Below are 72,089 nucleotides of genomic sequence, written 5' to 3' on the forward strand. Positions count from 1 at the left end.
TGTCCAAGTTTCCCTCTCTTATAAGGACACCAGTCAGATTGGATTAAGGTCCATCCCCAAAGATTTCATTTTAACTTTATCACCTCTTTAAAAATCTTATTTGCAAATATAGTCAAATTCTGAGGTACTGGGTGTTAGGACTTCAAAATATGAATTTGGGTGGGTGGACGCAATTCAGCCCATAGCAATGCCATATCCCATAATGATGAAATCAGACATGGTAATAATAATACATGCCAAGGAGCCTCAGCGTCCTACAACAAAGCCCCTCCTGGGCAGCCACACGCCATTCTGTTGACTGTTGGTGTGATGGGTTTGGATGCATTCATTGGTTTGCAACCAGGAGGCTCAACCCTCCAAGTAAACCGGTTTCAACCAGACATGGTAAATGCTGAAGCTTGCATGCCGTGATGTTTGGCTAATACAAGCCCTACAATCTAAAGACCTTGCCTACCACTAACCAGTCCAACAATTGAGGTAAAGAGCCCTGAGTAATTGGCCAAATTAGAAGGCTTGCCTATGGGCTAATGATGGACATTTTTTTTTTCATTTATTCATTTGACAGCCAGCCAGTGAGAGAGGGAACACAAGCAGGGGGAGTGGGAGAGGAAGAAGCAGGCTCCCAGCCGAGCAGGGAGCCTGATGTAGGGCTTGATCCCAGGACCCTGGAATCACGCCCTGAGCCAAAGGCAGACGCTTAACGACTGAGCCACCCAGGTGCCCCAAATGATGGATATTTCCATTGGCAAGCAACCTGACAGCCTGTGAGCAACATACACTCAAATCAGGCTATATGATTTAGAACCTGTTTGGAGCAGGACTCCTTCCCATTGGTTACACACAAATATCACTATTTTTTACATATACTTTATCAAACAGTCAGTTTATACCCTTCCAGAGCATAACAGTCAGACTCGACACTTTGACCCAAGAAATTCACCAAGATGTTATTGCCTATCTTTTCGATGGCAATTGTTTTCTGATCTGTTGACTTTACCCTAACCGAATTACTCTATCATTAGTAACCCTGTATTTTAAAATAGAGGACTGTGTCATCTGTAAATTGTTTTCTTTCCAGTCTGTACACCTATTAGTTTTTGCACTAACTTGGACCTCGAGTCCAATATTGAATAGAAGTAGTGAAACTGAACATCGTTGCCTTGTTCTCTATCTTAGCAAGAAAGCATTTATTTTTTCAATATTTAGTATGATATTAGCTGTAGAGTTTTAAGATTCTATTTATTTGAGAGAGAGCGTGAACAAGAGAGAGCATGAGCAGGGGAAGGAACAGAGGGAATGGGAGAAGCAGACTGAGCAGGGAGCCCGACATGGGGCTTGATCATGGGACTCCAGGATCATGACCTGAGCCGAAGGCAGCTGCTTAACCAGCTGAGCCACCCAGGTGCCCCAGGTGTAGAGTTTTTATAGATTCCTTTTATCAGAGGGCATTAGTTTCTATTCATAGTTAATTGAGAATGTTAATAATTAGTGGGTATTGAATTTTATAGCTATAAAATGGCCATGTGGTCATTCTTTTTAGTCTCTTATTAACATGGTGAATTATACTGATAAAATTTTAAATGTCAAAGCAACATTGCATTCCCTGAATGATCCCCACTTGATCATGAATTATCCTTTGTAAATATTGCTGGATGTGATTTCTTCATGTTTTGATATAATTTTCATGTACACTCATGAGATATATCCGTCTGTAGTGGGTCTTTCTCTCCCCCACCCCATGCAGTACTTGTCACTCCCTGTGACTTGTTTACTTCCACTCCCCTTTACCCATTTTGCCCAGTGCCCACTCCCTGCACTCTGGCAACCACAGTTTGTTCTCTGTATTTGAGTTTGTTTCTGCTTTTTGATGTTGTTGTTGTTGTTTTCTAATCCTACGTATACATGTAATCGTAGGGCATTTGTCTTTCTCTGACTTATTTTACTTAGCATAATACTCTTCAGGGTCCATCCATGCTATTGCAAATGGCAATATCTCATTCTTTTTTTTTTTTTTTAAAGATTTTATTTGAGAGAGCACTCATGAGTGAGGGGAGGGGTAGAGGGAGAAGCAGAATCCCACTAAGCAGGGAGCCCAACGTGGGACTCAGTCCCAGGACCCTGAGATCATGACCCGAGCTGAAGGCAGATGCTTAACTGAGCCACCCAGGTGCCCCTATCTCATTCTTCCTATGCTTAGTAATATTCCATCACACACACACACACACACACACACACACACACACACACACACACACCATGTCTTCTTTATCCATTCATCTGTTGATGGACACTTGGGTTGTTTCCCCATCTTGGCTGTTGTAAAGCTGCAGTGAACATAAGGGTGCATACATCCTTTTGAATTACTATTGTCATTTGGTTTGGGTGAATACCCAGTAGTTACTGGATCATACAGTATTTCTATTTTCAATTTTTTAAATTTTTATTATGTTACGTCAGTCACGATACAGTACTTCATTAGTTTTTGATATCGTGTTCCATGATTCATTGTTTGCGTATAACACCCAGTGCTCCATGCAATCCCTGCCCTCCTTAATTCCCTTCACTGGGCTAGCCCATTCCACCACCCCCCATCCCCAAAAACCTCAGTTTGTTTCCCAGAGTCCATAGTTTCTCATGGTTCATTTCCCCCACTGTTTACCCCCCCTTCATTTTTCCCTTCCTTCTTCTAATGTCCTCCATGCTATTCCTTATGTTCCACATATAAGTGAAACCATATGGTAATTGTCTTTCTCTGCTTCACGTATTTCACTTAGCATGATCTCCTGCAGTGCCGTCCATGTTGCTGCAAATGTTGGGTAATCGTTCTTTCTGATGGCTGAGTAATATTCCATCGTATATATGGACCACATCTTCTTAATCCATTAGTCTGTTGAAGGACATCTTGGCTCCTTCCACAGTTTGGCTATTGTGGACAATGCTGTTATGAACATTGGGGTGCATATGGCCCTTCTCTTCACTATATCTGTATCTTTGGGGTAAATAACCAGTAGTGTAATTGCTGGGTCATAGGGTAGATCTACTTTTAATTCTTTAAGGAACCTCCATACTCTTATACAAAGTGGCTGTACCAACGTGCATTCCCACCAACAGTGTAAGAGGGTTCTTCTTTCTCCACATTCTCTCCAACATTTGTTGTTTCTTGCCTTGTCAATTTTTGCCATTCTACCTGGCATAAGGTGGTATCTCAATGTGGTTTTGATTTGAACTTCCCTGATGGCTAATGATATTGAACATTTTTTCATGTGTCTGTTAGCCATTCGTATGTCTTCACTGGAAAAGTGTCTGTTCATATCTTCTGCCCATTTTTTAATTTGATTATTTTTCTTGGGTATTGAGTTTGAGAAGTTCTTTATCGATCTTGGATACCAGTCTTTTATCTGTAGTGTCATTTGCAAATATCTTCTCCCATTCCAGGGGTTGCCTCTTAGTTTTTTTGACTGTTTCCTTTGCTGTGCAGAAGCTTTTTATCTTGATGAATTCCCACAGGTTCAATTTTACTTTATTTCCCTTGCCTTTGGAGACGTGCTTTGGAGAAGTTGCTGTGGCTGATGTTGAAGAGGTTGCAGCCTATGTTCTCCTCTAGGATTTTGATGGATTCCTGTCTCACGTCAAGGTCTTTCATCCATTTGGAGTTTGTCTTTATGTATGGTGTGAGAAAGTGGTCCAGTTTCATTCTTCTGTATATAGCTGTCCAATTTTCCCAGCACCATTTATTGAAGAGACTGTCTTTTATCCATTGGATGTTTTTGCCTGTTTTGTCAAAGATTAGTTGACCATAGAGTTGAGGGTCTGTTTCTGGAGTCTGTATTCTTTTCCACTGATCTATGGGTCTGTTTTTGTGCCAGTACCATGCTGTCTTGGTGATCACAGCTTTGTAACATAGCTTGAAATCAGGCAATGTGATGCCCCCAGCTTTGTTTTACTTTTTCAACATTTCCTTGGTGATTTGGGGTCTTTTCTGGTTCCACACAAATTTTAGGCTTGTTTGTTCCAGCACTTTGAAAAATGTCATTGGTATTTTGATTGGGATGGCATTGAAAGTGTAGATTGCTCTGGGTAGCATAGTCAAAATATCTGTTTATTCTTCTGATCCATGAGCATGGAATGTTTTTCCATCTTTTGGTGTCTTCTTCAATGTCTTTCATCAGTGTTCTGTGGTTTCTAGGGTATAGATCCTTTACCTCTCTGGTTAAGTTTATTCCAAGGTATCTTATGGTTTTTGGTGCTAGTGTAAATGGAATCAATTCCCTATTTTTTTCTTCAGTCTCATTGTTGGTGTATAGAAATGAAATTGATTTCTGTGCATTGATTTTTGTATCCTGCGATGTTACTGAATTGTTGTAGGAGTTCTAGTAATTTGGTAGCTGATTGATACCTGTGAAGGAGGTACTAAGTCAGAAAATCATTTTGTAACGACCATGGTAAAGACCAGATAAAGCAAGGATCATCACTGGATGCTAAATCTATAGGGAAATATTTGTGTAGTCTTTTTTTTTTTTAATTTTGTTATCTTAGTCACCATACAGTACACCATTAGTTTTTGATGTAGTGTTCCATGATTCATCATTTGTGTATAACACCCAGTGCTCCATGCAATACTTGCCCTCCTTAATACCCATCACTGGCCTATCACAATCCCCCACCCCCCTCCTCTGAAGCCCTCAATTTGTTACCCAGAGTCCACAGTCTCTTGTGGTTCATTCCCCCTTCTGTTTACCCCCCCTTCGTTCTTCCCTTCCTTCTCCTACCGATCTCCCTGCTATTTCTTACATTCCATAAATGAGTGAAACCATATGATAATTGTTTTTCTCTGCTTGACTTATTTCACTTAGCATAATCTCCTCCAGTCCCGTCCATGTTGCTGCAAATGTTGGGTAATTGTTCTTTCTGGTGGCTGAGTAATATTCCATTGTATATATGGACCACATCTTCTTCATCCAGTCATCTGTTGAAGGGCATCTTGGCTCCACCCACAATTTACCTATTGTGGACAATGCTGCTATGACACTGGGGTGCATATGGCCCTTCTCTTCACTACGTCTGTATCTTTGCAGTAAATACCCAGTAGTGCAATGGCTGGATCATAGGGTAGCTCTATTTTTAACTTTTTGAGGGACCCCCACACTGTTTTCCAGAGTGGCTGTACAAACTTGCATTCCCACCAGCAGTGTAAGACGGTTCTCCTTTCTCCACATCCTCTCCAACATTTGTTATTTCCTGCCTTGTCCATTTTTGTTATTCTAACTGGCGTAAGGTGGTATCTCAATGTGGTTTTGAATTGAATTTCCCTGATGGCTAATGATTTTGAACATTTTTTCATGTGTATGTTAGCCATTTGTATGTCTTCATTGGAAAAGTGTCTATTCATATCTTCTGCCCATTTTTTAATTTGATTATTTGTTGCTCATGTATTGAGTTTGAGAAGTTCTTTATCGATCTTGGATACCAGTCTTTTATCTGTAGTGTCATTTGCAAATATCTTCTCCCATTCTGTGGGCTGCCTCTTAGTTTTTTTGACTGTTTCCTTGGCTGTGCAGAAGTTTTTTTTTTTTTATCTTGATGAAGTCCCACAAGTTCATTTTATCTTTTGTTTCTCTTGCCTTTGGAGATGTGTCATGAAAAAGGTTGCTGTGGCAGATGTCGTAGAGGTTGCTGCCCATGCTCTCCTCTAGGATTTTGATGGATTCCTGTCTCACATTGAGGTCTTTCATCCATTTGGAGTTTATCTTTGTGTATGGTGTGAGACGGTTGTCAAGTTTCATTCTTTTGCATGTAGCTGTCCAATTTTCCCAGCACCATTTATTGAAGAGACCGTCTTTTTTCCACCGGATGTTTTTTCCTGCTTTGTCAAAGATTAGTTGCCCATAGAGCTGAGGGTCCATTCCTGGGTTCTCTGTTCGGTTCCATTGGTCTATGTATCTGTTTCTGTGCCAGTATCATGCTGTCTTTGTGATCACAGCTTTGTAGTACAGCTTGAAATCAGGCAATGGGATGCCCCCAGCTTTGTTTTTCCTTTTCAACAATTCCTTGGTGATTTGGGGTCATTTCTGGTTCCACACAAATTTAAGGGCTGTTTGTTCAAGCTCTTTGAAAAATGTCATTGGTATTTTAATCGGGATAGCATTGAAAGTGTAGATTGCTCTGGGTAGCATGGACATTTTAACTATGTCTATTCTTCTGATCCATGAACATGGAATGTTTTCCCATCTTTTTGTGTCTTCCTCAATGTCTTTCAACAGTGATCTGTAGTTTCTAGAATACAGATCCTTTACCTCTCTGGTTAAGTTAATTCCGAGATAGCATATGATTTTTGGTGCTATTGTAAATGGAATCGATTCCCTAATTTCTCTTTCTTCAGTCTCATTGTTTGTGTATAAAAATGGAACTGATTTCTGAGCATTGATTTTGTATCCTGCCACATTACTGAATTGTTCTATAAGTTCTAGTAATTTTGGGGTGGAGTATTTTGGGTTTTCTATATACAGTATCATGTCATCTGCAAAGAGAGACAGTTTGACTTCTTCTTTGCTGATTTGAATACCTTTTATCCCTTTTTGTTGTCTGATTGCTGTTGCAAGGCCTTCTAGTACTATGTTGAATAATAATGGCGAGAGTGGGCATCCTTGTCGTGTTCCTGATCTTAAGGGAAAGGCTTTCAGCTTTTCCCCATTAAGAATGATATTCGCTGTAGGATTTTCATAGATGGTTTTTATGAAATTGACGAATGTACCTTCTATCCCTATACTCTGAAGTGTTTTAGTCAGGAAAGGATGCTGTATTTTGTCAAATGCTTTTTCTGCATCAATTGAGAGGATCTAATGGTTCTTTTTTTAAAATATTTTTTTATTATATTATGTTAGTCACCATACAATACATCCCTGGTTTCTGATGCAAAGTTCGATGATTCATTAGTTGCGTGTAACACCCGGTGCACCATGCAATACGTGCCCTCCTTACCACCCATCACCAGCCTATCCCATTCCCCCACTCCCCTCCCCTCTGAAGCCCTCAGTTTGTTTCTCATAGTCCATAGTCTCTCATGCTTCACTCCCCCCTCTGATTACCCCCCCTTTCTTTATCCCTTTCTTCTCCTACCGATCTTCCTAGTTCTTATGTTCCATAGATGAGAGAGATCATATGATAGTTGTCTTTCACTGCTTGACTTATTTCCTTTAGCATTATCTCCCCCAGTCCTGTCCATGTTGCAGCAAATGTTGAGAAATCGTTCTTTTTGATGGCTGAGTAATATTCCGTTGTATATATGGACCACATCTTCTTAATCCAGTCATCTGTTGAAGGGCATCTCAGCTCCTTCCACGATTTAGCTATTGTGGACAATGCTGCTATGAACATTGGGGTGCATATGGCCCTTCTCTTCACTATGTCTGTATCTTTGGGGTAAATACCCAGTAGTGCAATGGTTTGGTCATAGGGTAGCTCATTTTTAACTTTTTAAGGCACCCCCACACTGTTTTCCAGAGTGGCTGTACCAACTTGCATTCCCACCAACAGTGCAAGAGGGTTCCCCTTTCTCCACATCCTCTCCAACATTTGTTGTTTCTTGCCTTGTCCATTTTTGCCATTCTAACTGGCGTAAGGTGGTATCTCAGTGTGGTTTTGATTTGAATTTCCCTGACGGCTAATGATTTTTTTAAAGATTTTTAAAATTTATTTATTTGACAGAGATAGAGACAGCCAGCGATAGAGGGAACACAAGCAGAGGGAGTGGGAGAGGAAGAAGCAGGCTCATAGCGGAGGAGCCTGATGTGGGGCTTGATCCCAGAACACTAGGATCACACTCTGAGCTGAAGGCAGACGCTTAACGACTGCGCCGCCCAGGCGCCCCTGATTTTTTTTTAATAATATTATTTTTTTATTATATTATGTAAGTCACCATACAGTACATCCCTGGTTTTTGATGTAAAGTTCCATGATTCATTAGTTACGTATAACACCCAGTGCACCATGCAATACGTGCCCTCCTTACTACCCATCACCAGTCTATCCCATTCCCCCACCCCCCTCCCCTCTGAAGCCCTCAGTTTGTTTCTCAGAGTCCATAGTCTCTCATGCTTCATTCCCCCTTCTGATTACCTCCCCTTTCTTTATCCCTTTCTTCTCCTACCGATCTTCCTAGTTCTTATGTTCCATAGATGAGAGAAACCATATGATTATTATTTTTCTCTGCTTGACTGATGGCTGATGATTTTGAACATTTTTTCATGTGCCTGTTAGCCATTTGTATGTCTTCATTGGAAAAGTGTCTGTTCGTATCTTCTGCCCATTTTTTGATTTGATTATTTGTTGCTCATGTGTTGAGTTTGAGAAGGTCTTTGTAGATCTTGGATACCTGTCTTTTATCTGTAGTATCATTTGCAAATATCTTCTCCCATTCCGTGGGCTGCCTCTTAGTTTTTTTGACTGTTTCCTTGGCTGTGCAGAAGCTTTTTATCTTTTTTTATTATAATAATATTTTTTATTATATTATGTTAGTCACTGTACAGTACATCCCTAGTTTTTGATGTAACATTTGATGACTCATTAGTTGCGTATAACACCCAGTGCACCATGCAATATGTGCCCTCCTTACTACCCATCACCAGACTATCCCATTCCCCCACCCCCCTCCCCTCTGAGGCTCTCAGTTTGTTTCTCATAGTCCATAGTCTCTCATGCTTCGTTCCCCCTTCTGATTACCCCCCCTTTCTTTATCCTATCATCCTAGCTCTCATGTTCCATAGATGAGAGGAAACCATATGATAATTGTTTTTCTCTGCTTGACTTATTTCATTTAGCATTATCTCCTCCAGTGCCGTCCATGTTGCAGCAAATGTTGAGAAATCGTTCTTTTTGATAGCTGAGTAATATTCCATTGTATATATGGACCACATCTTCTTAATCCAGTCATCTGTTGAAGGGCATCTCGGCTCCTTCCACGATTTAGCTATTATGGACAATGCTGCTATGAACATTGGGATGCATATGACCCTTCTCTTCACTACATCTGTATCTTTGGGGTAAATACCCAGTAGTGCAATGGCTGGATCATACGGTAGCTCAATTTTTAACTTTTTAAGGGACCTCCACACTGTTTTTCAGAGTGGCTGTACCAACTTGCATTCCCACCAACAATGTAGGAAGGATCCCCTTTCTCCACATCCTCTCCAACAATTGTTGTTTCTTCCCTTGTCTTTTTTTTGCCATTGTAACTGGCGTAAGGTGGCATCTTAATGTGGTTTTGATTTGAATTTCCTTGATGGCTAATGATTTTGAACATTTTTTCATGTGTCTGTTAGCCATTTGTATGTCTTCATTGGAAAAGTGTCTGTTCGTGTCTTCTGCCCATTTTATGATTTATTTGTTTCTAGTGTATTGAGTTTGAGAAGTTCCTTATCAATCTTGGATACCAGTCTTTTATCTGTAGTGTCATTTGCGAATATCTTCTCCCATTCTGTGGGCTGCCTCTTAGTTTTTTTACTGTTTCCTTGGCTGTGCAGAAGTTTTTCTATCTTGATGAAGTCCCACAAGTTCATTTTATCTTACCTTTGGAAATGTGTCATGGAAAAAGTTGCTGTGGCCGATGTCGTAGAGGTTGCTGCCTATGTTCTCCTCTAGGATTTTGATGGATTCCTGTCTCACATCGAGGTCTTTCATCCATTTGGAGTTTATATTTGTGTATGGTGTGAGAGAGTGGTCAAGTTTCATTCTTTGGCATGTAGCTGTCCAATTTTCCCAGCACCATTTATTGAAGAGACTGTCTTTTTTCCACCAGATGTTTTTTCCTGCTTTATCAAAGATTAGTTGCCCAAAGAGCTGAGGGTCCATTTCTGGGTTCTGTATTCTGTTCCATTGGTCTATGTGTCTGTTTTTGTGCCAGTACCATGCTGTCTTTGTGATCACAGCTTTGTAGTATAGCTTGAAATTGGCAATGTGATCCCCCAGCTTTGTTTTTCCTTTTTAGCAATTCCTTGGCAATTTGTGGCCTTTTCTTGTTCCACACAAATTTAAGGGCTGTTTGTTCCAGTTCTTTGAAAAATGTCATTGGTATTTCGATCGGGATGGCATTGAAAGTGTAGATTGCTTTGGGTAGTATAGACATTTTAACTATCTTTATTCTTCTGATCAATGAGCATGGAATATTTTTCCATCTTTTTCTGTCATCTTCAATGTCTTTTTTTTTTTTAAAGATTTCATTTATTTGACAGAGAGACAGCCAGCAAGAGAGGGAACACAAGCAGGGGGAGTGGGAGAGGAAGAAGCAGGCTCATAGCAGAGGAGCCTGATGCAGGGCTCAAACCTAGAACACCGGGATCACGCCCTGAGCCAAAGGCAGACGCTTAACGACTGCGCCACCCAGGCGCCCCAGTCTTCACTGTCTTTCAAGAGTGATTTGTAGTTCCTAGAATATAAATCCTTTACCTCTCTGGTTAAGTTAATTCTGAGATAACATATGATTTTTGGTGCTATTATAAATGGAATGGATTCCTTAATTTCTCTTTCTTCAGTCTCATTGTTCATGTATAGAAATGCAACTGATTTCTGAGCATTGATTTTTGTATCCCGCCACATTACTGAATTGCTCTATAACTTCTAGTAGTTTGGTGGATTCTTTTGGGTTTTCCATATAGAGTATCATGTCATCTGCGAAGAGAGACATTTTGACTTCTTCTTTGCCGATTTGGATACCTTTTATCCCTTTTTGTTGTCTGATTGCAGTTGCAAGGACTTCTAGTACTATGTTGAATAATAGTGGCGAAAGTGGTCATCCTTGTCGTGTTCCCGATCTTAAGGGAAAGTCTTCCAGCTTTTCCCCATTGGGAATGATATTTGCTGTAGGCTTTTCATAGATGGTTTTTATGAGATTGAGGAATGTACCCTCTATCCCTATACTCTGAAGGGTTTTAATCAGGAAAGGATGCTGTATTTTGTCAAATGTTTTTTCTGCATCTATTGAGAGAATCATATGATTTTTGGCTTTTTTCTTGTTTATATAATCTATCACACTGATATATTTGCGAATGTTGAACCACCCTTGCATCCCAGGGATGAATCCCACCTGGTCATGGTGGATAATCCTTTTAATGTACTGTTGGATCCTATTAGCTAGGATCTTGTTGAGGATTTTGGCGTCCATATTCATCAGGGTAATTGGTCTGTAATTCTCCTTTTTGATGGGGTCTTTGCCTGGTTTGGGGATCAAGGTAATGGCCTCATAGAATGAGTTTGGTAGCTTTCCATCTGTTTCTATTTTTTGAAATAGCTTTAGGAGAATAGGTATTATTTCTTCTTTGAATGTTTGGTAGAATTCCCCGGGGAATCCATCAGACCCTGGCGTTTTGTTTTTTGGAAGGTTTTTAATCACTGTTTCAATCTCTTCATAATTAATTGGTCTGTTTAAGAAATCAGTTTCTTCCTCTTTCAGTCTTGGTAGTTTATAGGTTTCCAGGAAGGCCTCCATCTATTCCAGATTACTTAATTTATTGGCATAAAGCTGTTGATAAAAGTTTCTAATAATCCGTCCTATTTCATTGGTGTTGGTTGTGACCTCTCCCTTTTCATTTGTAATCTTATTAATTTGGGACCGTTCTCTATTCTTTTGGATAAGTCTTGCCAGTGGTTTGTCTATTTTATTAATTATTTCAATGACCAGCTTCTAGTTCTATTGATCTGCTCTACTGTACTCCTGGTTTCTAATTCGTTGATTTCTGCTCTAATCTTGGTCAACTGCTTTCTCGTGTATGGATTAGGCCTGTCCCTCTGTTGCTGTTCCAGCTTCTTGAGGTGAGAATATAAAAACTGCATTTTAGATTTTTCTATTTTTTTTGAGTGAGGCTTGGATGGCTATGTATTTTCCCCTTAGGACTGCCTTTGCGGTGTCCCATAGGATTTGCACTATTGTGTTTTCATTCTCGTTGGTCTCCATAAATTGTTTAAATTGATTTTTGATTTCCTGGTTTACCGAATCATTCTTGAGTAGGATGGTTCTTAGTTTCCAAGTGCTTGAGTTTCTTCCAAAATTTTCCTTGTGGTTGAGTTCCAATTTCAAAGCATTGTGGTCTGCGGATATGCAGGGAATAATTTCAGTATTTTGGTATCGGTTGAGACTTTTTTTGTGACCTAGAGCATTGTCTATTCTTGAGAATATTCCATGGGCATTAGAATAGAATGAGTATTCTTTTGTTCTGGGGTGTAGTGTTCTATAAATATCTATGAGGTCCAACTCGTCTAGTATGGCATTCAAAGCCCTTGTTTCTTTGTTGATTTTCTGCTTAGATGATCTATCTATTGCTGATAGTGGAGCATTGAGGTCCTCTACTATTAACATATTTTTATCTATATGTCTCTTTATTCTGGTTAAGAGTTGGCTTGTGTATCTTGCTGCTCCCCTGATGGGGGCATATATATTTATAATTGTCATATCCACTTGTTGGATACATCCTTTAAGAATAATATAGTGCCCTTCTGTGTCTCTAACTATAGTCTTTAGTTTAAAATCCAATCTGTCTGATATGAGAATTGCTACCCCAGCTTTCTTTTGAGGTCCATTGGCGTGAAAGATGGTATTCCATCCCTTTACTTTCAGTCTGAATGTATCTTTGGGTTCAAAATGAGTCTCTTGTAGACAGCAAATGGATGGGTCATGTCTTTATCCAATCTGCAACCCTGTGGCGTTTATGGGAGCATTTAGGCCATTTACATTGAGACTGATTATTGAGAGACATGATTTTAATGATGCCATGTTGCCAGTAAAGTCTTTGTTTCTATAGATTGTGACTTTCTGTTCTGTATCACTCTTGGGGCCTTTTTACTTTTATAGAACCCCCCGCAATATCTCCTGTAGTGCTGGTTTCGTGGTTACGAAATTGGTCAGTGACTGGCGGTTCTGGAAGGTCTTTATTTCTCCATCAATTCTGAATGACAGCCTTGCTGGATAAAGGATCCTTGGCTGCATGTTTTTCTCTGAAAGAGCTTTAAAAATGCCCCCCAACCCTTTCTCTCATTCCAGGTCTGTGTAGACAGGTCTGATGTAATTCTGATACCTTTGCCTTGGTACGTGAGAAATTTCTTTGCCCTGGCCACTTTCAATACTGTATCCTTGGATCTAATATTTGCGAAATGCACTATGACGTGACGTGGTGTAGGTTTGTCGTGGTTGAGCTTGGGAGGGGTCCTCTCTGCCTCTTGGACACGAATGCTTGTTTCCTTTGCTAGATTAGGAAAGTTGTCAGCTACAATTTGTTCAAATATCTCTTCTAGACCTCTGTTATTCTCCACCCCCTCGGGGATGCCGATGATTCTGACATTGGAACATTTCATTGAGTCAGTAATCTCCCGTAACCTACATTCTTGAGATTGGATTTTTTTGATCCAAGTTTCTGTCTTAGATTTCTCTTCTACTAACCCATCCTCCAGTTCGCCGATACGTTCTTCTGCCTCATTCACCCTGACCGTCAGAGAATCTAGTTTAGACCACATTTGATTCATAGTATTTTTAATTTCTGCCAGATTCGTTCTCATTTCTGCCCAAAGAGATTCTATATTCTCGTTAATATTTTTGTTAATATTTTTTTCAAGTCTACACATCATCTTGACCATTGTTACTCTGAACTCCATTTCTGATAATTTGGTTATATCCATATCCATTAGTTCTGTGGCAGAGGCCACGGACTCATTGTCTTTTCTTTGCTGGGGGGGATTTCTCCTTCTCATCATTCTGATGAGGAGAGGTTGCGGGGTTGTCCAGAGCCCAAATTATTGACTGGGACCCAGGCCGTGTGCCCTTGTTTTATAGGGATCTTAGGGATGTGGGCTTCTTGATTTTTCAGCCTGCCTTCTGGGGGAGGGGCCTGACACACTGATACTCAGGCAACCCTGTTTGGGTAGAGTCTCCGTGTCTCCTGCGAGGGGGGATGGGGGTGGGCACGCTGTGAGCCGGTGTTTCCAGGCTTTTGTTCTCTGGCGGCTTTCCCTGGCGGTTTGCTGTGCCTCTTCTGAGAGTCAGAGCAGCAGTGGCCGAATCTCAGCCTGTCTCAGAACAGAGGGATCGCGGACCGTTCTCCACTGATGTTCTGGCCACTTTAACTCTGTTTCTGTTGGTGCTGCTCAACCCTGCAGCGACCCGGGATGTGCGCCCCACACCTGGCGTCCCTGCCCTCACTTCCAGGGCCGGCGCATCTCTGTCCTTTGTGTTTCTAACACCGCCAGCCGCCCCCGCGCGCTCCAGAGCTCCTTCTCAGTGTGGTTCATGCACACTCCAGAGCTTCGATTTTCAGACTGGTTACGTGTGTTCCCCGGCTCACGGTCTCAGTCTGCTGTCTTGCAGGTGCCGGTCTGGTCCGTGAGTCCGCCCGCTCCCCAGTGCAGGTGGCTACCGCTTCCCGGCGCCCGAACGCGGCGGCTCCCTCCCCCTTCTGTTTATCTTCCGATATCTGTGCGCGGTTTCATGGCTCCCTGCTTCGTACCTCAATACTCAGCGCTGGAGATGTTCATTTGTAGAGATCCAGATGTATCTTCCTGCATCTCAGGCTGGTTCCGTGGATGTTCAGGCTGGTCTGGTACCTATCCAGCTTGATGCAGGGGACCAGCTGAAAAAAAGTCCCCCGCTCCTCTGCCATCTTTTTTCTTCCCACCTGTCCTCTCCTTTTTAAAATTACGTTCAATTCAATGATTCGTTAGTTACATATAACACCCAGTGTTCCTCACAACACTCGCCCTCTTCTTTCATTTGGGACATATTCCTGGGTTCCCTCATTTTATCTAACTCTGTGTCTATTTCTATGCGTGAGGGAAGTCCGTTATGTTTCCTGCTCTTGAAAGGAGTGGCCTTGTGAAGAAGAGGTAGAGGAGTGCCCTGCAGTGCAGTGTCCCCCGTTCGCCAGAACCTGGAACTCTGGAGTATCTCCTGTGTGTGTTACGTGCACTCTGCTGCTGCCTTGGCTGAGCCGCTTTGCCTTCAGCCCCGTCGTCTGCAATGGTTCTTTGCCTGTTGAGGGCAGGGTTGTTAGGGGGCCAGTCCGGGGCTGCCTTGGGCTTAAACCGAGTCAGACCAGGCATTTTCCAGAGCTGCAGCAGGCTGAACTGCAGGGCACTATTGCAGTGTGGTCCCTTGAGAAGCTTTCACTGGTGGGTGGGGCCTGTAGTCAGACACAATGTCTGCCCCCAAACCCACTGCTGGGGCCACAGTCCAACTGGTGTGTGTGGTTGTTTTCCTCTTGCCCTTATCCTTGGGCAGGAGTCACTTTGGAGTTGTGGTGGCCTTTGTCAGGGATGCTTGCACACTGCCAGGCTTGGGGCACTGCTTTGGATAGGATCTGGCCAAGGGCATATTGGAGGGGGCAGGTCTTCAGGAGAATGTGGGGACAGGGTGCATGATGTCAGTGCTGGTCAGCCACCCAAAATTCCTGCTTCGGCCAGGGCAGGTCCACAGGAGAATGCATGACATTTTTCATGCTGCTGCTTCGATGCTGTATCTCTGTAGGGCTGTTTGTTGCGCTGTCTCTTTAAGGGTGAGGACTCAGTTTCCTATTGCCTTTCAAGCTCTTGCTGAGCCACCTGCTAATTTTTAAAGTTCCGGTTGCTCAGCCTCACTGATAATAAAAACTCAGACTCGGTTCCTCTGGTTTTCGAAGCTATATGTTATGGAGATTTGTCTTCTCTGTGTGGGTCCCCCATGCCTGGGTTCCCGGAATAGTGTCTGGTCCTCTCCCCTCTCTGCATCACAGATCCTTTTAGCTTCTGTGCCTCTGCCCTTCCTACCCTCTCTGACGTGGCCTCTGTTCCACGTGTAATTCTGGAGAGTCTGTTCTGCTAGTCTTTGGGTCATTTTCGGGGGTATTTACACTGATGTGGGTGTTATCTAGGTGTATCTGTGGGATGAGGTGAGCTTAGAATCCTCCTACTCCACTGTCGTCCCCCTAGAACTTTCATTTGGTTATTTTTTTGATAGTTGCTATTTCTTAGCTAAGGTTTCTTATTTTTTCCTTCATAGTGAGGATATTTCTTTTACATTTTAAGCATAGTTATTATCGCCTTTTTGTTTTTTAAAGATTTTATTTATTTATTTGACACAGAGAGACAGCCAGCGAGAGAGGGAACACAAACAGGGGGAGTGGGAGAGGAAGGAGCAGGCTCCCAGCGGAGGAGCCCGATGTGGGGCTTGATCCCATGGATCCGGATCACGCCCTGAGCCAAAGGCAGACGCTTAACGACTCAGCCACCCAGGCGCCCCTATCGCTTTTAAAAATCATCTGAGTCCCACATCTGGAACATTTTGCTGTTGATCCTCACGGATCTGTTTTCTCTTGAGAATAGGTCATGTTTTCCAGTTTTCATTTTCTCAATATCTAGTCATCTTGAATTATATCCTGGGCATTGTGATTAATATATTGAGGAAACTCTGGATTTCATTATGTTCCTCCAGAGTGTTTTTAAAAATACTTTTATTAGGCACATAATTTAGCTGGGTTCAACCAAAATTTTCTCTTTCCTGGGGTTGCCAGCTCCGATTTTAATTCACTTCTGCTAGTTTTGGCTTGGTTCCTTTCAGTATCCTCTGTCCTACAGAGTTGAGTCAGCCAGACATTTGGGAAACGCGTATACACGGAATTTGGAGCTTCCCTTTCCCAATCCTCTTCCAGGATATCCTACACACCTCCTTTTCCAACCACAGTTGTATAGGCCTTGAACCCTTTAGTTGAAAAAACTTATGGTTTTATGTGTATGTTTTAGTTGCCCTAAAATAGTGCAGACTGGACTTGCTTTCAGGGTAAAAGCCATAAAAAGTAGGAAACTCGCCTTATGTTATTTCCTTCTTCCAAGTGTTGGCCCATCTCCAGGATCTGCCTGTTTTTGTTCACTCTCCAGTGCCTTTGGATAGTTTTAGTATTTGGGCTAGAATTTAGACTTGTTATCTGCCGGAGTTTGGGTGCAATAGGAACTACTTGGTCAGCACGATTAAACTGGTTCCATCATATAATTCGTACGGTAACGTACGGTTACTGGTTTACACATACCTACACTATCGAGCAGTGCACCTCTAAAGCCGTGTTTTCCAGCTACATCCTGACAACTCATGAAATGTTGCACAGATAACTTATTCTAGCAATTGATCAGTCTCAAAAGTCTGCAAGTGGTGTTGTTTTTTTAAATCCTGAGTGTTGGCATTATTACTGTAATCACCTTTTTCTGTGACTTGCAATATTCTTAAGTGAAAGATAAAAATTGGGGTTGGAGCTAGTGTGCAAACAGACACTTCAGTCACGGCCAACCGGACCACATATTGTAGATGGCTTCACCTAGCAGAGATTCCTAACCCAATCTGCTCTTCTCTGCCTTTTCTATAGACTGCGAAACAGAAACACTCTTGAAGTATTTCTTCCTGTGTTAGAGGTTAACATGAGACACAGTTGTGGGCACTGGAATGTAAATGGAACTCTGCTCTCCTTTCCAGATGTAGGGGGAATTAAGGTAAGAGAGCGAGTGAAAAGGGAGTAGGAGTAATGGATTTTAGGTCCTTGGGAATTCCAAGAGTTATTAAAATAAGAAAGAAGGGATAAGCTGGTAAAACAAGAGTTGGTGATTAGAATGGAATGTTTGAATCTGAGATTACAGAGGGGTTTCCATTTATCTTAAATTGAACTAACACAGGATATCATTAGTTTCAGATGGAGAGTTCAGTCATTCATCAGTTACATATTACACTAGTGCAAGGAGCATGAGAGAAAACAGGAGACCATTTGGAAGAGTCAGAGTCCTGGGGGGGGGGCAACTTTCTTCATTGAACTTTCGTAATAGTTGCTGAGAATGCCTCAGTAAACTGTCCAAGCCTGAGAGCAACTGTATCATAAACTGCAGAGTAGGTCAACTTTCTCTGACCCTAAAAGTCTATACTCACTAGCTCTCTTTTCATTTATATATAAAAATGTATATAAATGTTATCCTGGCATATTTCAAATATAAAGAATACAAACAAATAACCATTTACACGCCATCCAACTTTTGTGAATCTACCCCATTTCCAGCATGCATTATAACCTCCTCATTCCTGTGACCTGTCTACCCAAAGGAATATAATACAGTCATTAAAGATTGATTTCACGAAGAAAGTCCTTGTATGTTTCTAAGGAGATAAATCAAAGACTTTAATAAACATGTCTAACCACATATCTAAAAGAAAATCAATACAGATAAAAACATACTAGGGTACTTTTGGAACTAGAGTTTCATCTGAATTTAATTCCCTTCCCAATTTTTATAAATCACAAGATGAGAGGAGAACATGAAAGAGAATATAAACTTTAGAAAAGAATCTAACTTTATTTCAGATGAATAATATAACTGGATTGAATGGAGATTTTTTTTAAAAAAGGAAATAGACAAAGTACTTTGTTTAAAAGTTATTTTGCCTATATATACTTGGTCTAAAGAGAAAAAGACCCGTAAACAAATCCCAAACACACTCAGGTTTGTTTTTTACCGTGTTCTCATGTAGCAACTCCAAACTGCTTGCTGTGTATTAAGAGGACTGAACAGATCAGTAGACAGACCGCTGATAGTGGGAGCCAACTGGACTGTGGACAAGAAGTTAACGTGGGATAAGGAAAACCTAGACATACTTATTTGAAGTTGGAGGTATCCACATTTCACACATATAGGTGAAAGACTGATATCCCACTAATGATGAGGACACACAGCACCCAGATCTTGGTTTCTAAATACCATTCCGTGCAAAGGAATCGGGTCTCTGTAGGGTCTGGCTGCCGTGGGCAGGATACACGATAAACCCGAGATACTATTATACCAGAAAACAAGCATTCATAATGATGATAGAGAAAAGAGACCTAGGGAAGAAGGGAAAACTCCTCTAAGCACAGAATGCCAAATGCTGAGTATAAGAGGAATGACGGACCAAGAAAGCCATCACTTTGCAATCATCGTAATAACTGATTCAGACAAAAATATCGGTGAACCCTAAAACTAGCAGGTGAAAGATGAGGTAGTTATTACATAAAAATCCCTCCACAAATTAGTTATTAATTTCAAGGGCAGAACCACAATTTTACCGTGGAGAAACCTTGAAGTCCAGTTTATTCAAGGGATGAAAACTCTCACTGATAAAACCTATGTTTCCTGTTGTAACGCACTGAGAACTGTGTGTCACTCATGGAATAGTCTTGCCACACTAACCTGAACCCCATCATGAGCAATCAAACCCAAATTCAGGAATGTTCTACGAAACACCCCACACTTCTCAAAGATATCAATTTCATGAAAGACGAAGGCTGTGGAGCTGATCCAGCTTTAAAGACAAAAGAAACACGACAACTTAATGCAGGGTATGACCCGTTTTAAGATTAGATCCTGGAACAGGAAAAAAAAAACCGATAGAAATATATTATGGAACAGCTGTGGGATTTGAAGAAGCTGTAGATTAGAACATATTATAAACAAAGCATGGTAGTCTTAAAATACGTTTGCAAATTCCTTGACACTCCTCTTAGCAAGAGGTGGAGTCCACGCTCCTGTCCTCGATCCTGGATGGGTTTCTGTGACTGCCTCCTCACATCGTAACACTCTAACCTCCAAGGGCAGAGCAGACGAGGCCACAGTACTTCTGCTGGTTTTTCTTGGGTTGCTCTGAGCCTCCACGTAGCATCCAGTCACTAGGAAGTGGCCAGGCCAAAGGGGCCACATAGAGCTGGAAAGACATCCCCAAGGAACCAAAGCTGTTTGGGGCTCTCCGCTCAGGTGCTAGACAGTTGAATGTTCTGGCTGGACTGTGATCACAGGAGACCGATACCCTAAGGCTATCTAGGAATCCTTTGTTGTTCTTGCATCTTTTCTAAAAGTTCAGAATACATTGAAAATAAAGGCTTTAAAACACTCTCAGGGGCGCCTGGGTGGCAGAGCGGTTGAGCGTCTGCCTTCGGCTCAGGGCGTGATCCCAGCGGTCTGGGATCAAGCCCCACATCGGGCTCTTCTGCTATGAGCCTGCTTCTTCCTCTCCCACTCCCCCTGCTTGTGTTCCCTCTCTCGCTGGCTGTCTCCATCTCTGTTGAATAAATAAATCTTTAAAAAAATAAAAAAAAATAAAACTCTCAAAACATTACAAGTTTAAAAATTTACTATAATACCCCCTTTTAAAGTAATCAGATCACACTCATACAGGTGAGAATATCCTACATAGAGATAATACATCTATGGGTATGACTGTGATCTGGTTGACTTTAAAGGGGGCGCTACAGACTGACGTGTAGAGATCTCTTCCAAAGCCCTATGTCTCTGGCCACTTTTCTATGCATGTCCTGGGCATCTACTGATGTTCGTAACCACAAATCTACTTTTTCATTGCATGCTGCACAGTATCACCCTGAATGGATAAACCACAATTGTCAACCCACCTGATAATGTGAAGAGTGCTATTACCAGCAAGGACACAACGGCCACCCTGTCATGCAGATCTGTAAGAGGCTTTATACCCTGCGCCAGGATTACTGCTCTTAGCTTTAACCTTGAGATTTAGAGTAGCTTTAGCATTAAGGAATATTCACTTATCTGTGTAATTTTATTCTCATAGTTTTACTGTTTTGGTAAACAATGGTCACTGTAGATAATTCTTCAAAAAGCTAAACCCATCCTTAGCCTGTCTGCCACAGTAAAGCAGGTAGCAGGGCAATATTACCTCCTTGTAGGGGCGCCTGGGTGGCTCAGTCGTTAAGCATCTGCCTTCGGCTCAGGGCGTGATCCCGGCGTTATGGGATCGAGCCCCACATCAGGCTCCTCCGCTGGGAGCCTGCCTCTTCCTCTCCCACTCCCCCTGCCTGTGTTCTCTCTCTTGCTGGCTGTCTCTATCTCTGTCAAATAAATCTTTAAAAAAAAAAATATTACCTCTGTGTATGTAAGCACATCCGTGGGTACACATATTATTACTTGGGCCACACATATCGGGGAGGCTCAAACCTAACTTTCTCATGAATGACGATTCTCTACCCTTACAGACCAGGTCCTCCTTTATTGTGGCTGTGAATTAGGAGAACAAATTTATTCCACTATTTTGCTAATACTTTCTTCCTTTTTAAAAAGAGTCAGTATAAACATTCTTGCGTACACTCTCACTTTAGCTAGAATCTCCTAAGCAAAGCTTCTAGTGCTAGGATTGCCAGGTCAGAGGGTATTTTGATATCTATGGACCAGCTAATGTCCACTCCTGACAAGAGGTGCTGAACGCAGAATGCCGTGTAAATGGTAATCCATCTAAATCGTTACATTTAATGAAATTTCAAAAAAAACCTCAGTTTCTTGCTCTACCCTCCGCTTGGCGGGGGGAGAAGTGGAGGTGGGGGGTAACAAAATTACTGTTCTTGAAATCTGCCAACGTCCCTGCCTACAGAGGTCTGGATGGGGGATTGTGCATAGGGACGGCAATCTGACCTAAGCATGAAGGCAAATAATGAGAGGAAACCAATTACTAACAATTCAAGTTTACTGAAAAACGTCTTGTCATTAGTAACTACTTTTAACACTTTAAGGTAGGATGTCACTAACTCTTTAATGAATCAGGGTCCAAAATTTCCAAGCATATAAATTGTAGGATCATGTTATTAGTTAAAAACAGTATCTTTCAGTCTGTAAAATACAAACTAATGATGCTAAATATTTCACTGTACACAAGGGCTGACCTACCGAGACCCGCGGCCAGACGGAGGAGGAGGCCAGTCACAAATGTCACCCACGTTTGCATCACTGTGGATGGCAGCATGACGTGATTTTCTGTACTTGAACGGTTCCTGAAAAGAATCTCATTAAGGCTACTTGCAGGATTCCTTTTGAGTGTGTGGTTATGAAATCCGGGTGGGGGAGTACAATTCTCAAACACTCGTCCTAATTATAGATTTTCTCTGCTTTGTTCAGTAATTGCTGGGCATCTATTACGAGCCAAGCACACTTCTACATGGTAGAGATAAGACAGTGAAAAACCTCCCTTCCCACACGGAAGTTATGGTGCCGTTGCCATTTTTACTTCGTCCATCATGATCCTTCTGTTAAAGTTCTGCCCCACATCTTCATTGATAAGGCCTCTTTCCTGGGTAGACTCAGATGAATTTTGAAATTCTTTTGCGTTGCCTCCTGAAAACTGGGACATTCGGAACGCTCATATAAACATTGACTGTATTTATAGGTGTTCTCTTGTCTGTGCAATCTGATGTTTGTAAAGAATTCGAGTCCTCAAAACGGCACTTTACAGAGCTTACGTGCGTGGGAAGATTCCTCGAGGCTTCTGAGTTCTGAAGGAACTTTCTATAATTCCCGGCATCAGTTTTCCAGTGGAGAGGAGGATATGAACCCTGAAGGCTACACCGCATCTCACGTGTCTACAGATTTCCTCCAGTGTGGACTCTCTGATGGTATACAAGATGTGATCTCTGGCTGAAGCCTTTACAGCAGACGTCGCATATGTATGGCCTTTCCCCAGTGTGGACCCTCTGATGTGTGTGAAAATGTGAGGCCTGACTGAAGCCTTTACCACACTGCTGACACGTATAGGGTTTCTCTCCTGTGTGAACTCTCTGATGAGCACTGAGCCCAGCACTCCAACTAAATTCTTTCCCACACTCCTCACACTTAAATGGTTTCTCTCCGGTGTGAATTATCTGATGGACTTGAAGATTTGACCTCTGGCTGAAGGCCTTACCACACGTATCACATTTATATGGTTTCTCGCCGGTGTGGACTCTCTGATGGGCTTGAAGATGTGAGGCCTGACTGAATCGCTTCTGACAGGCTTCACACTTGAATGGCTTCTCCCCAGTGTGGACACTCTGATGAGCTTGAAGATTTGAGGCCTGACTGAAGCCCTTCCCACACTCTTCACATTTATAAGGTTTCTCTCCTGTGTGGACCCTCTGATGATTGTGAAGATTCAAGCTCCAGTTGAAGCGCTTCCCACACACCTCACATTTGTATGGTTTTTCTCCAGTGTGGACCCTCTGATGGGCTTGAAAATACGAACTTTGACTGAAGCCTTTACCACACACGTTGCATCGAAATGGTTTCTCTCCTGTGTGAACTCTCTGATGGCTCTGAAAACTTGAGGCTGAACTAAAACCCTTCCCACACTCTTCACACTTATACGGTTTCTCTCCAGTGTGGACGCGTTGATGGCTGTGAAGGTTAAAGCTCAAACTGAAGCACTTTCCACATTCATCGCACTTGTACGGCTTCTCTTCCGTGTGGACTCTCTGATGCGTATGAAGATTGGAGCTACAACTAAAGCGTTTACCACAGTCTCCACATTTGTATGGTTTCTCTCCAGTGTGGATTCTCTCGTGGGCCTGCAGATGTGATCTCTGAGTGAAGCCCTTCCCGCACACCTCACACTTGTAAGGTTTCTCTCCAGTGTGAACTCTGCAATGAATATTCAGGTCAGTGCTACGACTGAAGCCCTTCCCACAACTTTCACATCGGTAGGGTTTCTCGCCCGTGTGGATAGGCAAGTGGGCATAAAGATGTGAGGTCTGGTTGAAGCTCTTCCCACACTCAAGGCACGAATAGGGCTTCTCCCCTGTGTGGACTCGCTGGTGAGTTTGCAGGTTTGAGCTCTGGCTGAAACCCTTCCCACACTCATGACACCAGTAGCGTTTCTTTCCTGTGTAAACGCTTTGTTGAACGGGAGCGGCTGAGCTGTAACCGGTGTCCTTCTCGTGTGCGCCGTAAAGGGGGGCCTTCTTTGCCGTGTGTACCTGCTGATGAAGTTCAAGACTGGGGCCATCACTGAATGCTTTCTCACGCTCACTCCAGGGGTAGGTCTGCTGCGTAAGAGGGGATGTCTTAGCACAGTCGCTGTTGTGAGCTTTGTCTCTTCTGCGCACTGGGTCGTCACCACGGTGGTGTGACATACAACTGAAAATGTTAACATAGGGAGCAAATATACACAGTTGGTTTTTCTTCTGAGTCTGCTGACAACTTCTCTGATAATTCTGGGTTTCACCGAGATATATTTTACTCCAAGAATTCTGAGCTCTCCCGGCCAGAAATTCTTGATTTTCAATAATCTTGGAATGATCCTCTAGAAGATTCATGATACAGCTCTCCTCCACAGAAGCCTGAATGCATATTCCTGCTCCCACCTGACAGGGGGAATCACACTGGTCGGGGAACTGAGAACTCTTTCCTTGAGTATCTACCACAGAGTCTTGGTTTTTGGTTAATCTGCTCACAACATGTCTCTTGATTTGCCAACATGAAAGCTCTCCCAATGAAAGGCACCTGATTCCTGCTTCGTGAAGAGTCTCCATCTCCTTTTGATGCCTGTCTCCTGAAAGGATAAAGAAGGTTAAAGAATTAGTGACAGAGTGACATCGCTAAGGTGGTGAACTGAGAAGCTCCAAGCCCTTGCTCGCCAAAAGAAACATTAAAAAAAAAACCTAGAGGTTAGCTGAAAAACAAAGATGTACAGCAAACAAGGGCCTGTCCAGTAGGGAAAAAACAAAACAAAACAAAACAAAACCATTTAAAATGGTAGGAAATTTGGGATCAGCCCAGAGTGAGGGTTTGAGGTCTTTTCTGAGTATGTCTTACCTTGGGGCTGTGGGGGCTTTTCCCCATTCTCCATATGCAGCTACTTTTAAATCTAGCGGCACTTAGTTATGGTAAGATGAGGTCTGAAGGATGCAGGAGCCCACCTCTCACTTCCCTACTTCAAACTGAGCAAAGGAGAGCGGACTTTATTTGTGCTGGTCTAACCTGTTTGGGAGCTGCCGGAGGGACAGGTCCCTGTTCTGCCTGACTTGGAGACAGGACCTTGTGGAAGATGCAGGGGGACTGCAGACCTGCAGAAGGCTAGGGAGAGAGATTACGTGTGAAGGAATGCAAGAGAACACCTATGTCCCATAAAGCTAGGGTGACAGTCTTTGGGAGATTGACACTTAAAAGGATCTTTGTGTATAAAGGAATAATAAAAAAAAAAAAAAAACACACACACCTAGGCCCAGGCAAGACAGAGGCTCAGAATATTCCTGAGAAGACCTTAAGCCCTCACCACGGGGAGACGCCAGGGTTCAGAACACACCCCGCACATAAGTGAAGGTCTTCCGGAAAAGAGCTGGTCTCAAAAGATGCTTTCTCAAATGCCCAATTTCCAACAAAATAAAAGCATACCAAACAAAAAAAAAACCAGGAAAAATATGGCCTATTTGAAGGAATAAAATAAAGTGGCAGCAACGAAGTTGTCGGTGACGGCTATCGGCAGTGTGAGACGAGGCCTTTAGAAGAGCTACAGGAGAGAGCGATGTAAGCAGGAGGGCAGAATGGGATGGTCCAGCCCTCGGTCCCACACAGGAGCAACAGATAACCCAACACCATACGGACAACACTCGCTCTGTGAGAACTCTGAAAACCAGTTAAGCTGCAGCAAGTAAAAGACGTACTCAAACCTGTGCAAAATGTCCCAGTGTTTTTGCCTGCCCCCCCCCCCCCCAGCTCCTGGTGAGTATGTGGCAAGGCTGGGAGGAGGCTGCCTAGTTCCTGGAAAATAAGTATCTCCAAAAAACCAAACCTACCAGAAAAGACCCCAAATAGCCAAAGGAATGCTGAAAAAGAAAACCGAAGCTGGAGGCTTCACAACGGCAGACTTCAAGCTGGGTTAGTAAGCTTCATCAAGCCAGTGCGGTACTGGCACAAAAACACACAGATCAGTGGAACAGAATAGAGAGCCCGGAAATGGACCCTCAACTCTACGGTCAACTAATCCTCGACGAAGCAGGAAAGAATATCCAGTGGAGAAAAGACAGTCTCTTCAACAAGTGGTGCTGGGAAAATCCAACAGCAACATGCAGAAGAATGAAACGGGACCACTTTCCGACACAAAAAGAAATTCAAAATGGATGAAAGACCTAAATGTGAGTCAGGAAACCATCAAACCCCTAGAGAACACAGGCCGCAACCTCTGTGCCCACAGCCATAGAAACTTCCTACTGGACACATCTCCAGATGCAAGAGAAAAAAACAAAAATGACTGCCCTGGGACCCAGCAACTGCACTACTGGGGATTTACCCCAAAGATACGGGCGTAGTGAAAAAAAAGTGGCACATGCACCCCCAATGTTCATAGAAGCGTTGTCCCCAAAAGCTAAACTGTGAGAGGAGCCGAGATGCCCTTCAACAGACGACTGGATAAAGACGACGTGGTCCGTACATACAATGGAATATGACCCAGCCATCAGAAAGAACGCTTACCCACCATCTGCAGCAACATGGACGGGACTGGAGGGGATTACGCTGAGTGAAGTCAGTCAAGCAGAGAAAGACCATTACATGGTTTCACTTCTATGTGGAACATAAGGAGTAACAAGGAGGACTACAGGGAAGGGAGGCAAATCTGAAGGGGGAGAAATCAGAGGAGGAGTTGAACCATGAGAGACCATGGACCCCAGGAAACGAACTGAGGATCTCGGAGCGGGGGAGGGGGAGGGGGGTAACAGGGTGATGAGTATATTAAGGAGGACATGTGTTGTGACATGCACTGGGTGTCATACGCAGCTAATGAATCACTGAACGCTACCTCAAACACTAATGATGTACCATACAGTGGGTAACTGAGATGAAAGAAAACGGGTGAAAAGTGAAAACGCAGTTCGTGTTTACTCTGCAGTGAGCCCTTATAGACGCGGCGCGTACCCTGAGCAGCAAACAGCCGGGCGCTCGGAAGCTCCACTCAGCGTCTCGGCACTGAAGCCAGTAAAGCTCTGCACTGTGTCTGGGAGCACCTGTGCTTTCTCTCAGCTTCTCTGCATCCACTAGCAAGATGCGTCTCGGGTACCAAAAAGCCTGAGGGAGGTCATTTTTGGGGTCTGGGAACAGTGAAACATTTTCCATAGAAACTACTGGTAATTGTTTTGTAACCAAAATAACAAAGATTTATTTTCACGCACATTTTGGATATTGCAGTGGCTGTACAGATTAATCTGGGAAGGACTGGCTGCTTTAAGCTAGTGACTCTTCCCATTCAGGCCCACAGCACGTCTCTTTACTGAGTCTGGCCATTCTTCATGGCCTTCGGGTAAGTTTTATAATTGCCTTCACATAAATCTTGCATATTTCTAGTTAATCGCAAAGAGTTTTATCTTTTTTTGTCATTGTTGCTGTTACGAATGAGGTCCTTTGATATATTACGTTTTCTTTTTTTCCATAGGAACCCTCTACTTTCAGAGGGCAGGGGAAACCCGTACATGAAAAGATGTCCACCATCACTCACCAGGTAAATGCAAGTGAAAACCACCATGAGATGCCACGTCATGCCTGTGAGAATGGGCAGCGTCCAACGGACAAGAGATAATAAATGCTGGAGAGGATGTGGAGGAAAGGGAAGCTCGTGCACTGTTGCTGGGATTGTAAACTGGTGCAGCCAGTATAGAAAACAGTGCGGAGGTTCCTCAAAGCATTTTTTTTTAAAGATTATATTTGTCAGAGAGACCAAGAGCGCGCAAGCACACGCGTAAGCAGGGGGAGTGGCAGCAGAGGGAGAGGGAGAAGCAGGCTCCCGCTGAGCAGGGAGCCCGACGCGGGGCTTAATCCCGGGACCCTGGGATCATGACGTGAGCCGAAGGCAGACGCTTAATGGACTGAGCCAGCCAGGTGTCCCCCCTCAAAGCATTTAAAGCAGAACTGCCACGTGAGCCAGCATTCCACAGCTGAAGGAAACGAAATCAGTATGTGGGAGAGAGCTGTGCAGCGTGCTTCCTGCAGCACTTACAGCAGCTAACACACGGGAACAAGCCTCCGCCGATGGAGGAGTGCGTGAGGAAACGGTGCGTAAGTCGGGGGGATATTATGCCGCTGTAAGAAAGAAGGAAATCTTGCTGTTATGACAACAGAGATGGACCTCAAGGGCATTGTGCTAAGTGAAATAAGTCCTCGAAAGACAAATACTGTATGATCTGTTATAGGCAGGAAAAAAACACTCAAAAGAGATAAAATCTGTGGTTACCAAGTATGGGGGAAATGGATGAACGGGATCACACTTCCAGTTCTAGGAGAAGTGCTGAGGACGGAATGGAATGACGCAGTTATTAGCACTGCTACAGGGCATACTGGAAAACCGCTAAGAATGTAAATCCTAAAAGTTCTCAGCACAAGGAAAAAAAAAAAAACCATTATTTATTTTTTTTTTAAGATTTTATTTATTCAACAGAGATAGAGCCAGTGAGAGAGGGAACACAAGCAGGGGGAGTGGGAGAGGAAGAAGCAGGCTCCTAGCGGAAGAGCCCGATGTGGGGCTCGATCCCAGAACACCGGGATCACGCCCTGAGCCGAAGGCAGACGCTTAACCGCTGTGCCACCCAGGTGCCCAAAAAAAACCATTTTTTAAAAACCTATATGAGGTAAATGGATTTTAACTAAATTTACTATGGTAAAGCATTTTGTAATATATGCAAATCATGATACACACCTTAAAATTTTACACTATATGTCAATTATATCTTTAAAAAAAAAGAGACATCAATACAGATACTATGAATATGCCCACATCTAATAACCTAGATGAAATGGACCAATTCCTTGAAAGACACATTTTGGCCAGTGATGGGGAGCAAGGAGGGCACGTATTGCATGGTGCGCTGGGTGTTACGCGCAACTAATGAATCATCGAGCCTTACATTGGAAACCGGGGATGTACTGTATGGTGACTAACATAATAAAACATTTTTATTAAAAAACCCACATTTTGGCAAAACTCAGACAATCTAAACAGGCCTAAATCTATTAAAGAAGTTGAACCAATAGTCTTCCAAAACAGAAAGATTGGTAGAATTCACATGTGAACCCAAGAGTTAAGAAGAGGATTATACTAATTCTCTACAACAGCTTTCAGAGGACACAAGCAGAGGGAATGTTTCCTAACACCAAAACCAAAGGTATTACAAGAAAACTACAGACCAATATATTTCACCAACACAGATGCAAAGATCGTCAAAAACTAGTAGCGAATCAAATGCAACGATGCGTAAAAACAATCACACGCCATGACCAGGTGCACCGGGCACGTAAGACTGGTCCAAAGTGGGAAAATTAATACACCGTCACATGATGCTATCGAGAGAGACAGAGAAAAAGCGTTTGATAAAATCCAGTACTCGTTTATAATAAAAACACTCAGCAAACTAGGAACAAAGAAGAAATTCCTCAACTGGATAAAAGAACATCTGTAAAGTGATAGCTAATATCTTAATGGTGAGAAACACATAACCTTCCTGCTAAAATCAGGAAAAAAGGGTGGGAGGGAAATCTGAAGGGGGGAGAAATCAGGAGATGAACCACGAGAGACTATGGACCCCAGGAAATGAACTGAGGATCTCGGAAGGGAGGGGGGAAGGGGGTTGTTGAAAAGAAATACTTCTTTTCAACTACTGTAAGTCGCAGCTAATGCAACAAAAGGAAGTAAAAAGGGTAGAGATTGTGAAGGAAGAAATAAAACTCATTGTTGGTAGATGACATGACTGTCTACATGGAAACCCCCAAAGAATCCACCAAAAAAATTCCTGGAACTAATATTACAGCAAAGCTGTAGGACACAAAATACAGAAAAGTAAGTTGCTCTCAGATACACAAGCAATGGACAAGTGGAACTTGTAATTAAAATGCCACCATTTACATTAGCACCCCCCAAAATGAAATACGTAGGTATGAATCTAACAAGATCTATGAGGAAAAATTATAAAACTCTGATGAACAAAATCTAAGTCAACAGAACAATATTCTATGTTCAGGGATAAAAAGACTCAATACTGTCAAGATGTCAGTCCTTTGGAAGCCCAATCAAAATCCCAGCAAGATAGTTGGTGGATACTGACAAATGGATTTAAAAGTTTATACAGAAACACAGAAGACCCAGAAGAGCCAGCACAATGTTGAACAACAAAGTCGGAGGACTGACATTAACCCACTTCAAAGCTCACTACAGAAAGCTGCAGTATTCAAGATGGTGGCGTACCGGCAAAAGAACAGATGAACAGACCAGTGGAACAGAATAAAGAGCCAAGAAACAGGCCCAAGCAAATATCATCAACTGACCTTTGACAAAGGAGCAGAGAATACAATGAAGCCTAGATGGTCTTTTTGACAAATGGTGCAGGAACTGGACATTCACAAGCAAAAAAAATATATATATATATACCTAGAGCTTAAACTTTTCACAAACATTAAATCATAGACCTTAATGTAAACACAAAACTATCAAACTCCTAAGTTTCTGCTCTATGAAAGCCACTGTCAAGAGAGTAAGATGAACCACAGACAGGGAGGAAATATTTGTAAAAAATATACGTGGTAAAGGAACGTTACTCAACATAAACACCAACAATAAGAAAACCCATTTGAAATATGGGCAAAAGACCTGAACAGGGCGCCTGGGTGGCTCAGTCGTTAAGCGTCTGCCTTCGGCTCAGGTCATGATCCCGGGGTCCTGGGATCGAGCCCCACATGAGGCTCCCTGCTCAGCAGGAAGCCTGCTTCTCCCTCTCCCATTCCCCCTGCTTGTGTTCCCTCTCTCGCTGTCAAATAAAATCTTAAAAAAAAATAAAGACCTGAACAGACACATCACCAAAGAAAATAGTAAACAGGGCCATGAAAAGGTGTTTGACTCTGTCAAATAAATAAAATCTTGAAAAAAAAAAAGTGTTTGACATCATATGTCCTTAGTGAACTGCAAATTAAAATGAGATCAAATGTTGGAGAGGATGTGGAGAAAGGGGATCCCTCTTACACTGCTGGCGGGAATGCAAGTTGGTACAGCCATTTTGAAAAACAGTGTGGCAGTCTCTTAAAAAGTTAAAAATTGAGCTACCCTATGATCCAGCAATTGCACTACTGGGTATTTACCCCAAAGATACAGACGTAGTGAAGAGAAGGGCCATATGCACCCCAATGTTCACAGCAGCATTGTCCACAACAGCTAAATTGTAGGAGGAGCCGAGATGCCCTTCAACAGACGAATGGATTAAGATGTGGTCCATATATACAATGGAATATTACTCAGCCATCAAAAAGAACGATTACCCAACATTTGCAGCAACACGGACGGGACTGGAGGAGATTACGCTAAGTGAAATAAGTCAAGCAGAGAAAGACAATTATCATATGATTTCACTCATTTATGGAACATAAGGAATAGCAGGGAGATCGGTAGGAGAAGGAAGGGAAGAATGAAGGGGGGTAAACAGAAGGGGGAATGAAACACGAGAGACTGTGGACTCTGGGAAACAAGCTAAGGGCTTCAGAGGGGAGGGGGGCGGGGGATGGGATAGGCTGGTGATGGGTATTAAGGAGGGCAGGTATTGCGTGGAGCACTGGGTGTGATACGCAAACAATGAATCATGGAACACTACATAAAAAACTAAGGATGTACTGTATGGTGACTAACATAATAAAAAATTAAAAAAGGAGATACCACTACACCTGTTAGAATGGGCAAAATCCCAAAAGCAATGACAACACCATTGTTGGTGAGGATGTGGAGCAACTGGAATTCTCAATTCACTGCTGCTGAAAATGCACAATGACACAGCCACTTTGGAAGACAGTTCGGCAATTTCTTATAAAACTACAAAAGTAAACTGTGGACCTTGGTCTTTACCCACATGAGCTGAAAACACGTCCACACAAAAATCATCACCCAGAAGTTTACAGCAGCTTTACTCGTTAACTGTCAAAGCTTGGAAGCAATCAATGGAACAGGTGAATCAACTGTGGTCCATCTGGACAACGCACTATTGGTCAGCCAGTGCTAAAGAAGAAAAGCCCTACTGAGCCTTGAAGGAACTGTAAATTACTAAGTGAGGGAAGTGAATGTGAAACAGCTAAAAACTCTAAGATTCTACCTGTACGACATCCCGGGAAAGGCAAATCCGTGGAGACCAAAGGATTGCAGGTTGGCAGTGGGGAGAGGGGAACGGGACTGAACAGGGGGAGCAGAGAGAACTGTAGGGCAACCTGTTCTGTATGGTACTGGAAGGGGAAATACAGAGCATTATGAACATATATACAATGGAATATTACTCAGCCATCAAAAAGAACGATTTCTCAACATTTGCTGCAACATGGACGGCACTGGAGGAGATAATGCTAAGCGAAATAAGCAGAGAAAGACAATTATATGATTTCTCTCATCTATAGAACATAAGAACTAGGATGATCAGTAGGGGAAGAAAGGGATAAAGAAAGGGGGGTAATCAGAAGGGGGAATGAAGCACGAGAGACTATGGACTATGAGAAACAAACTGAAGGCCTCAGGTGGGGTGGGGGAATAGGCTAGGCTGGTGATGGGTAGTAAGGAGGGCACGTATTGCATGGTGCACTGGGTGTTATATGCAAACAATGAAGCATCGAACTTTACATCAAAAACTGGGGATGTACTGTATGGTGACTAACATAATAAAATATTATTAAAAAAAATCTGAACACACACACAAAATGTACAACACCAAGAGTAAACTCTAAACTACAGACACGGGGTGACAACGATGTATCAGTGTAGGTCCATCAGTTACAACACACGTGCCACTCTAGTATCAAATGCTGACAGAACGCTGTGTGTGTGCGCATGTGCACACGCATGTGTCTACGATCTATGGGAGCTCTTTGTACCTTCTCACTTTTGCTGTGAACCTAGAAGTGGTGTGAAAAACAAATACACACACATCCGTAATAAAAATGAATGAAAAGTACCATCTATACCAACCACACGATCCAACCATTCCATTCCTTATTCTTGCCCAAGAAAAATGAAGGCCTACGGCCATACGCGCATAGATGTAAGAACACTCAGGATCTTCCTTTGTAATAGCCCGAAGCTGGAGACAAACCTCCCTCAACAGGTGAATGAAGAAACTGCAGCCTATCCACACCGGAATACTACTTAGAAATAAAAAGGAGTGAACTGCGGATACACGCAATGACATGGGTGAATCTCGACTTCTACTGAGTAGAATAAGACAACTGAAAAAAAATACTGTATGATTCCATTTATAAAAAAAAATTGTAAAAATTCAATGTAGAGTGACAGGAAGTAGATCAGTAGTTGCCTGGGGACGGGTGTGGGGCAAGAAGGGGGGAGAGGGAGAGATTACAAATGGGAATGAGAACTTTGTACAACTTTTAAAGACTTTTTTTTTTTTGGCTCTAGAGTGCTTCCCAAATTAATACCCCTTCCAGATCAGGCAAGAAAAAGCCAACACTGTTCAGGGCTGGGGGAGAAGGAACTTAGGACAGAAATTCTGGAAGCCAGAGAGCCACAAGAGTAAGATTAATCTAAGTTCCTCCCAAATCCCTGGCTGACCATTAATGGCACAGGGTAAAATGTGTTGAGTTCGATTCTCTTCTGACTCAATGCATTACTTAACTCACACACAGATTGAGGTGCCAGAAGGCAGAACTCAAGGCTGGAAATAACACTGGAAATTTAGGGAGAAACATGAAAGGTAAGGGAACCACAGAGGGTCAGTCCCTAACTAGGCCTACAAACGCTCCCACATCTTTGGCCGATCTCTCAACTACGCAGATGTAGCGAAGACCCAAGCGCGTGGACGGAAAGAGCGGAAGCCACAAGTCCAGAGACATTAGAGCAAAATACTAACCAATATTCAATCTGCCCAAAATGTTACAGGAAAGAACAAACAGAGGAGCAGAGAGAGAAGACAAAAACAAAAGCATGATGGTAAATGTAAATACGCCCATATTCACGACCACACGGTGCGTAAATGAACTACCCTAAGACCAGAAGGCAGATGTTGGCAGGTCACGTAAAAAGATCCAACCAGATGCTGTCGACAAGAGACCTCTTCGAAATACAAATAATTAAAAGAATAGAAAATGCATACAAATACATTCTGCAAAGCCTAAGAAAGCTTAAGTGGCTAAACTAATACCAGACAAAAAGAGACTTCAAAATAGAACACTATTAGAGACAAAGAGAGCCTTCACAAAAGGGTCCGCAGGGCAAAATGTAACACTTACAAATGCCTACATATCTAACAAAGGCTACAACATACGTAGAGCAAAACCAAACTGAGCAATGGACAAAACCACAGAGGTGCTGAAAAACCAATGAGACCATACAAAGAAAAAAAAAAATCAGTGAAACAAAGCAAAATCTGAACCCCTAAACTTAACCACTTTAACCAAAATGAAACCATCTTACACCACTTAGAAAGGCAAAAATTAACAAGACAGGAAACAACACATGTTGGCGAGGATGTGGGGAAAGCAAGCTGGTGCAGCCCCTCTGGAAAACAGTGTGGAGGTCCCTCAAAAAGTTAAAAATAGAGCTACCCTATGACCCAGCATTTGCACTACTGGGTATTTACCCCGAAGATACGGACATAGTGAAAAGAAGGGGCACATGCACCCTAATGTTTATAGCAGCAATGTCTACAATAGCCAAACTGTGAGAGGAGCCGAGATGCCGTTCAACAGACAAATGGATAAAGAAGTTGTGGTCCATATATACAATGGAATATTACTCAGCCATCAGAAAGGATTACACAACATTTGCAGCAACATGGACGGGACTGGAGGAGATTATGCTAAGTGAAATAAGTCAAGCAGAGAAAGACAATTATCATATGGTTTCACTCATATGTGGAACATAAGAAATAGTGCAGAGGACCACAGGGGAAGGGAGGGAAAACTAAAGGGGAAGAAATCAAAGAGGGAGACAAACCATGAGAGACCATGGACTCCAGGAAACAAACCGAGGGTTACAGAAGGGAGGGTCGTGGGGGGATAAGTAGCCGGGTGATGGGTATTAAGGAGGACATGTGTTGTGATGAGCACGGGGTGTTGTATGCAACTAATGAATCACTGAACACTACATCAAACACTGATGATGTACATGTGCTAACTGACCAGAATAAACAAAATGAAATTTATGGAGTACGGCACCCAACTACAGAACACACTTTTCCCCCCAGATACACATGCAATATCCATCAAGATAACCATATGCAGGGCTATGAAACAAGTTTTAGAAGACTGGAATAGGGGCGCCTGGGTGGCGCAGTCATTAAGCGTCTGCCTTCGGCTCAGGGCGTGATCCCGGCGTTCTGGGATCCAACCCCACGTCAGGCTCCTCCACTATGAGCCTGCTTCTCCCTCTCCCACTCCCCCTGCTTGTGTTCCCTCTCTCGCTGGCTGTCTCTATCTCTATCGAATAAATAAATAAAATCTTTAAAAAAAAAAAGACTGGAATAAATACAGAATATGTTCTCTGACCTCCAGCTTTATTGTTACTGGTTTTGAATTGAGTTAAATTCAATTAAATTCAAAACCAGTAACAATAAAGCTGGAGGTATGACAATCCCAGAATTCAAGATACGCTACAGAGCTAGAGTGATAAAAACGGTATGGTAGTGACACAAAAACAGACACAGAGATCACTGCAACAGAAGAGAGAGCCCAGAAATAAAGCCATGCTTATATGGCTAATTAGTCTTTGACAGACGAGGCACGATTATACAACAGGGAAAAGAGAGTCTCTTGAATAACTGGTGCTGGGAAAACTGGACCACTTTCCTATCCTATACACAAAAGTACACTCAAAATGGATTAAAGACCTAAATGTGAGACCTGAAACCATAAAAATCCTAGAAGAGAGCACAGGCAGTAATCTCTTTGACATCGGCCTTAGCAACATTTTTCTAGATGTATCTCCTTAGGCAAAGGAAACAAGCACAAATAAACTACTGGGGCTACATCAGAATAAAAAGCTTTCACACAGCAAAGGAAACCATCAATGAAATAAAAAGGCAACCTAATGAACAGAAGATATTTGCCAATGATACTTCTGATAAGGGGTTAATATCCAAAATATATGAAGAACTTATATAACCCGAGACCAAAAAAAACAAATAAACCACTTAAAAAGTGGGCAGAAACCTTAACAGACATTTTTCCAAAGAAGACATCGAGATGGGCAAGAGACCCATGAAAAGATGCTCAACATCACTCATCGTCAGGAAAATGCAAATCGAAACCACCATGAGCTGTCACCTCACTCCTGTCAGAGTGGCTAGAATCAAAAAGACAAGAAACAGTAAGTTTTGGCGAGGATGTGGAGAAAAAGGAACCCTTACGTACTGTGGGTGGGAACGTCAAGTTTTGCAGCCGCCGTGGAAAACAGTATGAAGGTTCCTCAAAAAATTAGAAATACAATTACCACATTAGCTAGTAATTCCACTACTGGATATTTACCAAAAGAGAATGAAACACTCATTCAAAAGGATATATGCACCCTCAGATTTACTGCAGCACTATTTACAAGAGCCAAGACATGGAAGCAACCCAAGTGCCTGTCAACAGACGAACCGACCAAGGTGTGTGCGTGTGTCTGTACGTACACACAGACATATGCACGATGGAGTATTACTCACTCATAAAAAAGAATGAGATATTCCCGTTTGCAACAACTTGGATAGACCTAGAAGATATTATGCTGAGTGAAATACGTCAGGGAAAGACAAATACCTTTTGGATACACTTATATGTGGAATCTAAAAATCAAAACATGTGAACAAAGCAGAAACAGGCCCATAAATAAGAGAGAACGGGTGTGTGCCGCAGGGGGGCGGGGGATGGGCAAAGGAGGTGAAGGGAGGGGAGGAAGGACAGGATTCCAACTGTGGGATGAATGAGTTATAGCGATTGAAAGGTACAGCATAGGGAATACAGTCAACAGTCCTGTAACAGTGCTGTATGGTGACACATAGGAACACAGTGTATACAGTTGTCTATTCATTATGTTGTACACCTGAAATTAATGTAACACTGTGTCAACTATACTTCAATACAAAATTAGATTTAAAAAAAAAACCAGTAAGATATCCAGGAAAGTCCTCATAATATCAAAGTTAAATACACTCTAAATGGTCCACGTGTCCAACGGGAAACTGCATGTGAAATTAGAAAATACTTTGAGATGATAATGAAAGAATATTACATCACAATTTCTCATGTGCAGTTAAATAGCCCTCAGATAATTTTATAGCTTTAAATGTTTATATTAGAAAACAAAACAAAACAAAGATCTAAAATAAAAAAAACCAAGGTTCCATCTCAAGGATCATTAGAAACTATTATCAACAACTATATGTCAATAAATTAAACAACCTGGAAGAAATGGATGCCTTCCTGGAAACCTATAAACTACCAAGACTGAAACAGGAAGAAACTGATTAAACAGACCGATTAATTATGAAGAGATTGAATTACTGATCAAAAACCTCCCCAAAAACCAGAGTCCAGGGCCTGACGGATTCCCTGGGGAATTCTACCAAACATTCAAAGAAGAAATAATACCTATTCTCTTGAAGCTATTTCAAAAAATAGAAACAGAAGGAAAACCACCAAACTCATTCTATGAGGCCAGTATTACCTTGATCCCCAAACCAGGCAAAGACCCCCTCAAAAAGGAGAATTACAGACCGATTTCCCTGATGAATATGGACACCAAAATTCTCAACAAGATCCTAGCTAATAGGATCCAACAGTACATTAAAAGGATGATCCATCATGACCAAGTGGGATTCATACCTGGGATGCAAGGGTGGTTCAACATTCGCAAATCGATCAGTGTGAGAGATCACATTATTAAGAGAAGAGACAAGAACCATATGATCCTCTCAACTGATGCAGAAAAAGCATTTGACAAAACACAGCATCCTTTCCTGATTAAAACCCTTCAGAGTGTAGGGATAGAGGATACAGTCCTCAAGTTCATAAAAACCATCTATGAAAAGCCTACAGCGAATATCATTCTCAATGGGGAAAAGCTAAAAGCCTTTCCCTTAAGATCAGGAACTCGACAAGGATGCCCACTCTCGCCACTATTATTCAACATAGTACTAGAAGTCCTTGCAACAGCAATCACAACAAAAAGGGATAAAAGGTATCCAAATCGGCAGAGAAGAAGTCAAACTGTCTCTCTTCGCAGATGACATGATACTCTATATGGAAAACCCAAAAGAATCCACCCCCAAATTACTAGAAGTTATAGAGCAATTCAGTAATGTGGCGGGATACAAAATCAATGCTCAGAAATCAGCTGCATTTCTATACATGAACAATGAGACTGAAGAAAGAGAAATTAGGGAATCCATCCCATTTTACAATAGCACCAAAAACCATACGCTATCTCAGAATTAACCCGAGAGGTAAAGGATCTATATATTCTAGAAACTACAGATCTCTTGAAAGACATTAAAGAAGACACAAAAAGATGGAAAAACATTCCACGCTCATGGATCGGAAGAATTAACATAGTTAAAATGTCTATGCTACCCAGAGCAATCTACACTTTCAATTCCATCCTGATCAAAATACCAATGACATTTTTCAAAGAGCTCGAACAAACAGCCCTTAAATTTGTGTGGAACCAGAAAAGGCCCCGAATCTCCAAGGAACTGTTGAAAAGGAGAAACAAAGCTGGGGGCATCACGTTGCCGGATTTCAAGCTATACTACAAAGCTGTGATCACAAAGACAGCATGGTACTGGCACAAAAACAGACACACAGACCAATGGAACAGAATAGAGAACCCAGTAATGAACCCTCGGCTCTTTGGGCAACTAATCTTTGACAAAGGGGGAAAAAAACATCCAGTGGAAAAAAGACAGTCTCTTCAATAAATGGTGCTGGGAAAATTGGACAGCTACATGCCAAAGAATGAAACTTGACCACTCTCTCACACCATACACAAAAATAAACTCCAAATGGATGAAAAACCTCGACGTGAGACAGGAATCCATCAAAATCCTAGAGGAGAGCATAGGCAGCAACCTCTATGACATCGGCCACAGCACCTTTTTCATGACACGTCTCCAAAGGCAAGAGAAACAAAAGAAAAAATGAACTTTTGGGACTTCATCAAGATAAAAAGTTTCTGCACAGCAAAGGAAACAGTCATCAAAACTAAGAGGCAGCCCACGGAATGGGAGAAGATATTTGCAAATGACACTACAGATAAAAGACTGGTATCCATGATCTATAAAGAACTTCTCAAACTCAATACACGAGCAACAAATAATTGAATCAAAAAATGGGCAGAAGATATGAACAGACACTTTTCCAATGAAAACATACAAACGGCTAACAGCACATGAAAAAAATGTTCAAAATCATTAGCCATCAGGGAAATTCAATTCAAAACCACATTTAGATACCACCTTACGCCAGTCAGAATGGCAAAAATGGACAAGGCAAGAAACAACAAATGTTGGACAGGATGTGGAGAAAGGGGATCCCTCCTACATTGTTGGTGGGAATGCAAGTTGGTACAGCCACTTTGGAAAACAGTTTGGAGGTCCCTCAAAAAGTTAAAAATAGAGCTACCCTATGACCCAGCCATTGCACTACTGGGTATTTACCCCAAAGACACAGATGTAGTAAAGAGAAGGGCCATATGCACCCCAGTGTTCATAGCAGCATTGTCCACAATAGCTAAATTGTGGAAGGAGCCGAGCTGCCCTTCAACAGATGACTGGATTAAGAAGTTGTGGTCCATATATACAATGGAATATTACTCAGCTATCAGAAAAAACGAGTTCTCAACATTTGCTGCAACATGGACGGCACTGGAGGAGATAATGCTAAGTGAAATAAGTCAAGCAGGGAAAGACAATTATCATATGGTTCTACTCATTTATGGAACATAAGGAATAGCAGGAAGATCAGTAGAAGGAAGGGAAGAATGAAGGGGGGGGTAAACAGAAGGGGGAATGAACCATGAGAGACTGTGGACTCTGTGAAACAAACTGAGGGCTTCGGGTGGGGGGGGACTGGGATAGACCAGTGATGGGCATTAAGGAGGGCACGTATTGCATGGAGCACTGGGTGTTATACACAAACAATGAAACATAGAACATTACATCAAAAACTAATGATGTACTGTATGGTGACTAACATAATAAAAAATTTTAAGAAGAATCAGATGCATTTCTATGTATAAACAATGAACAATCTAAAAGTAAATTAAGAAAAAAATTCCATATATAATAGTACCAAAAAGAATAAAATACTTGGAAATTAACTTAACCAAGGAGGTGAAAGATGTGTACACTGAAAACTACAAAACACTGATAAATTAAAAACATAAAAAAATGGAATGACAGCCCATGTTCATGGATTAGAAGGTTTAATATTGTTAAGATATCAACACTACCCAAAAGGATCTACAGATTCAATGCAATCTCTATCAAAATTCCAATAATAGAGAAACAGAAAAACCCTTCCCAAAATTCAGATGGAATCTCAAGGGAGCCCAAGTAGCCAAGACAACATGTATAAAAAGAAAAAAGTTGGAGGCAGTCACTTTCTGATTTCTAAACTTACTATAACACTGCAGTAGTCAAAACAGTGGGGTACTAAAGACACACAGACTAGGGGAGTCACCTAGAGAGCTCAGAACTAAACCATCACACGCAAATGGTTTTTGACAAGAGTGCCAAGACCATTCAATGGGAAAAGGACAGTCTTTTCAATAAATGGTGCTAGAAAACTTGGATATCCACATGCAAAAGAATGAAGTCAGACCCTTCCTTATTCCATATTCAAAAATTACTTCAAAATGCATCAAGGATCTAAACATAAGAGCTAAAACTATAAAACTCCTAGGAGAAAACATAGGGCAAAAGCTTCATGATATTGGACTTGACAACGATTTCTTGGATATGACCCCAAAGGCACACGGAATAAAAGACACATTTGAAAAATTCATGAAAATGAAAAACTCTTATGAATCAAAACACACTGTCAATAGAGTAAAAACGCCACACACAGAATGAGAAAATACTTGCAAATCAATATACGGTAACAGATTAGTATTCAGAATACAGAAAGCTCCTAAAACTCTCAGAAAACAACCTGACTCAAAAATGGACGAAAGACTTGCCCACACATTTCTCCAAAGAAGATACATGAATGGCTAACAAGCACATGAAAAGATGCTCATTATCACTAATTATTAGAGAAATGCGCATCAAAACAACATACCACTTCGTATCCATTAGGTTGGTTATTATTAAGAAAAACAAAAGCCCACAGAAAATAACAAGTATTGGTGAGGATGAGAAGAACTGGAACCCTGTGTATCGTGGGTGGGAACATAAAATGCGTGGCTATTGTAAAAAACAGTATGGCGGTTCCTCAAAAATTAAAAATAGAATTACCATACGAGGGGCGCCTCGGTGGCTCAGTCAGTTAAGCATCTGCCTTCGGCTCAGCTCATGATCCCAGGGTCCTGCGACTGAGCCCCGCATCGGGCTCCCTGCTCAGCGGGAAGTCTGCTTCTCCCTCTCCCTCTGCTCCTCCCCCCTCCCCCTACCCCCGCTCGTGCACAATCTCTCTCTCTCTCAAATAAATAAAATTTAAAAAAAATTACTATATGATCCCGCATTTCTATTCTAGGTATGTATACAAAAAATGGAAAGCAGGGACCTGAACAGATTATTTGTCCACCCATGTTCACAGCAGCATGATTCCCGATAACCAAATGGTACAAACAATCCACGTGTCCATCCACGGATGAAGAAAATGTGATATGTACAGACAGTGAAATAGTATTCAGTCATTAAACAGAAGGAAATTCTGACACACGACACGATCAACCTTGAACACATTCTGCTACGAGACATACACCAGACACAAACGGCAAATATTGCATGATTCCACTTACGTGAGGTACCTGGATGAGTCAAAGCCATAGACACAGAAGGGAGAACCGCGGTTACTAGGAACTGGGGTACGGGAAGGATAGGGAGTCACTGTTTGATGTGTCGAGTTCAGTCTGGGATGACAGGAACGTTCTGGAGATGGGCAGCGTCGATGGTTGTGCAATGATGTGAATGGACTTAATGCCCGTGGGCTGTACCCTTGGAGACGGTCACAATAAATCCTATGCTATGTATGTTTTACCACAATTTAAAAATGATATGCTAGTAAGTCTGGTGCCATAGTGCTTACACACCATTAAGGCCAGTCAAGGACATGGAGAGTGACGGGAGATGGCATTTTAAGCGGTGGTCAGAGAAGGCCTTGGAAGAAGGGACTTCTCACGGGCCTGAGTGAATAAGAAAGCCAGAGCGATTAGATGTGTACGGGCTGGCAGCATTCCAGCCAGAGAAGAGAACAGAAAAGGTCCTGATATACAGCATATTTGTGCTGTCTGAGAGCAAGTGAGGCTGGCAGACAAAGCGGTGGGCGGGGGGGGGCGGGGGGAGATGACTGGAGAAAAATGTAGAATGAATGTTTAAGCGGGGGCAATGAGCACATGCCATAAGGCCTTCCAGGCCCCTTGAACACTTTGGCTTTTGTTTTGTTCTGTTTTGTTTAAGAGAGAGAGTGCAGGTAGGGGCAGAGGGAGAGAGAATCTCAAGCAGACTCCGCCCGGAGCACGTAGCCTAACGCAGGGCTCGATCTCATGACCCTGAGATTACAACCTGAGCCCAAACCGAGAGCTGGAAGCTTAAACAACGGAACCACCCTGGCACCACGAACACTTTCGGTCTTACTCTGAGTGAAGGGAGAAGCCTGTGGAGGGTTCTCAAACAAAGGCGTGACATGATATGGTTGATGTTTTCCACAGGTCTCTCTGGCGCTGCATGAAGATTTTCCAGAACAGAGGCAGAACATTGGGGCCGTCACCTACAACGACCCCAGCTGCACAGTTCTTACCCGAGGGCCTACCTCTTTCACTGTGGGTCTCCTTCATGCAAAGCTTTTCCTCTCTCTCCAACTGGGATATCACATCTGGTTTGGAGGATGAATGCCCTATGAAAAGATAAAAGTGAAAAACATTAAGGGCAAACATACTGAAAAATTTTGGCTCCAATCCCATAACGTAATAAGGCTCTGCCCCTCCCCAAAGCAGTCACCTCCTCTCACCACCCACAGTAAGAAATACACTTGGTATCATTAGAAATATATCACTACCACACAAAGTCTTGAAATAAATGATCAGATGAACTGTTTCTTATTCTTTTTTTAAAGAGGGGGTGGGGGGAGGGGCAGAGGGAGAGAGAGCATCTCAAGCAGACTCCACGCCAAGTGCAGAGCCCCACACGGGGCTCCACCTCACAGCCCTGAGATCATGACCTGAGCCGAAACCAAGAGTCGGATGCTTACCCGACTGAGCCCCCCACCAGCTGCCCCTCAAACGAACTTTTTCTAACCAATGTCTGTTTTTGTCACATCCTTCCCGTCTGACGCCCCTCACTGGACACAGTTTGCTGTTACGGCTGCCCTGCGCACCGACGTGCACCGCTCTCAGGAGCTCTGGTACTGTCACTCGGCTGAGTATTCTGGAACCGCTGATGCAATTTACTAAACTAGCTCCCCGACCCACCAACGGATCACGATCTACACGTTGAAAAAAGATCTGTGAAATACGGAGCCAGGTGAAGACAAGCTTCACTGTTTGTTTATAGTTCATGTACACGTGACAACGTCTGCCTTGGAGCAAAGACTAGAAACGTCTCCGTGCTCCCAAGGGACTGGACAACTCCGGTCTCTGAGGAGTCCTGCAGCCTTGAACTAGTGGGCGGAGGCCAGGGGTGCCACTAGACACCCTAATATGCACAGGACAGTCCTCGCAACAGAGAATCATCTGCCCCAAATGTCAACAGTGCCGAGGTGAGGAAAACCTGCTTGAGGGGATGAGTTACAGAAAGATCCTGTGCTCACCCACAGACACCAGGTTCCTGAAGTTCTCCAGCATCACGTCTCGGTACAGCTTCCTCTGGGTGGAGTCCAGCAGCCCCAGCTCCTCCTCACTGAAGACCACCGCCACGTCCTTGAACGTCACCGCCTCCTACAACACCAAGCACACGCGACCTCAGTCTTGCACCCGGTGGGAAGTTGTTCTCGATTCGGAGGGATCTGAGCAACTCTTCTTAGCAGTAGTTTCTCCCCTTCCCCTTACCCAGTCACACCGGAAGTGCAAGAGCCGTGGGGGGGGGGGGCGGGGAGGAGAAGGAAAGAGAAGAAAAAGAAAACCACCGGTGTACGTGTGATATGGTGCTCTTTATACAGTTAAGTCTCTAGAACTGTCATGGTCAAATCGTGGCATACACACATTTTACAATTTGACAGACAGTGCCCAAATTTTATAAGAAATGTTGATTTCTTTACCCCAACAGTATTTAATAGTGCCTGTCTCCTCCTCTCACTGGGCAGCACCACTATTTTGTCCACGCGTGCCCATCTATCAGGCCTTCGGCACCCCTCCCGGGCAGGCGCGTGCTTCATTCCCCTCGATCTCGGGAACATGCCCTATCTGCCAACTGCAGCAGCGTTCCGTGTCGAGGTTAAGAACCTATGTGCCGGACACTACAGGTGTCTAAGGCTCTGTCCGTTACTGGATTTGGGACCCTGGTCAAGTCACCTAACTTCTCAATACTTCAATGTCTGTATTTGTGTAATAATAGTACCCCATCATAAGGTACTTGAAGGAATCAAATGAGAATACATAAAGGACTTAGGGCAGCATCCGAAACCCATTAAGTACTCAACAAATGTCAGCCATCACTATTATTGCTACCATCATTGTTCCTGGTCGCATAGTATTCCATAAAAGTGGCGATCTAGAATATATTTAATGCTTCCAAGTAATTAAACACTATTTTTTAAATTATTCCTAATGCTGCAGAAAACATTTTTATAGCGATCTCAGCCAACGGTCTTGTTATTTCCCTAGGATGAGTTCCAAGAAGTGGCAATTGCACTGTTAAAAATATGCACCTTTATTTTGCTAATATGATGACCATTTCCCCAATTAACTATTCCTTTAAGAGATTAGAACTATCCCTGACTCTCTATCTTCTGGCCAAAATTAGACATTATCTTTTTTTTTTAAGACTTTATTTATTTATTCGACAGAGATAGAGACAGCCAGCGAGAGAGGGAACACAAGCAGGAGGAATGGGAGAGGAAGAAGCAGGCTCATAGCAGAGGAGCCTGATGTGGGGCTCGATCCCATAACGCCGGGATCACGCCCTGAGCCGAAGGCAGACGCTTAACCGCTGTGCCACCCAGGCACCCCAGACATTATCTTATTTTTAAAATCTTGGGTGATTTGGTGATAAAAACTTTTTTAAAAATTTCCACTTCTTTAATTTTCTTTTAATTTTTAAAAAGGATTTTATTTCTTTCAACACAGCATGTCAAGGTTATTGGGGTTTTTTTTTTTTTTTTTTGTATATTACCTATTCATTTCCTTTGTTCATAATCCTACTGGAGTATCTTATATATCAGTAAAATTCCTACTGAGAATATTAAGTCTTTTCCCAGTACATATAAATTTCCACCCTCACCCCTACCTGCCCGCCCCAACTCCTGTTTCCTATATGTCTCACAACTTTTTCTGTATGAAAATAAAAATTATCTCCACTCTAGCTACAGTTCTGAGCATCTATACACTAAACAACTAGTTGATACGTCTGATGAAGGAGAGACAGCCACTAAGAAAAGAACTTAGGTGAGGATGATATTATTTTTGGAGTCCTCCGTCTACCAGACAGGCCAGCACACATGCAGCCTAGCCTCAGGTCCCCGAATAGAGAAGTCTCTTTTCTTCTGGATCTTTCCATTTACTGTGATTGAACACCTGAAACTCCCGGCTTAGACCACAGGAACTTTAGTGTCACTGGGCACCGAGTGGATTTCAGTAGGTCCCTGAAGATTCACAGACCTGTTTCTTCATGTTAAAATGCAGATAAGACCATCTATACCCTCACACAGCTGTTCCACCCGGTAAACGCCTGGCAAATCCCTAATACCAAGGATTTTAAAACTAAGTATGTACTTCTTTAAAACATATGAATAAAATAAACATCTAACTATAATATACACATGGCTTAACTTAGAATAAAAATTTTTTAAAAAGAGCTAGATTCTTTTTTTTATTATTTAAAATTATTTATTTATTTTTTAAGTAAGCTCTAGCGACCAACGTGGGGCTTGAACTCAGGATCCTGAGATCAAGAGTCACATGCTCTACGGACTGAGCCAGCCAGGCACGCTCCAAATCTAGCTCTTCTTGTTTGAAAACAACTAAACTTATTTTCTCAGTCTGAGGTGGACTCTGCCGCACCAAGCCCTACTTTAGACATTCTTATCACAAAATGTGAGGCACCACCCGTGAGAAAACCATGGCGTCCCTGGAACTTTAAAGAGGAAAAACAAAAACAAAAACAAATCTCAGAGTCTCTGTACAGGAAGAAAGGTTATATGTTAGCAAACTGTTACTGCAAACACCTTTCAAATGGTAAAATCCACATATAAATGGAGAATGGGGTAAAGCAGGAGGTAAATTATGGAAAATGATGTGATCGTTTAAATTGTAGGTAATACAAAATTATATTTAAAAACCCAAAATGGTACTTAAACTATGATTACAAATCTAGACATGTCAACACAAACGAGAAAGAATGTGGGACAATTAAAACTGCTGATTTGTAAACACGTTTGTAATGTAGGAGTTGCTTTCTTTTTTAAATATCTATTAATTTTCACACTATTATTTGGAAATAAACAAAAAGCAAGAGCCTCCTATACAACACCGACTCATATGTCGTGGGTGCCCTTTTCCCTTTCCCAAGCAGGGTTTGGAAAATGCATCCAATCTTTATGAAATGAGATGTCATTTTAAGGAACAGAAGCAAACCCAACTTACCTGGAACTTCGTCATTTTTCTCCTTTTCCTTCTGGGGAGAGGCAGAGCGCTGGGAAGGCAAAACTGTGGAGGCAAAAGTCATAAGAGAGCTGCTAGTCCGTGTGCTGCTTTCTCCAGGCAGAACTTAGAACAGGGGCTGGATTCCAGCTTCCCCTGGACCCACCTCTTCTCAGTCAGCTGCCTTCGTTCATGAACAGTCCCTAACCTAAGTGCTTCTGGTAGCTTCCAGAGCATTCCTGAGCCTGGGCAGGAGAGAAAATGAGAGACATACAGGCAATATAACTTAATATAACTTAAAGGGGCCCAAGTGCCTGGGTTCAAATTCTGCATTTCTACTTATTGCTTTCTACTTCCTAGCAGTGTAAACCCTGAGCGAGTTCTTACTGCGCCTCAATCCAGCCACCTGTAAATAGGAATCATAATAATGCCGGTATTCCCTATTTCCTGCAGTGTCAGACAAGCAGATGCTATTATGCTTCATAAAACTTCCCTTCCAGACGTGCTGTCCAGAAAAAGAATGTTTTAAGAAACCCAGGAGCTGAATTCAGAGTTCTGGGCCGCGAGTTACGTTACGAAAGTCTGTTTCTGGCTGGTTGTCCCACACATAATTTGTTCTGCGGCTAATGATAAACTGCTTTGATTTCCCCCCAATTACACCACTTTAATAGGTGTAATTACTAGAGCATGTTATTAAGCTGGAAGAGCCTCAACGAAGTTTCTTCTCCCGTACGCACCGAGGCAAGCAATGACTAATAAAAACCGCAGACTAAGAAATCCTGTTGCATTTAAATTAACGACACGCAGCTGTTACTCGTGAGCAGTTAAGGACTCGCTACGCCGCAGGCACTCTGCGAAGCCGTGATCACGACTGTTTCTCTGGGATAAACCACAGAGAACTTTCCCCAGGGTCCGGCTGAAGATAACTCTCCTTCCTAAACAAGTGTCTCGGAAGAGTCCAGGAATCCAGGACCCGCCCCGCAGCAGAGATCCGTGAAGGGCCAGCGGAGCTGCAGCTGGGGCTCCGAGCCCACGCCGGGCTCTCAGGGGCTTCCCAACAACCGGGGGCCCGCGTATGATGGCAGAATTCACGGTCCCATCCAATACTGCACTAGGCACTGGATTTTAGCTTTCATATCGAATCTCATGTAATTCTCAGAACACGACTGGGAAGGCACTAACGCTCTTTAGCCAGGAGAAAACCGAGGCAAAGAGATGCTAAGTCACTCGCCCAGTGTTTTACCGCGAGGCGGACGCAGAGCCGGCTGGCAGGTCCGGGACCCGGGCTGGGGGCGCAGAGAGCGCGGGAGACCTTCAAACTCCGCTCGCCACTCGCGCCCGCCCCGACGCAAAGGCTCCGCCGAGCAGCGGCACTCTGCCGCCGCTGCCTCCGTCCTCGCCCTCCGCCGCCCGCCGCGGCTCTCCTTCCCCAGCAGCGAGGGCCGGCTGGCTGCTGGCCCCACGCCGAGGCCGAGAAGGCTCGGAGGGACCGCAGGGACGCGAGGTTAACTCACCTCAGTGCCAGCAATCTCGGCCCCGACCTCGCCTTCCTGGAGCGGAAGTGCCTCCGTGCCTCCGCGCCTCCGATTATACCCAGCTCCTGGACTACACTTCCCAGAATGCCCAAGGGGAAGCGCCTCAGGTTTCGCGCACCTGCTGGACTACATTTCCCAGAATGCAGCTCACGGGACCGTGCTTCCCACCAGCCGGCTCCTGCTTCGGGCGCAGGTGGGTTCAGTTTGAGTCATTCCTCTGGCGCTGTAATTGTCAGATTTCTTTTTGTTTTATACATTTCTTAAAGCTCATGAGAAAGTAATTGCGAACTAAAAAAATTCGGTCGTATAAGAGAGAAAAACGAAGCTTGCACTGTGAAGTTAACCAAAATTTTTAGCGGGAGCAAGGGGTAGGCTAAATATGGGAAACGTAAAAGCGACTTAGGCTAAACCGCCTAACGCGGAACTTAGGGAACATTGGATCTCAAACCTGCCTCCAATGTTGACTCCTCCGATAACACCAGTACAACAGCCGATAATAAACGGAGTTTATTGCTAATTGCGGTGAGGGAGAACACCACCGCCACAGACACTGCACCTCGATAGGCCCACGAAGTGAAGGTTGGAATTCACTGAGAATTGCAAGTTTGGTTTCAATGCGACGGACCTGATTAGGTTTGCGTAAGGATCATGGTACTACAGTCCAGGATTGGGGGGCACAGCAAAGGTTTGTAGCTGCCACCTGTCGTTGCTTTCTTTCCAAGAGATTGAAGAGTTGATGGAACTTGTGGAAGTTCTTGTGATGAATAGTCAAGCAATTTGCTTGGACAGGAATCTCCTGGAATAGTAAAGGAGTGCTAATGACAACTGAACAGTTACGTTAATGTAGACGGTAAATTGTGCGAAGAGAGGGAGGTAGGTAGGAAGGGTCCCAGCTGTCTTCAGTGTCCAAGCTGTCCATCCTGTGTGTCTTGGGGGAAGGGAAGGGAACAGAGGTAAGGGGAATGTGTTAGACTCCTCTGCCTCCTTTACTCCACAAGGCACCTAAGCGCTTAAGGGCTCTTGACGTTGTTTTGTGGCATGAGCTACTTATTCTGATGAGGGAACGGAAGGCAAGCTGAGGACAAAGCAGAAGCTGACACCCTGCAACCCCCTCCCCCTGGGATGTATGTGACATTCCTCTGGCACTCCTGGCTGCCCTAAAGGACTAAGAAACAGTTAACCTACAGAGACCACAATCCTGCAAGACTTGAGTCTCCCTCAGTTTGCAAATGTCTTAGCAGTTTACAAGAACAAAGCATTTCTACCACTAACCTAGTTTCCAGGAGGGAATGTAAATAGAACTAAATGTCTTATAACCTGCAGACCATAGACAGATACTTCTAGGAATCCAGGAAGTTCCCAACTATCTCAATGTTAATGCCTTGCTAGAGGGAAAAACAACTTAACTCGACAATGGCAAGGCCTCTTGTGAATCTTAACACGTGAAAATCCTCTTGAAACCTCCCTTTTTCCTTACTTCCCCCAACGCCATAGTATATAATCAGCCACCCCTCACAACCTGGGCAGCAGCTCTTTCCGCCCACGGGTCCTGTCCCGGTGCTTTAATAAACCACCATTTTGCACCAAAGACGTCTCAAGAATTCTTTCTTGGTCGTCGGCTCCGGACTCCACCCCACTGAACCTCACCTATATCCCCAAACCTCATCAATTCCAATAAGGTGAGAATTTACAAAAAGTTGATACAAACATTGATTATGCTCCAAAGAGAAATATCTTGAATTTCATTGACAAAAATGAGTTGTGTTTAAAAAAAAATTCAAGTACATTTGAAGATCTAATTGGCTTTGTTTAATGATTCATGAATTGAGCTGCATCCCTTCTAGTAAACGGAAGGGAGCTCCCAGGAGCTGCACAAATGGTCCATACAAGGAGGCTATTAGCAGGGGGAAAAAAGAAGAAGAAGAAGAAGGAAGGATTATTTCAGGCCAGGTTACCATGTCTTAGGGGAAGGCAGGCAGTCTTATCAGGCAAATTACCTCACTAGTGATGACCAGGGAATTCCAAGCTGATGGGCTTAAAATTCCACTCCTGGGAAATAAGTCTTAGTTTACCGTCCTGGGGGCAAGGGAGTCCGCCTTAGTCCTGTTCGTCCCTTTATCCTTCCTTCCTTCCTACCTCCCTTCCTCCCTCCCTTCCTCCCTTCGTCCTTTATTTTTTTTAATTTTTCATTATGTTCAGTTAGCCAACATATAGTATATCATACGTTTTTGTTGTAGTGTTCAACGATTCCTTAGTTGCGTATAACACCAAAAGTTACTTTAGGCCCCCAGTTATTTTCCGTTATCCACGCCCTACTGGCTCAACTTGCCTTAGCACACCTCTTGCAGAACTTCCTAGCAGGTGTCAGAATTACAAAGAAAAGTAAAAAACCTCAGTAGTTGTGGATTTTAAGGGAACAAAGAGAATGCAAAAACTAGGTCTCCAGGAGTGCAGGGTCTAGCCTAACTATATCAGAGACAATAAATCAGTGGTAAAACTCCCAGTGCTGTTTCAAAAAAGTAAGCAAAGACCCTGTGTTCCTTACCCAAGATAACGAGCTTAAGACCTCATCCACAGCCCCTTACCCTTGTCGGACAGTTACCTCTGCTTCATTATACTACAAAAGTCCTCACCCCAGGAGGGGCACAAAATTCATTTACGTAATATAGGCTGCCTGGGTAGGCATGTTTTCTAAACAGTATGCACAACATAATGCCCACCTTTGCATACAATGACAAAGCTCCCTTTGCTGAATATTCAGCCTAACCCCTAAAAAGAAAGCCCCTCATCCCCCCTAGGGGGTGTCACAGCTTTGGAAGTTACTCCCTGTGATCTCCTTATTGGCTGCAAATAACATTTCCTTTGCGTGACAACTGCAGCTGGTCTGGTCTCTATCTGTAACTCACCAAGGAGCAAACTCACATTAGTTTGGTTTCAGAAACAAACTAAAACGGAGTCTCTTATGTCAGGGACAAAATGGAGATGGTTAATGCAGGTGCAAAAAAAGGAAACCTATAACCTAACCTCCAAGTAATTTACATCTCTTCTCAGAAATCAGCAGAAGACACCAGCCAATTCCCAAATGCCAAGTCTGTTCATGGCCGTTTCTGGACATTGTTTCCTTGACTCAGCTACCCCGATCCAAATAAGAAAGAAGACCACGAGGCAACCAATGAACTAAAAAAGCCAAATGACTTTCATATTTATGCCATAAATATCCCTTAGCCTGTGAACAACTCAGAACTCATTGTTTCTGTAGCCTTGAGTTTCCTGGTTTGTAGGTCAAAAGCCTTGCGGTAAACTCATCCTTCTGCTTTGTTTTATTCAGTATGCAGAAATTGCTTTTTGACATACCCAACCCCTATTCAAATTTTTCAGTTACCTCCAAAATCTCTCATAACTGCGTTGTTCAAGTCAATGTCCAAACAGAGTCCATTCATTCTATTTATCTACTCAAGCACATTTTTCTTGAATACTACCCTTCTGTTCCTTTTTTCAGCCCTTTGACCTGTGGAGGAATCAGGTCCATTGTGTCCCACATCCTGGATCTCTCCAGTTATGTTTTGTGTCATTAAATAATTTGTTCTTCTGTGTGTTTCCTGTAAAGTTTATTATTTTAAGGTTTTGTTTTTTTTTTTAGTAATCTCTACACCCAACTTGGGGCTCAAACTCATGACCCTGAGATCAAGAGTTGCATGCTCTTCTGACTGAGCCAGCCAGGCACCCCTAGTTTTTGAAGTTTTTATTTTATTTCTTTTAAAGATGTTATTTGAGAGACAGTGAGAGAGAGAGAGAGAGAGAGAGAGGGAGAGAGAGCATTAGCAGGGTGAGGGGCAGATGGAGAAGCAGACTTCCTGCTGAGCAGGGAGCCCGATGCGGGCTCATGACCTGAGCTGAAGGCAGACCCTTAACCTACTGAGCCACCTAGATACCCCTTCAAGTCTTTCATTGCATTAGTTAACATACAGTGTTACATTAGTTTCAGGTATACAGTGTTGTGATTCAATTCCTGTAAAGTTTAAATCTAAAGTCCTGATTAGATTTAAATTAATCTCTTTTGACAAAAAAGCCATGGATGATCCTGGAAATATCTGAACAAGACCAAGTGAAGCCAATTCACATCCTGAGCAATGTTCCTCTGAACAGGAAAATCAATAACAGTAAATATGTGAAAAAATAATGAAAAGAACTGTTTTAAGGATGAACCATTTTAAGATCAAAGGATTCCTCTCCAAAGTAAAAATGTTTGGTAATATTTGTTTTGCAGTTTCTCATATTAAACAGGATCAATCTGATAATAGGAAAGACAAAAATGACGGCCAAATTCAAAAATATAACAGAGGCTTCTGTTTTGAGTAATGGAAAACTAGGGAATTCTCATTCACTAGACACACACACACACACACACACACACACACACACAGTCTATTTGTAAGCATCAGTAAGCTAACAATGCGTACAGAACGAGTAAGCCTGAAATTCAGGAGAACAGGGAAACCTAGAGAAAAAGCTGGTTACTTGGAGCTACTTTTCCCCTCAGGGGCTCAGGCCAGCTCTGGAAACAGTAAGGCTAAGAAGCAAGACCCTTAGCGTTGACATGGTCATGGGCATAGGGTTGTAAGAGTTTGAGTCCAGGACCTGCCAAAAGTAGGTCACTGCTAAAACTCCTGTATTTTGTGTTGGATACCAGGATCCACCGCACCTAGGGGAAAGAGTAAATAGCACACAGATCTGCCCTGGCAGGGGTCTGAGGCCCAAATCCAAATCAGCCATATCCTTGAAACCATATAAAAAGAATCCTGAATTTGCTAATGCCCTTGGCTACCTGAGGGTCAAGTGAATATCCTCTCTGGAAAAAGGTTTCACCCGAAGCATGAAATTATTTTGACAAAATTTTAAACACAATGTTAATAACAGACAAAATATATTTTAAGGCAAAAAGCAGTGATAGACCACACAAAAGTTGCACATGGATGTTCATAGCCTATTATTCACAATATGCAAAAAGGTGGAAACTAGTGTCTATCAACTGATGGATGGGTAAATAAAATGTGGTCTATCCACACAATGGAATATAACTTGGCCACAAAAAAAGGAATGAAGTACTGATACATGGATGAACCTGGAAAACGTTGTGCTAAAGAAAAGAAACCAGCCCAAAAGGCTGCATAGTATATGATTCCATTTATATGAAATGTCCAGAAAGGACAAATCCATAGAGAGAGACGGTAGACCAGTAGTTGCCAGAGGCTGGGAGGAAGGCAGAATGGGGAGTGACTATGTGTGGGTATAGGGTTTCATTTTGGAGTGATGGAAATGTTCTGGAGTGAGAATAATGGTTGCACATTCTATGAATATCTGAAAACCCACTGAATTGTGTACTTTAGAAGGGTGAATTTTATAATACATGAATTATATCAATACAGCCATTTTAAAAGCACTCCTAGAGAGAACTTCCATAATGATGAAATGTTAAATTCACTAAGAACATAGAACAATTCTAAATTGTATGTACTTGTATAATAAATAGTTTGGCTGAACTTTGTCCCCAGGTCCTGGAAGATAGCCATTAAATCCTTAGAATCTGCTGAGTGATAGGAGTCTTTCTTATTCATGGGGGGTCCCTCAGACTACACCTGCTAGCTTATGCTGGAAAGATGAGTTATGGGGGACCCCTAGATAGTTTATGATGATGGGATGACTCAGGATGGGGGGTGAACACACCAGGGAAACTAACCATGTGATTTGAGGGTTGGGACTTTGAACTGGGTGTTATCAATCTATAGGGGGAAAGAAGGCTGGATATTGATGACTCAATCGATCATGCCTACATAATAAAGTCTACAGACACTGAAGCTTAGGTGAGCTTTCCGCGTTGACAGTATTCTGTGTATTGTCATATATGTGTGTGCTGCGATAGAAACGTGACCCTCCCAGACCTCAGCTTACCTGCCTCTCCCTTTGGCTGGTTCTGTTTATATCCTTTTGTTAAAAATAAAACTATAATTTGTAAATATAGTGCTTTCCTGAGTTCCATGAGTTGTTATAGTGAATTATCAAAACTGACGGGTTGGTGGTCAAAAGCAACGGTGGCTTTGGAGCTCCGGAACTTGGAGCTCTGGTGAGGACGTGAAGTCTTATGGGGACTGTGCCCTTCAAATGTGCAGTCTGACCTACCTCCGGGTACTTAGAATCAGAAGTCATTGCACCACCTAATAACACAGGGGAAAACTCTGATGATCTCAGGGTAGGAGAAATTAATAAGTACATAAAGTCTACTAATAATAAAAGGAAAGATTTCTGTATTAGACCTTATTCAAATTAAGAACGCATCTGTTCAGGGGTGCCTGGGTGGCTCAGTTGGTTGAGCGTCTGTCTGCCTTTGGCTCAGGTCACGATCCCAGGATCCTGGGATCGAGCCCCACATCAGGCTCTCTGCTCAACAGGGGAGTCTACTCCCTCTCCCTCTGCCCCTCCCCCTGCTCATGCTCTCTCTCTCTCTCTCTCAAATAAATAAATTAAAATCTTAAAAAAAGAATCTGTTCATCACAAAACACCATTATTAGACCTCATTTTAACAGTGAACAAAAATACTTTTAAAATCCCCTTTCTTTTTTTTAAAGATTATTTATTTGAGATAGAGTGAGCAAGAGAGCAGGAGCAGGGGAGGAGAGGGAGAAGCAGGCTCCCTGCTGAGCAGGAAGCATGATGTGGGGCTTGATCCTGGGACCCTGGGATCACAACCTGAGCCGAAGGCAGACGCTTAACCGACTGAGCCACCCAGGTACCCCTAAAATCCCATTTCTAAGACATTTGGGAAAGTAGGAATACAGACTGGATATTTGATGATGTTAAGGAATGTTTTATGTGTTGGGGGAGAGAGAAGGGGAAGAAGGGGTAAAAGAAAGAGAGAGGAAGAGAGAATGTATTGTGGTTATGTTTTAAAAATAAAATTCTTATCTCTTAGAGATACCTGCAGATGAAATGTCTGGAAATTGCTTCAAAATAATACAGGCTGGGAAGAGTAGGTGGAGATAGAGATAAAATAAGATTGGCCACAAGTAATTATTTGTTGAAACTCAGTAATAAGTATATGGTTCATTATATTAGATGCATTTAAATTTTTTCTTTAAAAAAACAAACAGGTCATAAGACAGTGAAGAGGTCAATCACAGGGTGGGAGAAGATATGCACAGTACATATATCTGACAGAGGGTTTATATTAAAAATATAAAAAACTCTTACAAGTCAATAAGAAGAGGCACAAGCCAATAGAAAAACAGTCAAGACACTTGAAAGGCATACTACAGGAACAAGATGTCCTGAATGGGCCCCCCTTCCTCTCTACTTCTAATTCCCAGTTACCTGTACCTTTTGAGGCAGCCCACTGCTGCTGGGACCTGTAGGTGAATAACACTGTGGGCTTCCCCGTAGTCCAGGTGAGGGAGACAGAGCTTTCTTCCTCTTTATTGGAAAAGGCTTCAGTGGGTGTCTCCAGAGTGAGGAAGTGAGGATGTCAGCATCCAATCTGATGTCAGGGTTTGAGAAGTTTTGTGCCCAAGATGTGCACACATTCCAGTTGTGATTGTGATTATGTAATCACTAAATTTAAATCAATTGCTTGAAAGGAAGCAAGGAAGAAATAAAGAAAAAAGGAAGTAAATATCCAGAATAAGGGAGTCTGGCAAGAATTATAAACTTGGGGCACTGAGATACTTTACTTTTTCCCATTCATTCCTTCATTCAACAAATATATTTTTTTAAGATTTATTTATTTGAGGTGAAGAGGGGCAGAGGGTGAGAATCTCAAGCAGACTCCCGGCTGAGCATGAAGCCTGACTTGGGGCTTGATCTCAAGACCCATGAGATAATGACCTCAGTCAAAACCACAAGTCAGATGCTTAACTGACTGAGCCACCCAGGTACCCCTACAAATATTTTTTTAAGTAGGCTCCATGCCCAGTGTGGAGCCCAACACAGGGCTTGAACTCATGACCCTGAGGTCAAGACCTGAGCTGAAATCAAGGGTCAGATACTCAACCAACTGAGCCACCCAGGGGCCCCCATTCAACAAATATTTTTAAGTGCATTTGTAACTGCCTCAGCTAAAGAGACACCTCTTCTAAGCCACATCTCTTTCTCGGGGTCGCCCACATCCAGTGAGTAACTGAAATGGCTGTATAATGACCTAGCCCTTTGCTCCAACTTGGGACAACTCTGAAGGGCAACTGTATCTTCATGTTCCCCCAGGGGTCTGATGAAGCTTTAATTAGACTGAACTGCAGGTCAGTGTCTCCCCCTGCCCAATCCTGCTTTCTTCCTGGCCCTTCCTCAGGTGGTGATCTCAAGAGTACTTGCATCAATTAACTATCTTGTCCATTTCAGAGCCTCTTCCCAAAGAACCCAACTTGCAACGATGGCTCTCTGTGGGGCAAAAAGGCTGCTCTCCCTGAAAGGATGCCAATCTGGCATATCACCCAGTACCCACTTTTGTTGATAGCATGTTTAGCTAAACTTTGAGAAATATTTCTTCCATTCACTCAAGCTTGAGAAACTGCATTTTCTATTCCTATGATGTCATTGGGCCATTTGTTTAATTTCCATTATTGTTAGTAGTGATGTTCATATTACTGATTTTAATTATAAAAATAATAATCAACTATTTTCTTGTAAACATAACATTACAGATAAAGCAAAATTCTCCTTTGACCACCATAGCTTCCCAGGACTCTCTCTTATTTCCACTCCCTGAGGTAGAAGCCAACATCGGGGGGCGCCTGGGGGGCGCAGTCGTTAAGCGTCTGCCTTCGGCTCAGGGCGTGATCCTGGCGTTCTGGGATAGAGTCCCATATCGGGCTCCTCCGCTGGGAGCCTGCTTCTTCCTCTCCCACTCCCCTGCTGTGTTCCCTCTCTCGCTGGCTGTCTCTCTGTCAAATAAATAAATAAAATCTTAAAAAAAAAAAAAAAAGAAGCCAACATCGGTTTAGTATCTATCCTTTAAGACTACTTTCTATCTATTTAAATGTGTAGATTGTGTTGTTACAAGATGAAAACAACATAATTCATTTTACATGCTGCATGATATTTTGCAAATGTGCTCATATGGTTTATTTAATCTTCCCGCTGATGGAAGATACTGAAATCGTTTACAGTTTTTCACTATTACGACACAGCTGCAGAAAACATCTTGTTCATGCACTCTTATGATCATTCAAGTATGAGCATTCTCCATGGAAGAGGCCAAGGAATGGAATTGTAAGGTCATGTGGTCTGTGCATTTAAATATTTCATAGCTACTGCTGAGTAATCCTTCAAAGTGACTGCACTAACTTACACTTCCATTCCTTTCCTTAGCTTCTTCTCCATTCCTTTAGTAGTTGACACCAAACTCAATTTTTATAACCTTGGGGGGATGGATCTGGTTGTGATTTTGATTTCTCTAATTTCAAAGATGTTTGACTATTCTTTCAAATCTTCACTGACAATTTGGACTTTTATTTCAGTGACTTGCCTGTTGATTTCTTGTGACAATTTTCTTCTATTAATTTTTCCTTTTGATGTTTTTAATATGTGTGCTGTTGGTTTTCCTTTTCTGATTTCTAATCCTTTGTCTTTTTTTGACACGCTGAAAATATTCCATCTGAGCTCTCATTAAAACCCTTGCCTCACACATCACTGATAGGGATGGTCAACCACTTTGATGTCTGCAAGCAGGTGAGAACTTAGGGCTCTCCTCGCAGCATCACACATAAGCATACATTGTTTTGTTGCATATCACATTATGCTTCACAGATATTTGAGATATTTAAATATATATATATTTTTTTTTACAAATTGAAGGTTTGTGGCAACCCTGTGTCAAGCAAGTCTATTGGCACCATTTTTCCAAAAGCATCTGCTTGCTTCATGTCTCTGTATCACATTTTGGTAATTCTCACAATATTTCAAACTTTTTCATTATTATATTTCTTATGGTTATCTGTGATGGGTGACCTTAGATGTTACCATTGTAATGGTTTGGGGGCACCAAGAACCGTACCTTTATAAGATGGCAAACTTCGTCAATAAATGTGTTCTGACTACTCCACTAAGCAGCTGGTCCCGTCTCCCTCCCTCTCCTGGGGCCCCTTCTTCCCTGACACAATAACCCTGAAAATAGATGAATCAGTAACCCTACAATGGCCTCTAAGTGTTCAAGTAAAAGGAGGAGTCAATTGATGGGGGATGCTTCAGCGTGGTCTGATTTTAAGAAATTGCCACAGCCACTCCATCACCCTAATCAGTCAGCAGCCATCAAGATAGAGGTAAGACCCTCCCCCAGCAAAAAGATTATGACTTGCTAAAAGCTCAGATGATGGTTAATATTTTTCAGCATTGAAATACTTTTAGGAGCACCTGAGTGGCTCAGTTGGTTGGGCGCCAGACTCTTGATTTTGGCTCAGGTCATGATCTCAGGAGGTTGTGGGATCAAGCCCCGCATTGGGCTCCACGCTGGACATGGAGCCTGCTTGAGTCTCTCTCTCTCTCTCTCTCTCTCTCTCCCCCTGCCCCTCCCCTGCTTACACTCTCTCTTTCTCTCAAAAATAGAAAATACTTTTAAATTAAGGTATGTACTTTTTTTTTTTAGACATAATGCCATTGCACATTTAATAGACTACAGTATAGTGTAAACATACCTTTTACATGCACTGGGAAACCAAAGAACTCATTTGAGTTGCTTTATTGTGATAGTCACTTTATTGTGTTGGTCTGGAACCAAACCTGTGATATCGCTGAGGCATGCCTTTATATGGCTTGGACACAGATGTGTGGATTCTGTTGTATCTTGAGATTGTGCTGCATGCAAAGTCCTTAAAGTCCTGTGTTGGATTGACTGCTGTTGACCTGGCACTCTCACCAATCCCTTCTAAGGACTACTCTACATTGAAGAGAAAAAGCCAGTGACTCCTCCCCAACATGGTTCTAAGTTACAAACAACAATTAAGGAGGCCCTTGTGTAATATTCAGAAGGTGGAAGAAGAGAGGAATTATTCTCTGGAGGTGGTTGGAGGAAGAATTAAGGTATAAAACAATTTCCAGATTACCCACTTTCCTGCTGCTTTTCAGATTGTTGGTGGAGTCATCCCAGAAAGTCTTAAGATTGACAGAAGTCTCAGGAGAAGCTCTTGAAAACCACCCATTTTGATGCTGATCTTTATTCTCCTTAGCCCTGCCTACAGTTGTGTAAGCATCTAATTCCCTGTCTTTCATGAAGTTTTCAGGAGAAGTATTTCTGGAATAGCAATGTGAGGAGCTCCATGGAATCTCTCCCCCCAAAACCACCAAAATTTTCACCAAAGTGAAAATTTGAAAAACAACCACAATCATTTAGAGTCTCTGGAAATCGTCCCAAAGGCATACAGGAAATGGAGAAACATTTATTCAAGAAAATCCACTAAATCTCAGTAAGACCAATGAGTCCATGCTATGTCAGCCTTGAATCACTTCCTCTAACTGAATCCCCCAGCACAGGGTGACATAAGCTCTGCTCTGGGCAAGTAGGGCCAAGAAGAAAAGATCCTCTCCCTCCATTTCCCAGTATAGGGCTATGGTTTCTACCCAGAAGAGACAGGCTAACATCATTTGTCTTCCCCTCCAGCTTGGTGTCGCAGAAGCTCTATTCCAGGCAGGCATGGCTGAGAGGTCTGGGACTCCTTTCCACACTCAGTCCTCACCTGTAGTGGAGGTTCTACTCCAGGTGTGGCAGACCAGAAAAAAATGGACCCTGATTGATCCTGTCCCAGCTTGCTCACAGGACAGAAGTCTTATCTCAGGGGAGGCTCGCTAATAAACCAAGGGCTACTATTTCTGTATAGTAGTACCCTGCTTATAGAAAGGAGAGTCACTGTCCCAGCCCCTAGCCCCAGACGAATGTGAAAGATTCTGCCCAGGAGGAGAGGCAGACGGTAAGAACAGAGAGCTCTGTAGCTCTCCCTAAAGGGAATGACTTTGTTTGAAAGGGTGTGGGTGAGTTCAAGCCTAAGATCATTGTTCAAAACAAGGGAGATTTTGGAGAAGAGGAATTAAGAGGAGGTTAGTACCTCCATGGTAGCAACAACAAAAACAGAATACCTCCTAGAGGCTCAACAGGGAGAACCATAGAGAGCAATGGCTAAGAAGAGCCCTCCTCAGGTGGGGGCAAGCCTCGAAGGCCTACAAAAGGGCCCATGGATTTACTAGTGAATTCCACCAAATATATGAAGAAGAATTAACACCAGCTCCTCACAAACTCTTCCAGAACACAGAAGGCAAGGTACACTTCTCAACTCATTCTACAAGGCCTGTATTACTCTGACACCAAAATTAAAGACATCACAAGAAAACTAAAGACTAATATCCCTTGTGAATATAGATGTAAAAATCTTCAATAAAATGCTGGCTAATTCAATCCAGCAGTACATAAAAGGGATTATATAGCATGACCAGTGGAATTTATCTCAGGAATCCAAGGTTGGTTTAACATCTGAGTATCATCAATGCAATATACCATAGCAACAGAATAAAGGACAAAACTCACTTTGAACTCCTTAAACACAGAAAACGCAGTTGACAATATCTAAAACCATTTTAAGAAAGACAGTGTATAAACTAGGAATAGAAGAAACTTCCTCAATTTCATAAAAGACATCTGTGAAAAACCCACATTCAGCCAACACTGAATCTTTTCAGGAATAATGCAAGGATATCTGCTCTCGCTACTTTAGCACTGCACTGGAGTTTCCAGCCAGGGCCAGTAGGCAAGAAGAAGAAGAAAAGGCATTCAGATTGATAGGGAAGAAGTAAAACTATATTTTCATATGACAATCTTGTATATTGAAAATCCTATTAAGTTGACTTAAAATTATTAGAACTAGGAAGTAAGCTCAGCAAGACTGTAGAAGATCAACATAAAAAATTAATTTCTATTCACTAGCAATGGACAATCCCAAACTGAAATTAAGAAAGGATTACTATTTACTTAATAATTTAGGATATCCCATTTCACATAGATTCATTACTTTAGTAAAGTGACATTCGCTGCAAAATCTAAGACAGAAGAAACCACATAAAATCATCCTTATCAGAACAAGTAATTATTTAGGTGAGGTATCCTGCACATGTTATCTGATGCATGTATACAGACACACACACATTTTTTATATTAATCTGTGAAGACCAAAACCTGTTTTCTGTAAATTACATCATGTTTTGTCATGGTTCTTTTTATGATTTTATTTTTAAGTAATCTCCACACCCAACATGGGGCTCAAATTTACAACCCGAGATCAAGAGTCACATGCTCCACTGACTGAGCCAGCCAGGTGCCCCATGTTTTGTCATGTTTATGCCATCATTTTAACAATTCCATGTTGTTACAGGAATATATCAAATCTTTCCATAATCCTATTGATGCACACTTGTTATATCCATTTGTAAAAACTCAATGACATCATTGATATGACACTTATCTTTTTTACGTTGTAAATTTCCTATTCTAAGATTAGTAGATCTAAGAGATACACATTAGACAGTTTAAGCTATACTGGCCAATTCCTGTCCGACATCTGTGCATGTTTTTACTGGCACCCATAGAGAAAAATGTGTAAAAATGTCAACCCTACCCCAATAATGAATACATTTGAAAATTAAATGATAGGAGTGCCTGGATGGCTCAGTTGGTTAAGTGTCCAACTCTTTTTTTTTTTTAAGATTTTATTTATTTATTCGACAGAGATAGAGACAGCCAGCGAGAGAGGGAACACAAGCAGGGGGAGTGGGAGAGGAAGAAGAAGGCTCAGAGCAGAGGAGCCTGATGTGGGGCTCGATCCCAGAACGCCGGGATCACGCCCTGAGCCGAAGGCAGACGCTTAACCGCTGTGCCACCCAGGCGCCCCTAAGTGTCCAACTCTTGATCTCAGCTCAGGTCTTGATCTCAGGGTTGTGAATTCAAACCCCATGTTAGGCTCCATGCTGGGCATAGGGCCTACTTTTAAAAGAAAAATTAGATGACCAAATGCCAACAATTAAAAAAAACTTTTCATTTGGGGATTGGGAGGGAGAATATTGGATAGGGAACTTGAGAAAACGACTATTCTTTATATTTTTTCTCCCATGAAATATTTTTTTCTGTTTTTTTTTTTATTATGTTATGTTAGTCACCATACGGTACTTCATTGGTTTTTTGATGTAATGTTCCACAATCCATTGCTTGCATATAACACCCACTAATATCCTTTAAATTCAGCATAACCCTATGTGAAATGTTAATAGAGGAAATGCTACCATACTCTGAATAGAATCATATCAAAGCCTCAATGAAAATACACAGAATAAAAAAATCAATTACCAATTCAGAGTTTACTATGACAATTTTTGTCATTAGTAACTACTTCTGACACTTTCTAAGTGTTACATTAAAATTCTACTTTAACACTGTAGTGGGGACAAAAGAATCAAGTGTTATGTAGTATCCTGTTACTGAAAGGCTAACAAAAATAATTTTCAGTTAGGCTGTATGGTCATAAAAATCACAAAGGATAAACTCATATTGTATATAAGCCGTGGAACACTAGACAGAGTCACAAATGATAAGAACCCAAGTTGAAAACTGTTTTATAAATTAGGCAAAGATGGTTGCTGTATATTGGCCTGATATTGTTTACTTCTTCATAGCAGGCTGGGACCATTAGCTTAGAAGCCTGCTGGGGCCACACTCAAATCCAGTTAAACACATTCAATTGTTTTAATTATAGCCCAAATAAGCACATTTTTAATCCTTTAGGGCATGCTTCCTTTGTATATTCTGCAAAACTGCATCTAATATCTGCCAGCCATAACTAAAGCAAACCTTACAGCGGTAACAGACCCTAAACTGCTGCCACCTTTTGGAGGCTTTGCCCCAGAGGCTCCTCACTGCACTACTTAGCAACATCACTTGGACCTGTAAACCCCCTTTCCAATTCTGTTTCCCTTTCGAGTCCCCTTGCCTCTTTCTCTTCCAGGTTGGGGGCATACCCTGTCATCTCGGGAAGCTCTTGTGTTGTGAGAAACTTCCCCATCACATAAATACCCGTCAAAGCACCACTCAAATAAACCTCATTGTGTGCTACTGCCAATTTGTGGCCATGTCTTTTTCTTTGAGCACCCCTCCAAATCCTTGAGCTACAAGAACAGAGGCCTTGGAGAGGACAGGAGCCGATCACAACAGTGTCATGCCAAATTACTATCACAGACTGCAGTATCACTGGTCTTCATTTTGGCTATTTACCTGAATTCGTTTTATTAGGACCTTTTGCAGGATTCTTCTGAATAAATTTTATACGAATTTTTTGAGATTAACTCAATATAATTTTCACCCTTTTACCTATTTAGCAAATAAGTTCTGGGCACAGCTACAAAGCGTTGAGCGGTGGTAAGACTGTGTAGCATCAGGACGCGGGGAATAGGAGGATCCTAAGCTCCCCTTGTCCCACAGATACGTCTAGATAACACCCATATCAGTGTAAATGACCCAGAAAATGATTCGTAGACTGGCAGAACAGTCTCTCCACAGCTAACTGTAGAGACGAGGACACAACAAGAAGGGTAGGAAGGGTGAAGATGTGGACAGGAACCAAACTGCCAAGACTGTACACGAGAGAGGATGCCTCAGGTACAGACAAGGGAGAGGAGCAGACCATACCAGGCACCCTAGGAATGGGGGACCCACATTGGGAAGACAAATCTCAATAACATTTGGCTGTGAAACCCAGAGAGGCTCAACTTCGTGAGTTCTTACAATCAGTGGGATATAACACCTAGAATTTTTAAAAATCAGTGGGGCTTGGCTCTGGGAGAACTGAAGGGTGATAGGAAACTGAGTCCCCTCCCTTAAAAAGAGCATAACAAACAGCCCCACTGAGATACAGCATAGAGGCAGTTTAAAAATGCCAGGGGTATATGGGAGGGAGATTTATTTACTAATCTCAGAACATGTGCTAGAGGGGCAGGGATCTTTAGGAGACTTCTCCAAGAACAAAAGAAATGGCAGGCATGATTTCCCTCCACTACCCTGGTCTGATACATAGACATCTGCAGGAACAAATGCAGTGTGAACACTCTCCATCTAGCTTGCTAATGGCATGCTCACCACCACATCTCCTGCAAAAGACCCTCTCTAACCCACCCTCAGCAGTACTCCAAAGTAGCTACAGGTCCCCCTCAGTGGACCTGTGCAAACCTGGCTAACATCATGTGCCTTCCCCTGCACTCTCCTGCAGACCAACCCCTCCCACACCCTCAGTAGGAGTCTATCCAAAGTGGTGACACAAGCATGGTTGTGTGCAAGTAGCTGCAACAGACGCCAGTACCACTCCAAAGTAACTCCTTTTCCAGGGGGAAGGGAAGATAAGCACACACATCAGTCCATCTATGGTCCTAGCAATGGGCTGGGGGCAGACATGTGGTCTGATCGCAAGCCCTGCCAACCAATGAAAGCTTCTCAGGAGACAACACAGGGAGAGTGCCGTACAGTTCAGTGCTACTGCATCTCTGGCAAATGCCTGGTCTGACCCAACTCAAGCCCAAGGTGGCCCCAGACCTCCCACTAACAACACAGGGACCAAAACCGGCCCACAGCAGGCAAAGAGACGTATTGCAAATGACTAGACTAAAGGCAAATGCAGCTCGGCCACAACAGCTGGGTGCACACAACACACAGAGGAGACACAGTTGAAGTGCCAGGTTCTTGTGAACAGGGGGGTATTGCACTGCAGGACACTACAAGATCTCTTCTTCATATAGCCACTACTCTCAAGATCAAGAGATATATCTGACTTTCCTAACCCATAAAAACAGACACAGAGAGTTAGACAAAATGAGGAGACAGAGGAATATGTCCCAAATGAAAGAACAAGACAAAATCACAGCAAGAGAGCTAAATGAAATGGAGATAAGTATGGCTGATAGATAATTTAAAGTAATGGTCATAAAGATACTCACTGGGCTTGAGTAAAGAGTGGAGGAACTCAGTGAGACTGTCAACAAAGAGAAAACATAAAAAAGGACCAATCAGAGATGAAGAACTCAATAACTGAAGTTAAAAATGCTCTAGGGGGAATAAATAGTAGACTAGTGGAGGTAGAAGAATGGATCAGTGACCTGGAGGATGGAGTAATGGACAGCAATCAAGCTGAAAATAAGAAAAAAGAATAACAAAATGAAAATAGACTAAGGGACTCAACAACACCATCAAGCATAACAACATTCATATTATGGGGATCCCAGAAGGAGAAGAGAGAGAAAAGGGGGAAGAAAATTTATTTGAAGAAATAATAGCTGAAAAGTTCCTGAATCTGGGGAAAGAAACAGAAATTCAAATCCAGTAGGCACAGACAGCACCCCCCCAATCAACCCAAGGAAGTCCACACCAACACATACAGTAATTAAAATGGTAATAAGTAATGACAGAGAAGTTTAAAAGCAGCAAGAGAAAACAGTTTCATACCAAGGAAACCCCATAAGGCTATAAGCTGATCATTCAGCAGAAAATTTGCAGGCCAGAAGAGAGGGGCATGATATTTTCAAAGTACTGAAAGAGAAATAAACCTGCAGCAAAGAAAACTCTACTCAGCAATGCTATCATTCAGAATAGGAGGAGAGATAAAGAATTTCCAAGCAAGACAAGCAAAAGTTAAGGAATTCGTCACTACTAAACCAACCCTACAAGAAATGTTAAAGGGGACGCTGAGTGGAAAGGACCACAAGCAAGAGTAAGAAAAGCAGGAAGCAAAAAAGCAGTAAAATTAAGCATATCTATAACAATAAGTCAAGGGATTCACAAAATAAAGTACTGTAAAGTATGACACCATATACCTAAAACATGTGGGGAGAGGGGGGAGTAAAGAATGGGTTCAAACTTAAACGACCATCAACTTAATATAGACTGCTATATGAAGATGTTACATACAAGCCTAATGGTAACCGTAAATCAAAAATCACTAACAAATATGCAAAGAATAAAGAAACAGGAATCCACGTATGCCACTAAAGAAAGCCAGCAAACCATGAGAGAAGAGAGCAAGAGAAGAAAGGAACAGAGAACTAGGGAAAGTACCATAAAACAAGTAACAAAATGACAATAACTATGTACTTACCAATAATTACTTTGAATGGGTATTAGGGAGGGCACATGTTGTGATATGCCCAGGGTGTTATATGCGACTAATGAATCATTGAACACTACATCAAAAACTTATGATGTACTATATCCTGGCTAACCGAAAATAATAAAAAAATAATTACTTTGAATGTAAATGGACTAAATACTCTAGTCAAAGACAAGGTATGGCACAATGGATTAAAAAAAAAAAAGACCCATCTATATGCTGCTTATAAGAGATACGTTTCAGACCTAAAGACACATGCAGGTTGAAAGTGAAAGGGTGGAAAAGCATTTATCATGCAAATGGAAGTGAAAAGAAAGCCAGGGTAGCTGGACAAAATAAACTTTAAAGGAGATTATAACAATAGACAAAGAAGGATACTACATAATCATAAAGGGAAGAATCCAAAAAAGAAAATATAACATTGGAGGAAAAGATTGGGAAGATGGCGGAGGATAGGGGACCCCTTTTTCAGCCAGTCCCCTGAGTCGAGTTGGAGAGGTACCAGACCAGCCTGAACATCCACGGAATCAGCCTGAGATGCAGGAAGATACATCTGGATCTCTACAAATGAACATCTCCAGCGCTGAGTATTGAGGTACGAAGCGGGGAGCCGTGAAACTGCGCACAGATATCGGAAGATAAACAGAAGGGGGAGGGAGCCACCGCATTCGGGCGCCAGGAAGCTGTAGCCACCTGCACGGGGGAGCGGGCAGACTCGTGGACCGGCACCTGCGAGAGAACAGACTGAGACCATGAGCCTGGAACGCGCGCCACCAGACTGAAACAGAGCTTCGGTGTGCTCACTGGAACCAGACTGAGACCGGGAGCTCCGGGAGCGCGCGGGGCGGCTGGCGGCTGGCGGTGTTAAAAACACAAAGGACAGACACACGCCGGCCCTGGAGTGAGGGCTGGGACACCGGGTGTGGGGTGCACATCCCGGGACGCTGCAGGGTTGAGCAGCACCAACAGAAACAGAGTTAAAGTGGCCACAACATCAGTGGAGACGGTCCACGATCGCTCTGTCCTGAGACAGAGGCTGAGATTCGGCCACTGCTGCTCTGACTCTCAGAAGAGGCACAGCAAACCACCAGGGAAAGCCGCCAGAGAACAAAAGCCTGGAAACACCGGCTCACAGCGTGCCCACCCCCATCCCCCCTCGCAGGAGACACGGAGACTCAACCCAAACAGGGTTGCCTGAGGATCGGCGCGGCAGGCCCCTCCCCCAAAAGGCAGGCTGAAAAATCAAGAAGCCCACATCCCTAAGATCCCTATAAAACAAGGGTGCACGGCCTGGGTCCCGGTCAATAATTTGGGCTCCGGACAACCCCGCGACCTCTCCTCATCAGAATGACGAGAAGGAGAAGTCCCCCCCCCCAGCAAAGAAAAGAGAGTGAGTCTGTGGCCTCTGCCACAGAACTAATGGATATGGATATAACCAAATTATCAGAAATGGAATTCAGAGTAACAATGGTCAAGATGATGTGTAGACTTGAAAAAAGTATTAACGAAAATGTTAATGAGAATATAGAATCTCTAAGGGCGGAAATGAGAGCAAATCTGGCAGAAATTAAAAATTCTGAGCCAAATGCAGTCAAAACTAGAGGCTCTGATGGCCAGGGTCACTGAGGCAGAAGAATGTATTAGCGAATTGGAGGATGGGTTAGTAGAAGAAAAAGCGAAAATAGAATCTGGACTTAAAAAAATCCACGCCCACGAATGTAGGTTACGGGAGATTACTGACTCAATGAAACGTTCCAATGTCAGAATCATTGGCATCCCCAAGAGGGTGGAGAAAAACAGAGGTCTAGAAGAGATATGTGAACAAATTGTAGCTGAAAACTTTCCTAATCTAGCAAGGGAAACAAACATTCGTGTCCAAGAGGCAGAGAGGACCTCTCCCAAGCTCAACCACGACAAACCTACGCCACGTCACATCATAGTGTAATTCGCAAATATCAGATGCAAGGATACAGTATTGAAAGCGGCCAGGGCAAAGAAATCTCTCACATACCAAGGCAAAGGTATCAGAATTACGTCAGACCTGTCTACACAGACCTGGAATGAGAGAAAGAGTTGGGGGGCATTTTTAAAGCTCTTTCAGAGAAGAACATGCAGCCAAGGATCCTTTATCCAGCAAGGCTTTCATTCAGAATTGATGGAGAGATAAAGACTTTCCAGAATCGCCAGTCATTAACCAATTTCGTAACCATGAAACCAGCCCTACAGGAGATATTAAGGGGGGTTCTATAAAGGTAAAAAGGCCCCAAGAGTGATACAGAACAGAAAGTCACAATGTAAAGAAACAAAGACTTTACTGGCAACATGGCATCATTAAAATCATCTCTCTCACTACTCGGTCTCAATGTAAATGGCCTGAATGCTCCCATAAATGCCACAGGGTTGCAGATTGGATAAAAAGACATGACCCATCCATTTGCTGTCTACAAGAGACTCATTTTGAACCCAAAGATACATTCAGACTGAAAGTAAAGGGATGGAATACCATCTTTCACGCAAATGGACCTCAAAAGAAAGCTGGGGTAGCAATTCTCATATCAGATTGGATTTTAAACTAAAGACTATAGTTAGGGACACAGAAGGGCACTATATTGTTCTTAAAGGATGTATCCAACAAATGGAGATGACAATTATAAATATCTATGCCCCCAAGAGGGGAGCAGCAAGATACACAAGCCAACTCTTAACCAGAATAAAGAGACATATAGATAAAAATACATTAATAGTAGGGGACCTCAACACCCCACTATCAGAAATAGACACAACACCTTTGCAAAAACTCAGTAAAGGAACAAGGGCTTTGAATGCCATACTTGACGAGTTGGACCTCATAGATATATATAGAACACTACATCCCAGAACCAAAGAATACTCATTCTATTCTAATGCCCATGGAACATTCTCAAGAATAGACCATATTCTGGGACACAAAACAGGTCTCAACCGATACCAAAAGACTGAAATTATTCCCTGCATATTCTCAGACCACAATGCTTTGAAATTGGAACTCAACCACAAGGAAAATTTTGGAAGAAACTCAAACACTTGGAGACTAAGAACCATCCTGCTCAAGAATGATTCCATAAACCAGGAAATCAAAAATCAATTTAAACAATTTATGGAGACCAATGAGAATGAAAACACAACGGTCCAAAACCTATGGGATACTGCAAAGGCAGTCCTAAGGGGAAAATACATAGCCATCCAAGCCTCACTCAAAAGAATAGTAAAATCTAAAATGCAGTTTTTATATTCTCACCTAAAGAAGCTGGAACAGCAAGAGAGGGACAGGCCTAATCCATGCATGAGGAAGCAGTTGACCAAGATTAGAGCAGAAATCAACGAATTAGAAACCAGGAGTACAGTAGAGCAGATCAACAGAACTAGAAGCTGGTTCTTTGAGAGAATTAATAAAATCGACAGACCTCTGGCAAGACTTATCCAAAAGAATACAGAAAGGACCCAAATTAATAAAATTATGAATGAAAAAGGAGAGGTCACAACCAACACCAATGAAATTGGAAGGATTATTAGAAACTTTTATCAACAGCTTTATGCCAATAAATTAAGCAATCTGGAGGAGATGGAGGCCTTCCTGGAAACCCATAAACTACCAAGACTGAAACAGGAAGAAATTGATTTTTTAAACAGGCCAATTAATTATGAAGAGATTGAGTCAGTGATAAACAATCTTCCAAAAAATAAAACTCCAGGCCTGGATGGTTTTCCTGGGGAATTCTACCAAACATTCAAAGAAGAAATAATACCTATTCTCCTAAAGCTATTTCAAAAAATAGAAACAGAAGGAAAGCTACCAAACTCATTCTATGAGGCCAATATTACCTTGATCCCCAAACCAGGCAAAGACCCCATCAAAAAAAGAGAATTACAGACCGATTTCCCAAATGAATATGGATGCCAAAATCCTCAACAAGATCCTGGCTAATAGAATCCAACTGTAGGGGGCGCCTGGGTGGCACAGCGGTTAAGCGTCTGCCTTCGGCTCAGGGCGTGATCCCGGCGTTCTGGGATCGAACCCCACATCAGGCTCCTCTGCTAGGAGCCTGCTTCTTCCTCTCCCACTCCCCCTGCTTGTGTTCCCTCCCTCTCTGGCTGTCTCTATCTCTGTCAAATAAATAAATAAAATCTTTAAAAAAAAAAAAAAAGGAATGCCTGGCTTTCTGGTCAGGAAGGGACCTTTAAAAAAAAAAAAAAAGAATCCAACTGTACATTAAAAGGATTATCCATCATGACCAAGTGGGATTCATCCCTGGGATGCAAGGGTGGTTCAACATTCGCAAATCTATCAGTGTCTTAGATTTTATCCAGAAAGAAAAATTCAGAAATCATATGATTCTCTCAATAGATGCAGAAAAAGCATTTGACAAAATACAGCATCCTTTCCTGATTAAAACCCTTCAGAGTGTAGGAATAGATGGTACATTTCTCAAGATCATAAAAGCCATCTCTGAAAAACCTACAGCAAATATTATTCTCAATGGGGAAAAGCTGGAAGCCTTTCCCTTAAGATCAGGAACACGACAAGGATGCCCACTCTCACCACTATTATTCAACATAGTACTAGAAGTCCTTGCAACAGCAATCAGACAACAAAAAGGGATCAAAGGTATCCAGATTGGCAGAGAAGAAGTCAAAATGTCTCTCTTTGCAGATGACATGATACTCTATATGGAAAACCCAAAAGAAGCCACTCCCAAACTATTAGAAGTTATAGAGCAATTCAGTAACGTGGCGGGATACAAAATCAATGCTCAGAAATCAGTTGCATTTCTATACACGAATAATGAGACTGAAGAAAGAGAAATTAGGGAATCCATCCAATTTACAATAGCACCAAAAACCATACGTTACCTTGGAATTAACTTAACCAGAGACGTAAAGGACCTATATTCTAGAAACTATAAATCACTCTTGAAAGACATTGAGGAAGACACAAAAAGATGGAAAAATATTCCATGCTCATGGATGGAAGAATTAACATAGTTAAAATGTCCATGCTACCCAGAGCAATCTACACTTTCAATGTTATCCCAATCAAAATACCGATGACATATTTTCAAGGAACTGGAACCAATAGTCCTTAAATTTGTATGGAACCAGAAAAGGCCCCGAATCGCCAAGGAACTGTTGAAAAGGAAAAACAAAGCTGGGGGCATCACAATGCCAGATTTCGAGCTGTACTACAAAGGTGTGATCACAAAGACAGCATGGAACTGGCACAAAAACAGACACATAGACCAATGGAACAGAATAGAGAACACAGAAATGGACCCTCGGCTCTTTGGGCAACTCATCTTTGATAAAGCAGGAGAAAACATCCGGTGGAGAAAAGACAGTCTCTTCAGTAAATGGTGCTGGGAAAATTGAACAGCTACATGCAAAAGAATGAAACTTGACCACTCTCTCACACCATACACAAAGATAAACTCCAAATGGATGAAAGACCTCGATGTGAGACAGGAATCCATCAAAATCCTAGAGGAGAACATAGGCAACAACCTCTGCGACATTGGCCAAAGCAACCTTTTTTTTTTATATAAAGATTTTATTTATTTATTCGACAGAGATAGAGACAGCCAGCGAGAGAGGGAACACAGCAGGGGGAGTAGGAGAGGAAGAAAC

At 42.5% G+C, this 72,089-nt stretch overlaps 1 protein-coding gene across 5 annotated transcripts; it reads right to left on the bottom strand.

Annotated features, from left to right (window-relative positions):
- Window positions 1–20,869: 20,869 nt before the first annotated feature.
- ZNF235 (zinc finger protein 235) lies at window positions 20,870–48,304 on the bottom strand. 5 transcript variants are annotated; one of them, XM_087870852.1, is made up of 6 exons: window positions 48,244–48,302; window positions 46,896–46,974; window positions 46,733–46,795; window positions 43,744–43,870; window positions 42,748–42,831; window positions 20,870–24,334 (listed from the first exon to the last, which is right to left on the bottom strand). In XM_087870852.1, exons 3-6 carry the CDS (start codon window positions 46,745–46,747, stop codon window positions 22,392–22,394), a joined length of 2,169 nt encoding a protein of 722 aa, XP_087726978.1. In that variant the 5' UTR covers window positions 46,748–46,795; window positions 46,896–46,974; window positions 48,244–48,302; the 3' UTR covers window positions 20,870–22,391. The 5 variants fall into 5 exon arrangements, with proteins under 5 accessions (XP_087726978.1, XP_087726980.1, XP_087726977.1 ...); XM_087870854.1 differs by lacking the exon at window positions 48,244–48,302 and adding an exon at window positions 47,973–48,090; XM_087870851.1 differs by lacking the exon at window positions 46,896–46,974 and having other exon boundaries at window positions 48,244–48,304.
- Between the last annotated feature and the right edge of the window lie 23,785 nt (window positions 48,305–72,089).

The sequence above is a fragment of the Ursus americanus genome, chromosome 21 (genome assembly GCF_024610735.1).
Source record: "Ursus americanus isolate L20-20 chromosome 21, mUrsAme1.1.p, whole genome shotgun sequence".
NCBI lineage: Eukaryota > Metazoa > Chordata > Mammalia > Carnivora > Ursidae > Ursus > Ursus americanus.

Excerpts from the sequence above, each read along its gene's own strand:
- ZNF235 (XM_087870851.1), bottom strand. Across the intron at positions 42,832-43,743 it reads CAGGAACCTGGTGTCTGTGG|GGCATTCATCCTCCAAACCA; the intron begins GTGAGCACAGGA and ends ATCTTTTCATAG. Across the intron at positions 24,335-42,747 it reads GGAGACCCACAGTGAAAGAG|GAGACAGGCATCAAAAGGAG; the intron begins GTAGGCCCTCGG and ends TTATCCTTTCAG.